The sequence below is a fragment of the Leptinotarsa decemlineata genome, unplaced genomic scaffold (genome assembly GCF_025532065.1).
Source record: "Leptinotarsa decemlineata unplaced genomic scaffold, Ldec_3_MD MMD2_tig00005002_RagTag_RagTag, whole genome shotgun sequence".
In the NCBI taxonomy this organism is placed as follows: domain Eukaryota; kingdom Metazoa; phylum Arthropoda; class Insecta; order Coleoptera; family Chrysomelidae; genus Leptinotarsa; species Leptinotarsa decemlineata.
In genome coordinates, this window is record NW_027412614.1 from 1,671,219 (window position 1) to 1,736,248 (window position 65,030).

The window sequence follows — 65,030 nt, forward strand, 5'->3', positions numbered from 1 at the left end:
ATATAGATGAACACTGTGATTGATGGCTGTCTTGAAAGAGTAGTTGATATACATATACATATATATATATATATATATATATATATATATATATATATATATATATATATATATATATATATATATATATATAGAAGAGTAGTTTTTATGGGGATTCGATCTGATTAGACTAAATATTACTCTTTTTAGCTGCCCGAGCTTTCGCTAATGTTTATTAGTTTTATCGAGGGCTGTAATATAAGAAGGACATTTACAAATTCTGAGAGAAACTTTGAATCTTTAAAGGATAGTATGACCATTACAATGTCCAAAGCATCAGACTGGTTCACTTCAGAACGGCTGCTGGTAGCAAAACTGAATCAATGATTTTCTCCACCTATCACCTATATATATATATATATATATATATATATATATATATATATATATATATATATATATATATATATATATATATATAGAAGAGTAGTTTTTATGGGGATTCGATCTGATTAGACTAAATATTACTCTTTTTAGCTGCCCGAGCTTTCGCTAATGTTTATTAGTTTTATCGAGGGCTGTAATATAAGAAGGACATAATATATATATATATATATATATATATATATATATATATATATATATATATATATATATATATATATATATATATATATATATATATATATATATATAAATATATATATATATTTATTTTGAATGATGCAACTAATTTCCTTCATTTTGAGTATTTCAATATTGAATTCTACAAAAAGGATTTGAAGCTTTATATCTTCTACTAAGTATCTGCGAGCGCTTTCGACAGTTGGTAGTACTGTCATCTTCTGGCACTCCTCAAACTGAACTGGTCATCCTGTTGTCTGTCTCTTTAAACGGTCAGAGCGTCTTAACTCAGGTATTTCAGGTACTTTAGGTAAATTTGCCTGTATTTGTTCTGCATCAGGTACTCTTCTTCGTGTTAGATCTTCTCTAGGAATGTGTATGGTTTTGTTTAATATATTGAATGTGAGATCTTGTTGTGTTTTCATTTGTACTTGTTCCTGGATAAGTGATTTATGACTGATGGATTTATGGATGTTCAAGTTTTCCCAAATGTCCATGCGGTTTCCCTTGTTGATTTGTTTTATTAGTTTTATGTTCTCTGGTGGGGGAAATTATGTTTGTTTTGTATGGCGTGTGTTGCAAGGTTTGATTTATATACTGTTGGATTTATGTATGCCTTTTTGTGCTCATTGTACCTTTAGATCAGTTTTTTCTTGGTTTGGCAGATATAGAATTTGTTGCAGTCCGAGCATAATAATGGATGAAACAGCATACCTGTGCTTATGTGAGGATATTTAATTTGAAAATTTCAATTTCGAAAGAAATATATATATATATATATATATATATATATATATATATATATATATATATATATATATATATATATATATATATATATATTGGTGTGACACCCAAGTCAACTTGCCAAGTTTTTTATGTCAGTGTTGGTGTTGATTTCAATTTAAGAGCCACCGGTAGACAGCTGTTTCAGCCTATTGGGCATCGTCAGTACCGGGCAGGAGGTCCTCGATTGAAGACAAAATTAGAAAAACCAAGGAAGTACTTGATAAAAATAGCTGCGTAAACGCAAGCGAAACATTAGTGGAACCTCCTATTGGTGTGACACCCAAGTCAACTTGCCAAGTTTTTTATGTCAGTGTTGGTGGTTTGACCAATCAACCGACAACTGCGGTAGTAGAAATTTGGGAAGCTAACCTGAAATGCCATCGGAAAACGAATCCACATGTTTCTAGAAATGATATGAAATCTAGAAAGGTTAATGCAGTCAAGCTGCTGGAAAATAATTCCATGAAAATCAAAAAATGAATAGATAAGTACTTTTTGATCATCCCCATATTGATTTCAATTTAAGAGCCACCGGTAGACAGCTGTTTCAGCCTATTGGGCATCGTCAGTACCGGGCAGGCGGTCCTCGATTGAAGACAAAATTAGAAAAACCAAGGAAGTACTTGATAAAAATAGCTGCGTAAACGCAAGCGAAACATTAGTGGAACCTCCTATTGGTGTGACACCTAAGTCAACTTGCCAAGTTTTTTATGTCAGTGTTGGTGGTTTGACCAATCAATCGACAACTGCGGTAGTAGAAATTTGGGAAGCTAACCTGAAATGCCATCGGAAAACGAATCCACATGTTTCTAGAAATGATATGAAATCTAGAAAGGTTAATGCAGTCAAGCTGCTGGAAAATAATTCCATGAAAATCAAAAAATTAATAGATAAGTACTTTTTGATCATCCCCATATTGATTTCAATTTAAGAGCCACCGGTAGACAGCTGTTTCAGCCTATTGGGCATCGTCAGTACCGGGCAGGCGGTCCTCGATTGAAGACAAAATTAGAAAAACCAAGGAAGTACTTGATAAAAATAGCTGCGTAAACGCAAGCGAAACATTAGTGGAACCTCCTATTGGTGTGACAGCCAAGTCAACTTGCCAAGTTTTTTATGTCAGTGTTGGTGGTTTGACCAATCAACCGACAACTGCGGTAGTAGAAATTTGGGAAGCTAACCTGAAATGCCATCGGAAAACGAATCCACATGTTTCTAGAAATGATATGAAATCTAGAAAGGTTAATGCAGTCAAGCTGCTGGAAAATAATTCCATGAAAATCAAAAAATGAATAGATAAGTACTTTTTGATCATCCCCATATTGATTTCAATTTAAGAGCCACCGGTAGACAGCTGTTTCAGCCTATTGGGCATCGTCAGTACCGGGCAGGCGGTCCTCGATTGAAGACAAAATGAGAAAAACCAAGAAAGTACTTGATAAAAATTAGGTTATTTACCATACATCCTATAATATATGTTATGTTTTACTGAGTGGGTCTATTCGACCCTCCACCGCAACCCGGTTGAGGGTCGAATAGACCTGTATATATATATATATATATATATATATATATATATATATATATATATATATATATACAAAGACAATATGTGATGAATATATTAGAATAAAAAGTATACCAACCAATTATGCTATATTACCCTAGTCACATTATATAAATTTTATACAAACCTTATTATTATTTTTACATTCTGTCAACATATATTGGTTTATGTCCTTGTTTTATTTCTTTTTATATTATTTGTCTTGTGCCGTATTCTAGAAAATATACTCATTGTTACCATAAACAGGCACCCTGTATTAAGTTTACACGAATCTTATTATTATTATTGTTTTATTTATATTTTCTGTCAACTCATAACGTCATGTCTTTTCAAATTATTATTTTTTATTTTTAGGTTACATTCTATTTGTCTTGTAGCGTACTTTATAAATTATACTACCTTGTTACACAATTACGAAACAAGTGCAATAGCGCTTATCGTTCAAGTCTTTATTCCCACTCTATCATGTAGTTCATTTATTTATATTCTGTACTCTTATGGTGAATAAAGTTTTTTATTATTATTATATATATATATATATATATATATATATATATATATATATACATATATTTATATAGATAGAGATTTTATCGAGTGTGTATGATACAAATCAAGAATGAAATAATTCGTGAACACAATACGTGTTGTGTCCACGAATTATTCATATGATATATATATATATATATATATATATATATATATATATATATATATATATATATAGCTACAGAGGTTTGTAGAGTATTTTATGAGAGACATCCAGATCGTCCAAGTATTAGCTGCGGTACGGTAAATAAAATAAATAAAATATTCAATGAAACTGGTGCAGTATCAAAAATGATGTTAAAAAGTAATCCTGTACAAAGACGAAACAGGAATGACAGGAATGATTAAATCGTTTTAGATTATTTCGGAAATAATCCTAATGCCAATATAAGGAATGCCACTTTAGATTTGAATATTCCACGAGAAACTATTCGGAGATGTTACGGAAAAACAGAAACAGAACTAGAAGTATGCAGCCCTCCCCATTTGAATTTGTGAATTTTGACAACTAGTTTGGGATCCATTGATATTTAGAGCAATTCGCAAGTAGTGTTTTTGGATCAATAGTTGGTTATTTTGATATGTTACATTGACTGTATCGTTGTTTATTTTAGAATTTGTTTGTCAAAATGCGTCAGTTCACTTGAAATGGTTTAACAAAATGAAACCGGTCACAACAAATGTTAATCTTGTGAAAATTAGACAAAAGCTATTTTCTTTGTCCTATATTCAATATGAATTTCTACTAATTAAGTAGCTCATCATTCGAAGAAGTTGAAGTTTTAAATTAGAGCAACGCTTATTGAGTAATTGGAATATTTCTAATAGTTATTAATAATAATTTCATGCAGCTGTAAATCAACGCCCCCGTCTCGATCAAGATACTTTGCTACCTCTGTTATTTCTTCATGAAAATAATGAAAGCAGAATCGTGTTCAAGTGGATATAATTCACTACAGAAATTGTACAAAGAATACTATTCTACAATATGCCGATGATATGAAAAACAAATATTTATTTTGCAGAAGACTTATTGAGGAAATCGATCATCGAATCAGAGAAGATAGAATAACACAAAATATTCAAAACACTAAACACAAAATAGTTAAATAGGCACGACTCTGAGCACCATTAGTGGCGTAACTTCCAAGTCGTATTTTATATATATTGGCTGAAAAAATTTGTTTCAAAATATCGGGTCTTATTTTTAGATAAGTGTGGAACTCGGTATATAATTTATTCAAATTTATCTTCGTAATCAAAATAGCTTTCATTACTGCGAGACTTAACTATTTTATCATTTGTCCATATTTTGTTCATTTGAGAAAAAACTCTTTTCGACAGGTTCGTTACTTCCTGACAGATACATAACTCACTCAATAATTGTAGGAAAGTTTGTTACATGAAGATTAGAAATGAAGTTGCAAATAAGTGAAAACTTGTCAAAGACTTTCATATAGTAGCTGCTGCTAATAAACCATTGCGTGATCAGTAAATCCAGCACTTTCTGAACCTCTTTCCACGTAGGCACTTTTGTTGAATTTGCCCATTCACAAACTTCTAGTTCTGTGTTGAATTAACCTTTTTCCTGAAGTACGAAACATCACTCACTCGCAGCGCTAGTAGTTCGGTAGGGAGAAACATTGCCCAATCCTCATATAAACATATGGTAATTTACAATTAAAAAATAATGTTTTTAACAGGAGAAGATGTTCCTGGAGCAAAACTAAAATTTGCAACTGTAAAGGATAACAATGTTGTACCAAAAAAAAGTTGGCTTGCATGCCGTAATTCAAAAGTAACTGAAAAATAGGTGCATTATTAGACAGGTGACAGGTTAGTATACAGACTCTAGTAAAAGAGTAGCGGTAGATTCAAACTGTAATAAATGAAATTAAAAATAATTATGAGTTTCAGATTTATTTCCGAGTGAAATATGAATCAAATATAGATGGTAATGAAATAAATTCAATTAAATATAATAAATGAATATGATTATAAATTATAATAAATTATATAATGATAAACGATTGAGGTTATATCTCATTTTAATTGATGGTAAATAATTAACTATGAAAAATTTACTAATCATTTCATGTTTAGAGCATACATATGAATATTTATTTATTTTTTGCACTGTTAAATCCACTCCCCTCGGAGTATGTATCCATTTCTTACATCTAACCTAATTGATATGAGATTTTATAAATGGTATAAAAAACACATTTTCTTTCGGATATCGGTTATCAGACGTACAATTCGAAAAACAGCAATGCTTTGTTGGCATTATAGTAGCACAAAATAATTTTTTATATCAGATTTATTTTTTTGTAATAATAAATTAATATTACGTAAATAACACTGTTTCACATGTGAATAGTTTATGTTTGTCCCTACTACTAGTGCTGCCTCTCGTGACACGTTCGCTGTACTATTCTCAGGAGAAAGGCTCATTGATAGCAATGCTCCAAGTATTCTTCACTTGTTTCATTAAACTCGGCCACTGCAGTTTCTACTTTCCAGGTTATCTCAGAGACGATTTATTTCCTTGGCAAACTCTATGGCCGAGACATTTTGCCTTTCGAAAAACGTCTTAAAGATATAACGGCATTTGTCAATAATCAGAAAATGATTTTTCAATGACTGACATTTTTTTGAAACTTTTCAAAAGCACCGGCATTGACGCCAGCCACGTTGTTTTACTGTAGCCAAGCAGTTTGTGATACTCTGTATCGGTAGAAATACTATAATAGGGGAGCCCAATCGGGGATTTCTAGATTTATTAAAGCGCGGCAGATTAATATACAGGGGGATACCTTGTACCCGGTTAAGTACCTCCACCAAATATGAGCCCCATATATAAGGCCGCCTGTGAGGGATAAAGGATCAGATTAGTAAAAAAATGATCATCCGAAATTCTCGAGCGCGTCAGATTAAGGTAGGGTGAGTCAATTATCTGTTAAAAAGTGTATATTCTAGTAATCTGACACTTTCATTTGTAACTAACGTTACTGCAGTTTTGTATAAGTTTGAAAATGTCCTTCTGTATTGTAAGTATGAAAATGTCCGTATAGGACGAAACTGCAGTAACGTTAGTAACAAATAAAAGTGTTGAAAAACATAGAAAGTTTCATTTCTCTTTTCTTCATTAATTAATCAATTGATTATGAAAAATTAAAATTTTTTTGAGCATTTAAAAAAAATTATTTTCTTATAAATACAAGTATTCTACTTAAAAAACATACACTCATTTATTTGCATGCTATTTCCTGAGCTTTTCAATTGATTAAGTTCAATGAATAAAAAAAAATAAAAAAAATGTAGTTCTTGTCAGATTAAGCTAATCCCTCTAGATAATCGTCAGATTATGACACAGCATATCTAAAACATAAAGATGAACCATATAAATCTTAATTTGACGCGCTTGAGTATTTCAAAATTGCGATTTTTTTGCACATTATAATAATGGCCGCGAGTTTTTGTCAGATCGAAATCGTCAGATTATTGAATGAGAGCTTTTTTTTGTTACACTCAACACCCCCTTAGAAAATCTGACGCGCTCGATTGAATTTTTTTTCTTTTCACTTTTAACCCTTACATATAACCATCATCATGCAAACGATCAGATTAACATACCAACATTATTAAAAATACGTAGGATATTGACACTATTAATATCTGACGCGCTGGAGTATGTCCATATAACAGTATTTTTTACATATTTAAAAATCTATAGCCGCTTCCCCCACCGATGAAAAGGTATATATTATATAACATTTTTTTCTTCTTATCATCTAAGCTTTGCAACCTAATACGTCTCAATGACGCTCGAGTAAATCCCCATTTTGCATCGTGGGTTCCCCTGCTACTATAAAATAGTTTAAATTTCCATTGCTCATTATCGACCATCTAATGAAGTAATAGTAATTTCAAAAATTCATTTTGAAAAATGAGGAGAAATTATTTCTATAACAATAGGTATAAATCTGTGGTTAGCACCACAAATTTCAGAGCATTGACCCAAAAATATTCCGGAATGATTAGGTATAAATCTACTTTTATTCAATCGCCCAGGTGTTGCATCAATTTTTACATCTATTGAAGGAATTGGTCATAAGTGAATAACATCTGTGGCAGTCACTAATATTCGAATTTGGGAATTAAGTGTTACAATTACTCCATTATCAACACCTGAAAGATGAAAATTAAATGTATTCAATCCTTCAGTTGGGAGAATCAAATTCAATATTTTTAAAATCATAGTATTCGTAAGATCAGTATTAATTTCATCTAACATATAAATTGAACGTAAAGAAGAAATAGCAATAAAAATTGAAGTGATTGTTGGTAAAATATTTCAAATAATTTCATTAGTTTATCCTTCTAATGAATATCAATGGGAGAATTTATTTAAAAATAATCTTAATATTAATTGACCTACTAATAGTGTAATAATAATTAAAATTTTCAATATATGATCATGGAAAAAAGTTAACTATTCTATTAAGAAGGAAGCTCTATCTTGAAGTATTATAGTGTTCCAAGCCATCATTTATAAAGAAGGTTAATATTTATAAATGGGGTTTAAATCCAGTTCACTAATCTGCCATACTGAAATTTAGAAGTAAAGTAAGGTTACGCTGAGTAACCATGTTCGGCAGGAGTGAAACCAATCTTCTTAGATTATAGGCTCCTGAATTTTTTCGTTGGATGGTGAATGATTCTCATAAAATATATAGGAAGAAAATCACTCTTACTAAGGAAATTGAAGATCCAATATATGAAATAATATTTCATGTTTATACTAACTCAAATCCTCAGAAAATTCTAAGAATTCTTGTACAAATTGATAATCCGACTAGAGTGAACCTATTTGATGAAATGATTCAAAAATCAAATTTTGAGGGAATAAATGAAAAAGATTTATTTTGAAAAAAAACTTATGTTGAAAAAGTTATTCGAATATAAAAAAATAATAAAATTAAGATAGAAATGATTAGAATGATAGTTACTAAAAAAAATCTTTCTCAATTAAACTATTAGAAATTATTCATTCAGGTAAAAATCCTAGGCAGTGGACCTGCTGAATTGAAAAAAAAATTAAAATAAAGAATAATTTTCCTAATATATATTGATTTATAGATTTGAATAATTGGTTTAGGTAAAAAAATTGTATAATTTTGAATATAATAATAATATTTAATAAAATTAGAAAGTAAACACAAAAATATCAAAATAAAATTATTTTTAGGTATGAAATTCTAATTTGTGCTGATTTATTGAAATAAATAAGTGGTTTAGGTAAAAAATTAGTATAATTTCAAATAAAAAATAATATTTATTGAAATTAATATCAATAATAATATTAATAGGAGAAAATGCCTATAATTTTTCGTAATTTAATTTGATTTAATCCTAAAATTCCTCCAACAACAGAAATAATAATAAAAACTGAAAAATCAATTCTATTAAGGCTGTTCTTTAAAATAACTATAGAACTCAATTTTTACCAAGTCAATAAAGTAAATGCTATTTTTCAATTAAAATCTTCTGTAACATCGGGGAATCAAAAATAGAACGGGGCTATTCCAATTTTTAATACAAGACTTGAATTTAATATAAAATTTATGAAAAAATAAAAATTTATGAAGATAAATTCGTATAAATTATTTATTATTGGAAATGAAAATAAAAGAAATATAGATGGCGATCTTTGTGTAATGAGATATTGTATTACCGATTTAGAGGAGAATAATCTTTGTGGGGATTTCAATAAGGTGATGATTGAAAGAAAATTGATTTCCAAACCAATTCATTTTCCAAATCAGGAATATGAAGAAACAATAATTAGAGAGCCAAAAATTGGAAAAGAAAAAATTTAAATATATTAGTAATTATAAAGAAAATGAGTTGATTCTTTATAAAGGGGGTATGAGCCCAGTAGCTTAATTAGCTTATCTTTATTACATTTGTACAATGTACACAAATTTTTGATATTTGTAGAAATGTAATATACCATTGAAAGTAATCTTGCATCGAGCATTTTTTGGTCTTTCAATATTTATTAATAAAACTCTAATGATCATAGCACATAGCGAAGAAAAATTACAAAAAAAATTGGATATATGGAATGAAGTATTGATGGATTACGAAATGACGATGAATAAAAACAAAACACAGGTAATGATAATAGGCGAAAATAGAAAAAAAAAATGCAAATAGAAATAGATGGAACAAGAATAGAATAAGTAACATCGTACAAATATTTTGGAGTTATATTCGATGAGAAGGGAACACGAGATGCAGATATCAACAACAGAATTGGGAAAACATTGAAACTTTATTACGCCATGAATGAACAATTCATTAACACAAAAGAGATAACACGCAAAACTGAATTGAAATCATTTGAATCCATATACCGACCAGTGTTGATATACGGTAACACTAACTAAAAAAGTTTGAGAAGCGAAAATCCAGAAGAAGAAGGGTAGACCAAGAAAAACATGGAATAAGACAATATGGCACATATTGGAAAAAAGAGGAGTAACATGGACAGAAGTGAAACATTTAAGTACTAACAGAAAAGAATGGAAATTATTTTGTAAAATTAGTTGTTAAGAAAGGTGTAATTTTTGTTGGATATAACTCACCCCACACCGTTGTATGGTAAAAGAGACATTAGAAAAACTCTATGGTATTTTTTACGAAGTTTTAGCGCATACAATTTTTTCTGGCAGTTTTTTCAGTATTTTTTAGCATCAGAAAAAGTTTTATGAAAAGAAAAACGCAAACAATTACATTATATGAAATTATAGAAATCACATTCAATATTAAAGTATGTACTGAAAATTATAATAATTTATATAATAATAAAAAGGATGTATATATTTCAATCTGTATATGGAAGATCTATATGATATATACTACATATATACTGTTAAAAAAAGAGGGGGTTATATTGCAATATACGATCTTATAGGTTGGTATAGGGGCTCGAAATGGTATCCGAAGGCTTAGTTGGAGAAAAATAAAAAAGAGGGTATATGGAAACTTAATAAACATGAGTGATTTTCCAGGTATTTGCTTAGAAAGCTGCCAGACAGGGGAATGGCCCTATCTTAGCCCATAAATTTATGAGGTTATTAGCTTCACTACCCGAAATTGGAATGTCGCTTACCCGGTCGGAGAAAGTTGAGAAACCCATCAAAATGTATTAATCTTGGCAATAGTATTTCTATTACCTAGACGAGAGAGGGTACATCAAAGGATGCATTCGACAATTAGCCATCAATACAGTGGTCAACTTGCCTCGACTTGTAAGAGAGAAACAAAATAATTGTTGTGATAAATTTTGTAGATATAATTTGGACCAATTTTCTCAAGGTAAGTGCTATCTTCCAAAATTTATTACATAGCTCATGACAAAGTGATTCGTGATCAAATTGTATTGCGGCATAAAGTAGTTTTTCATGATTAGGAAGAGATGGTGAAAAGAAGAATAAGTAACCTTTTATTTTTTCCAAAATATGGGTTTTTCAGAACACGTTAAATCATCTTTGAGTGATTTTCAATTGATTTATTTTAGTAACAGATGTAGCGAACTTCATTAACGTGAAGTTGGGTATAGTATCAGCAAATTAACCGAAATATTTTTATGCTCCAACCGATAATTTTTCAAAATTGTTGAATTCTAAGATCAGAGAGCTAGCAAATATCACACCATCATTTAACACATCACACCACCATATTATTTAACAACAATAATGACAATAAATTAGTATCTTTTGATGTAAAAAACATGTTTCCAAATATTCAAACAAACGAATGTCTTCCTCTGCTGAAAGACATAATAGATAAACAGAATACTAATCCATATATCACTGAAGAACTATACAAAACCTCTTTGAAATTTGTCTCAAACAAAATTATTTCGAATACAATAAAAACTTTTACCTGCAAAATTCAGGTCTTCCAATAGGCTCACCGTTGACTCCCTTACTAGCAGATACATCTATGGACAACCTAGAAAAGACGCGTATCCTGAATAATGCCTTGCTACAGACACGCATTTTTTCATTGTGGTTTAGGTATGTGAGTAATATCCTCGTGGGTTTTGACGACTCAAATAGGCAGATAAATCAGTTCTTGAATTTCCTCAACACTCTTCACGATGAGATAAAATTCACAGTCGAAATTGAACTAAAACAACAGCTTTAAATTTCTTGATGTCACTATTACAAAATTTAATAATGAATTTCAGTTTAACATATTTAGAAAAAACAATTTTACTGACTGTACAATCCCCTTAGATTATTTCAGTCTATTATTACTTAAATTATCTGAATTCAGATAAATGATACATAGAGCATTTATGATTCCATCATCAGAGAAGGTTTTTCGAGAAGGAATGAGGGTCAAAAAACACATAGCATTTAATAACCATATTCCAGTCAACTTAATTGAGAAACTGATCTCCAATAAAAAACTAAAAATTGATCAGGAATGAACTATATTTTAATCATGAAGAACCTAAAGAAGCTCAAAAATATGCTAACATGAGCTATTCGGGAAAGCTCTCCGAAAATATAAGAAACTATTTCTCAAAATTTGACATAACATCTTTCACTGGTAAGAATAATTAGGGAGGGCAACATGTTATAACACGCGAAACCCAAAAAGAATAGGTGAAATAAATCAGGAATATATACACTAGAATATGGTGACTTTTCAGCAGCTTATACGGGCCAGACAGACAGAAATTTCAACATACTCGTGAGGTACCTTGAGCATGTATTGTCAGATAAAAATCAGCCATACTAGTCTGGGTCACAAGATCATTTTTTTGGAACTTCTGTCCAAGGGCACCGAAAATTATGATCCAGGGCTCATTCGATTCGGAAGTTCTATAGCAACTTTTTGAAAAATTCCAAGAGGGACTCGAAAAAATTGCAAAAGTAATAAGTCATTTAGTAAAAAAGGAGGGTTTGGTTTTTTGCAAATATCTAAGAAATATCAAAGATATCGGAAATTTGAAAGGAAGTTTCCTAAAAAAAATCTCGCCTCCAGGAATTCCATCACCAACATTTATAATTTTAGTTTATTGGCGAAAATAGCGCTAAAAGCGGGCGATGCGCGTCCCGCACGCTCTGACTGATATCATTATTAAGAAAAAAAATCACATATCTTCCAGACACTTGAAGAAACGAAACTCCATGGAAAAGATTTTTCTCGTGATTATTTCATTAGATATACTTTAGTTAATTACATGATTTTTACAAGTTTTCAAATTACATAAAAATCCTGATAATTTTTAAACTAAAGACCTCAATTTTTTTCCACTTCTTTCTACTTTAATTGAAAGCCTCCAAAATAGATTACCGTTTGGAAAAATTGAAAAACTTTGATTTTTCACTTTCTCATTAATAATCAAAGATGTTAAAAAGTGAATAATTCAATTGAAGCAATGAAAAAAAATTTTTTTCAATATTAAAATTCCTCCGTTTTTCTTATAGAATAAAGTTGAATCAAAATGATTTTTCATAATTTTCAGCTCTATTTGTTAAAAAAAATTGTTATAAACAAACAGCTGCTTATAAGATATTTGAGATTTTCATAGAGGGAGTTTTTATCAGTGATGAATATTATGATTTTTGAAAACAAAATCGATCCTTGAAAAAATGTTTTGCTTAAAAACGCATTCGTTGATTAACAATTTTTTTTGCTACTAAACATAAATATTTAGGAAAATGTGATGTTTATTCAAATCACAATTTCTTATTTCTCTTTAATATTCTGAAAAAAAAAAACGTTTTTATGAATTTCATTAGTTCGGACTTCCATTTTCAAATATATAAAGTGATGAGAAATACCTGAAACAACTTATAAAGGTTTTTCCGGGTTTTCCTGCAGCTGAAAAAGCAAATGCGCCACTGGAATCAATGAAGTCGCCCCGAAGCGCCAAATAATTTTTATTGTTGTTTTTATTTTATTTTTATTCAATAGAATATATTGAAACTATAAAAGAAGAATTAAAAATAAATATCTGTAAATAACAATTATATTGAGCAAAAAAACCTGAAATGAAATGAAATACAAGTAAAAATGAAAATAATTGAAAAAAAATTAAAAATAAAGAAATACAAAATGAAAATAAAGATAAAAATAAAAAAGTTGAGAGATTTCAAGACAAGTTAGTTCACGATGTTTCGATTATTGGTATCCACAATCGTCTTCGGGTGACGACTGGACTGATTTCTGCGAGAGATGACTATTTATGGGTCGTTTGAATACTTTCACTTATTCCCGCTTTCCATTTTTTTTCACGCTTCACTGGTTCAGTGGGAGATGACCATTTTTCGCTTAATGATGAGTTTCCATATTTTTATTTTTTTTTATTTTTATCTTTATTTTCATTTTGTATTTCTTTATTTTTAATTTTTGTTGAATTGTTTTTATTTTTACCTGTATTTTATTTCACTATTATTTCATTTCAGGTTTTTTTGCTCAATATAATTGTTATTTAGAGCTATTCCTTTTTAATTCTTTTTTTTTTAGTTGTTTCAGGGATTTCTAATCATTTTATATATTAGACAAGGGAAGTCCGAACCATTGGAATTCATCATGAAATATTGTCAATCACCTTCGAACAAATTTTTTTTTATTTATATCTTCCTTATTTATTCAATAAACAATTTGTTTGAATAAATTAATTCTTTCAATATTTTTGTGTAAAAAAGTTTTTTCTATATTTGAATTTTCTTTTTGGTAGTATTTAAAAAAATATATCGTAAAAATGCATTTGTTTAAATCAAATTGTGTATTGAACAAATAAAATATAAATTAAAAGTTTTTTTCAGAATATCAAAAGGAAATAGGAATTATGATTTTAAAAAATCGTTTGTCAATATTCATATTTAATAGCAAAAAAATTATCAATCAACAGATGCGTTTTCAAATAATACATTTTTTTAAAGAAACGATTATGTCTTTGAAACTCATATTATTTATCACTGATAAAAATCCCCCCAAAAATATTTCAAATATCTTATAAACAATACATTTGTTTATAAGATATATATAATTTTTCAAACAAATAGAGCTTAAAATTATGAAAAATCATTTTTATGTGACTTTTAATAGGAATACGAATAAATATGGATATTAAAAAAATATTTTCATTGCTTTAACTGAAAATGTTCCACTTTCAACGTCTTTGGTTATTGATAAAAAAGTGAAATCTATTTTTTTTATTTTTCCAAAGAAAAACTCCAAGGAGTGAAGAAAATTTGAGGTTTTTACTTTGAAAATTATTAGGGTTTTTATGAATTCAAAACTTGTAAAAGTTAGTTGATTATCCTAAGTATATCTAATGAAATAATCACGGAAAACATTTTTTTCCATGGATTTTCGTTTATTCAAGTATCTAGAAGATATGTGATATTTTTTTCTTAATAATGATATTTAATGGGTTAAAATAATTTTTATTATTCAAAGGTCCGTATCGGTCAGCGCGCTTTTAGCGCTATTTTCGCTCCTTAATTAAAATTATAAATATTGGTAATAGAATTCCAGGAGGTGGGACCTTTTTTTAGATAATCACAGAATAAAAAAAACATGAAAATTCTCCGTTCTCCCTTCCATAAAGGAAGGGAGAACGGAGAGTAGCATAGTTCTAGTTGGACACTCAATGTCCAACTAGAACTATGCTACTCTCCACATTTGTATTTGTGAATTTTGACAACTAGTTTAGGATCAATTGATATTTGGAGCAATTCTCAAGTAGTGTTTTTGGATCAATAGTTGGTTATTTTGATATGTTATAGAATTCAAACAATTATTGTTTTGGTAGATCAGATGGGGCATTGATAATCCAGGTAACATTTTTGTTATTTCAGGTACCTTTTACAGGTACCAAAAGGACATTGATTGTATCGTTGTTTATTTAAGGATTTTGTTTGTCAAAATGCGTCAGTTTACTTGAAATGGTTTAACAAACCGTAATAGGTCATAACAAATAAAATATTAGTGAAAATTAAAGTTTTTTATAATAGAAAATAGAATAACACAAAATAATCAAAGCACTAAACACAATATAGGAGGCTTAGAGTCGTGCCTTCTAAGTCGTATTTTTGTATTTATTGGCTGAAAAAAATTGTTTGAAAACATCGGGTCTTATTTATAGATGTGTGGAACTCGGTATATGATTTATTTAAATGTTATCTTCGTAAACAAAATAGCTTTCGGTACTGCGACACTCACATGTTCTCTGTAAATATATTTTTGTCCAGTGTCAACGAACTCATCTCTGAGAATTACATATTCAAGAATTTTTGACATTTCAAATGGATTGCTACTAGTGCTTTCAGTAGTGTGTTCTGTAAATTTCGGCAAAACAAATCGATTAAGTCACGTATATGTTAATTTTGTTATGTTTTTGGTCGAACATTCTACTTAATTTTTTGACAAAACATTTATTTTTAATATTAATTGCCCAGCTACACTTTTGTATAGATAATTCGTATTTACTTCTTAATCTGGAGGCTCGTTTTCAAAAGTGGATTTATCCGGGCAATTATTCCTTCCTCCTAATATCAACAATCATTATATTCTAGATGAGTATTAAACGCACATAGTTTCATATATACAGGTCGTTTCTTTTATCATGTGGTAACATTGTTATATTCTAACCGATACGAAAACGATGAAATAGAAAAAAAGGTAACTGTCATCGGGAAAATACAATGGTCGAATAAAATTTATGGGGACTCTCGCCCTTCTCGAGTTATACCGGGAAAACCAAAAATGCTGTTTTTCGTTTTTTTCGAATGGAAATGTTGTTTCGGAGAATATAAAAAAATGGACACAAAAAATATTGTATTCGAAGTGTATTATGACGACGTAATAATAAATATTCGATAAAACGTTTCGTGTTAACATGACCAACACCAACTTTATTTTAAAATATGGACCTTTCTTTTTTATTACAGATATTGATAAAGCAATAAATTCACTATCCAAAGGTTTATCACATTTGATATTTTCATAGCGTTTTATTTGAAATAACTACCATCATCAGTGACAACAAATTTAAATTACGGTTCTGCCGTTACTTTTGTAAATATTTTCGATTTCTTCAACATATAATTCAGACAACCCAATAAATTCGACAGGCAGGTACCCCAACACAATGAAAATTCGTACTTTTTTGTTTTGGAAATTTTTGTACTGCCGTAGTTCTTCTTTCAAGTCTTATTTATCCCTAATCAATTATAATTCGTAATATTTTTATAATTCTCAATCCTTGAAGTAACGAAACTATCAGTTTTTGGTCAATATTCGATTATTGTATGATTTGGTATGATCAAATAGCATATCAATTCATTTACCATCTTGAACGCGTAGGCTTTGCTTAGTTTCTATGACAGGAAAAATGAATGCGTTGTTGATATCTGTTGAGAACTGTCAGACGTTTATGAACATATCAAAGATGTATTCAAATGATGAAAGGACAAATATGCTATTTAGTTATGCAAAATCAAATAGAAATCCTCTTTTGGCAAAGAATATGTGTGTTGAGCTATACCCGAATCGTCGTATTCCGAACATTCAAATGGTTAGACGATTGGAAATAAATTTGAGGGACTATGGTGGATTTGACAGAAAAAAAAAAACAAGAAAATGTGTAGTTACTGGAAGTGTGAAGAATCAAATAATTGTTAAATAGCAAATATTACCACATTAACATTTATACAGTGAAAACATCTTTTTTTTTCAATTTGGGATTTTTCAGTTACAAAAATTATGCTAATCAAGATTGTTCTTTACGAGAAATTGCCCACGAAATAGAGATTTCTGTAAAATCCACCAGAACTATTTTGAAAAAGTACAAATATAAATACAGTAGGATACGCAAAGTTCATCACCTCAATAAAAGGGATTACGGCATGAGACTTCGATTTGCGAAATGGTTAAGACGTAGAAATAGTGAAGTTGGAAATATTTGTGAAAGAATAATATGGACGGACGAATCAAAATTCACCAACAATGGTTGATTTAACAGAAATATCCATTATAGGGAAACCAATTTCCAAGAAAAGTTCGGAATAAATGTTTGGTTGGGAATTGTGGGAACAAACATATTTGGCCCTTTTACGATGATCATTTGGATAGTGAAATGTATCTTCATTTTCTATTCAATGAATTCGATGACCACTTAGATGAATTGTCACTGAATATCTGTCATTAAATACAATATTTTCAACAGGACGGTGCTCCTCCCCATAATGCAGCAATAGTAAGGGAACATTTAGATGCAATATTTTCAAGAAAATGGACTGAAAACAATGAACCAATTAACTGGCCAGCTCGATCCCCAGATCTTACTTCTCTAAATTTTTTTGTCTGGGGATACATAAAGGATGAAACCAAGTACAGATATCGACCATCTCAAACAAAAAATAAGAGATGCATGTATTAGTATAATTTGTTTTTCATTTCTTGATATTCTCCGTAATAACAATTCCATTCGAAAAAAAACAGCATTTTTGGTATTTGAAACATGAATCCGACACTCGAATCATTTCCCGTGAAGTAAAAATTTTAACTTGTACTACACATCCCAAAATAATGAAATTTCATGGCAATATCTACATAATATTTCCAAAATACTCCGTAGGTTCTTTTGTCTATCTCTACAAATATTCAAGCTGAGAATGTTTCAATTCATGAAATATTTGTGCAATTTGATTGAAAATATAACTAAAATTTAGAATAACTTCTCGCTTTATCTCAGATAACTTATTTCAGCTGGAGCTGAAAAATGTTGAGGAATTCCACAAGAAGGCTGCGTTCAAATCACATTTGAATATAGAATAGACACTGAACTTCAGACATCCTACAGACATGACGGTACAGCCAGGAACCACGAAGTCCAGAAGAAGGAGACAAAAGAAATTGGTTCAAATGAGTTTCTATTGAACAGGACTCCTACAATTCCAGACGATAATGGAGCTTCTCAGGCATGCAGGACTTTAGAATCCAATTCAAGAACTTCAAATCCATGATGCAAATGAAAATTCAACTCCTCCACAATGTCAAAACTACCAAAACAATGAAGAAATTTTCAAATCTACTCCAACAAAATCTACATAAAAAAAAGAAACACAAAATAAAAAGTGAAGTGAAATCTTCCGATCATCAGAAAAAGTTGAAGAGGGGAAGAACTACTTCAATAAAAGCAACAAAAACGAATCAAAAATGCCCAAAGCTCAAAAAGTTGAGGAAGGAGATGAAAAAATTGATTGGCTCAGTTTATAGAACGCACTAGAAAGAGTAATGGAAGAAGAGGAGTATTCAATGGGACAGATGGATTCCGAAAACCATTCCAAAAATATTTAAAAAGGAAACAGACTGCCCTATTGATGTTGCTCTGCGAAGTTTTAGGAGACTTGAGGAGAAGTTTTTAATTGTGGAGAACTTTATCCAAGAGCACAAGACAAATCCTACGACGCGTGAGATTGTCCTGCGTTGGCTAATCGGTTTCTATAATAGCTTCAAAGTAGTCAAAGACGAAACGTTGCATCTTGCAATAACATTTATGGACATATATATGCAGGAGAACAACGAAATGAGATCTACTCTGCTTCAATTGGTGGCCCTATCAACCTTGTGGATTACCAGTAAACACTTGGGCTATATCGCTCTCAAAGTTGAAAATCTCGTATCCACTCATAATGGTGGACCCATTTTGAACAAAGTGTTTACAATAATGCAAACATCAGATTTCGTTTTGGACCACCCAAAATCACTTGACAAATATAATGATATTGCAGGAGTTCCAAAATGCCATTTTCTTGGACAATATATGCTGGAGATGGCGCTGTTGAAACACAACATAACTCCAATCAAACTTTCCCTGCAAGCGGTTGCTGCTCATTGTCTATCGATGAGAATTCTGAAAGAGGTCGTGTATCTGTCTGAAGTGTGGACAACTATTCTTGTTTCCCATACTGGCTATGAAATACGTGACTTTCAAGATGTGCTAGTGAGTCTTTCGATATTATTATAGAAGAGAAAGAAAATACTAATATAAGAGAGAAGTACGCAAGCTCCACTCATGCAGGAATAAGTCTGAACCCTCTGCAGAATGGTTCTATTTCTTTTCAATTCACGAAGCGTGAACATTCCCAAGGCAAGGTTGCCACAGAGAAACTGGACGGCTTTACCCGGAGGAGCTCGAGCAGTTCGAAATCAGAGGTAAAGTTTTCACGTAGATTTTTTATTCTCCTTATATCACTCTCGCTAGTGCTCATCTATATATTAGTTTCCGTTAATTTCATAAAAAAAATACTGACATTTCTGCGGTTGATTCTGTGTTATAATTCAATTCAGCAGTGAAACACCAATAACACTTTGTGGTACGTGTTGTACAGTATCTAGTTATACAGAGTGATCAAAAGAAAACTCAAAAGAGTTATTATAAGGAATTGCATAGGGAACACATTTTAGAAAAAAGCAAGAAATATCGATTTCTCATTTGAATTGGTAATTTTTTTCTGGTCTTCTTCACTTCGACCCACAAGCAGGAGTGTTAATAACCCTAAAACTTTCTGAAGTGGTTCGACTAACATGTAGTTTCAAATTCTTTCGTATAAGTCTTTGAATTTCCAAATTCCATCTATGGAATTGAAAACGGAATATTTTTGGAAGAGATGTTTTCTGGCTTTCAATTTCTGCATCATTGAACAAAAAACTCCCTTTTTTTGTGGAAAAAATACATTAAAGAATGTGAATTCTTCAGATGCTTCCTTCCTTAGCTAAATGAAGGGTGGAAGCAATGACCATCTGATTATAATTCATTATAAATACTCATACGAGGTTGAAACGAAAATTTATAGAAAACGATTTTTAATGAAAAATATTGATGTTTGTTTTAAGGTGATTGACAATGTTTCATGATGAATTTCACTAGTTCATCATCATCCGAAGACGATTGTAGATACTAACAATCGAAACTTCGTGAACTAACGTGGCTTGGAATCTCCTAACTTTTTATTTATATTTATTTGTATTTCTTTATTTTTTTGTTCAATCGTTTTAATTTTACTTGTATTTTATTTCACTATTATTTCATTTCAGGTTATTTTTGCTTAATATAATTGTTATTTTCAGCTATTTATTTTTAATTCTTCTTCTTCAGTTGTTCCGCGGAATTCAAATCATTTTACATATTAGACAATGGATGTCCGAACTAGTGAAATTTAAAAATATTGATGATGATTGAAAACTATTGATAATAAATCATAATTGAAGTCAGGTCTCGTGAACAAGAACTTTAATATTACTGAGAAAAAAAAATTTTCTATCATTCAAGATGCTCTGTTTTTCATTTTTTTCCATCAAAAGTCGTTTTCCACAAATTTTCGTTTCAACCACGTATAAGTATTGATAATCAATTATAACTCAAGCCAGGTCTCGTGAACAAGCACACCAAGATTACTGAGAAAAAAGAATTTTCTCTAATTCACGATCCACTATTTTTCATTATTTTCGATCGAAAATCGTTTTCCACAAATTTTCTTTTCAACCTGGTATAAGTATTGATAATGAATTATAACTCAAGCCAGGTCTCGTGAACAAACACTCTAAGATTACTGAAATAAAATTACTTTCTATAATTCACGATCCACTATTTTTCATTATTTTCGATAAGAAATCGCTTTCCACTAATTTTCGTTTCAACCTCATATGAGTATTGATAATGAATTATTACCAACACATAATCATCCTGTCCATATTGATTAACAAGTGAAAATAAGTCTTTGGTTATCATTGAAATTTCCGTATTAACCTGAGTGTGCTCAGGTTAATACGCGATTAAAAAATGTACTAAACCAAAAATTATTTTCGTTCGTAACAACTCCACCCTTTCAAGGCAAGTTTCGAATATAAACTGAAGCTTTATATTTAATGAATAAACACCTCAGGAACCTCCGCCTATGATTTTACGAGTTTTACGACCGTTTTATGACTTGGGCCCTCATTTTGTGCTATCGATAAATTATGAACGGACTATAAGTACAATAGTACAGTAGGTTTCGTGTGACAAGGACGTGTTTAAGTGAAACGGTCTCAATCTTTGTTGTTTACAGTGTTTTCAACTCAGAATCTATTCGAAAATTATCCTCATCATGCCACTAACGCTCGAACAGATGAGTAAAGTGAAAAACTGTGCTGAAATAGTTATAAAACAACTGTTCAAGGAACCATTTGAATGTGATGGTATAAAATTCTCCTGCTGTTCGGGTGCCCCTCAAGGGTCTAATCTAGCACCGTTATTATTCATACTATTTATAAATTACATTGCTCATAAATTGCTCTTTGCAGATGACATGAAAATATATCGTGAAATCCAAGATAAAGCAGACTGTTTCACTTTGCAGGAGGACATACATTCTTTGACTAATTGGTGTATTGGTTATAAATTGTGCTTAAACACGAATAAATGTAAAATAATGACATTCACACGTAAAATATTACCGGTAACATTCAACTAAGTACTAGAAGGTTAAAGTTTAACGCGAATCACGGAATCAAACGATCTGGGGGTTTTATTTGATCAAAAACTCACGTTTTCCAATCATTTTCAGAATGTAATATCAACTTCAATGAGAAATCTGGGTTTCTTGATATAAATGAATTAATACTAAGTAAAAATTTTTCTTTTGTGGATGATAGGGTGAGCTATTTTGCTATTTTTAAAAGTAAAGAGGATTCATCAGTTTTTTATTATTTTATTATTTCGTGAAAACTGTAACTCCCACAAAAATTTTGTAATGAATTTTGTTTTAGATAATGATATTATCTGAAAAAAAATTTCATAACTTTTATGGTAATAATCAAAAATATATATAAGTAATAAATTGTTTATAGCTGTAACAACTTTTTTTATTTATCTGACAGAAAATACATAATACGATTTTTATTTTTTATTAAAAAAAATGAGAGATTTAGATAGAATAATTTAACTTAAACTTTGTTCCATAAGTGATGAAATTGACAAATCCACGATTTAATATATTATAATACTACATTAGAGCAGGAAGGAACTACTGTATCCACTAAATATATTTGAATATTTTTCTTTTGCATGAATGTAGAAAAATAAATTTAAAGAACTAATGTATTATTTTATTTAATTTTCTTTTTTTTTTTTTCTATTATCAGAATTATTTAAATTTTTTTAAGTGACCTATTTTCGTCAGCCTTTAAGTTATTATATTTCATTCTGATAATTGTTCTCAGAATTAAAAAATAATATTTAAAGGAAAATCTTCTCTTTTTGCAGGTTTTTTTTTTAATTTACGACGCAAAGGCTAACCTATAAAAAAACCATATTTATTTTAAGCAGTGAATTAATGGAATGAGTTTTTACCTAGCAATTCATTTTCAAGGTCTCGTTCATAATCATTTTCTGTAAAATGTTTAGAACAAACAAATCCATTTTTGAGAGTGAATGTATCCCCTCTTTTGCAGCGACGAATCCATTCTTTTTACAAAGTTGTAGCAATAGGAAAAGATTGAAATATCACATCAGTAACACCACTTTTCTCTAAAGTCAACTGATTGCTTTCGCAAGTTGACACTGCACAAATACGACCAGACATTTTAACTAAAATTACAAGGTTATTTAATGGTTAGACAATTATTGCTATTACCATAAAAAATGTGAATATTTCCAATTTTCACCTTAATTTAATTTAAAAATGTTCAAAAAACAAAAAAGTTCCACAATGGCGAAAAACAAACTTCAAAATGGAAGAAAATAACAGAGTCTTATATGACGTCTACTCGTTACACTGGTTTGAAAAATGCCCAAAAGTACAAAAAATACGACTTTCACAATAACAAACTCAATGTTTCAGAAACCTAATTAGTATAGTTGAATAAACATTCATTCAAAATATACAAAAACAATGTAATACTGTCCGAAAATATTCCTTAAAAAATGTTAAAATAACACAGTCTTATGGCAGCTACTAAAAGTGTCACCAGTGTTACGTCACATCTGCTCGGCGCTTGTTTAACGTGGCGATATATGTAAGTAAGCAATCCTGTATGTCCATAACCGTTGATCCTAGTATACTCATCTTGAAATTTACATACCCAAATCTGGATCTGTCTTCAGAATTCAAAACAAACTTTACAGAATTCAAAACCAATCATAGCAGCAGTTTTTTTGTCAAAAGTTGTTTTATATTTTAAATTTCTTCGACAGATAACAAGATAATTTGAAAAATGTAGGTATATAAATATATAAAGCAAATTTTCAGAAGTCACTTTATTTTTCAAATTCATTCGACATATGCCAATGTTTCGAATTTTCTTTGACATATGTTTAAGAAATTTGAAAACTTGAGGAACTTTCCAAAAAGAAAACTGTGATTTGGCTGATTTTAAAGATATGTTCCATAATTAACTGAATATAGGGTTTGGTGTTTTTCAAATCACCACTACTGGTCCTACTGAAAAAATTAAGTTAAATATAGAAGTTTTCCTGAAAACTAGCGAACCAAACGTCAAAATACTAACCTATGAATTTGTTGTGGTGAAAGTAACAATTGACAGATGACAGGTGATTGTCAAAATGTACTTCGGTTACTTTTATGTTTTTTTAGGAAAACACAAACAAATAGTTTTTGTAATTAGGGAGTAAAAAAAAGTAATGTTATCTGTTACATACTTAGAGCTGAGTTGAATCATATGATTTTCATAGCATTTCATCATTACCATTTTCTAAGAAAAATATAACAACAGTTTCGGTTATCAACTAGTGTCTCATATTGGTAATGAAAACAATTGAACTGCCTAGGTTGATATAGGTTTATTTGAACAATTATCAAGAAAGCCATATCAAAACCTAGTAAACATAGCATAAACCAGTTCACTACATTCAAATTTTTCGTTCCCGTATTTGAAGTTTCATTTGTCGTGTGCCAATAGGCCCAAACCCAATGAGGTTGAAGAACTGAGGTTACTACCACGGTGCTGTTCCAAATGTAACCAAAAATAATATATTTTTTAGGTAACCGCCGTGGTTATCATTGTAACATATCTCAAATTCTAACGATGGAACCAGTCTCAGGTACCTATAGCAACCTATAAAATACTACATATTACTGACCAAAATAACATTTTTTTATTTTAAAAACAATTATTTTCCGCAGTAACTTTTTTATGTTGGTTTTCATTAATTTTTTCTAGAAAACAAATAAAAAAATAAACAAGTTAAAAAAAAAATTACAAGAAACATCAGTGGCGCACAGCTTTTGGACAATAATGTTAGCTGAACTATGAGACACTGCGTCGAGGATTTGAATTAATGAAGTGCTGACGAATTTTATGAAATCGACCCAAAATCGTAATCGGATGCATGAATTAATGTCGTATGCGAATTTTTTCGTGGTTCCAACTGTAAAAAATGTTCGTTTTATATTTTAGCTGATACTTTTTTTACTGTATATGATTTTGATACTCCATGTTCATTTTTTATATGAAATTTTATCTATTTTTATCTGCTGAAAATACAATATTTTTGGTAAGCTTCTATTTTTTAATGATTATTAATATAATCCCCATATTACAGGGACCATTTTCCTTTTTGTTATTCAGATTAGGCTGTACGTTTCCGATCTTACCACTTGCTTTCTGACCATTCTTTATTGTCATCAGTTTTATAAAAACGCAACACGTGTTTCGCCATACAATAGCTAGTGTAAAGACACTCCTGAAGACGTTTGTATCTGAAAGTAACTTCTATAAATAATCTACACATCTTTATGAAGAGTGTATTTTGAATTTAATTACTTTATTCCTTCCCTCAGAAATTTCCCACATTTTTTGTAATAAAATATGGAGAAGTAGAAAGCCAAAATGTTTTATTCCAGAAACTAATATCTCTTAAAAATATATTTAATTTAAATGGAACATCTCTGTATATAAAGAAAAATACTACTATTCTGCATTTTGAATGGTTTTAAATCTGAACCCGATAAAAGTTTGGCAAGATATAATCAAGTAAATATTCGAAAAATGTACACCTACAGAGCAGAAATTTGACATAAATATGTCTTTAAGTAGTCTTCACTCACAAAAAGATGTTTGTGCAACTAATTTATTTGTAATAATTTTATCTGCCGAACACCATAGGTTAAATCCTACAAATCGTACCGATATTAATTATATATTAAGTTCAAAATGTACATACACGAGATCTCTGTTTTTCAACTGTTCTACACATTCACCAAGAACATAATTTCTTAAAATGAATGCAGCGTTCTGCATTCGATTATTATATCACGAGTATTCAATTGAAATTGTTTTTCCCAATCAGGTCAATGGGATGAATCCTTCCATTCCGCCTTCAGTCTCCTCCCCTTGAAAGAATATGTGTCAGTCACATACACACTTATGAACATAAAATTGAGATTTATTGAAGAGAATCAGACTTTCGCGGTCATCTTTTGAAACTGGTTTAATGTTTGCTGGAATTTTATCTGTAGTCTGTAGCAGACTACAGACTGAAAACTTGATATAACTAACAGTTTTAATTGATATATATTCTGAGTTGATACGTATTTGAAAACATCATGCTGAATTGTGTTTTTCATCCATTGATCATCAAAAAAAAATTGAAAATCAATATGAGTTTTGAAATGTTTCTTCACATTATGTATTGCATACTTTAAGCAAATGTTTTAGTAAATAAATGCATATCTCACGTATTCGACGGATTATTTGTAATAATTTTCCTTTTTCTAGTATTTCAAACTGGTATGGTGAGATATCCTGAATCTCCAACAGACTCAAGCTACCACAAATTCTCTTCTTAACATACCCTATTGTTGGAAATTATGGTGTTCCTGATTCAACAAAAGACGAGAATGGTATTCCCTAGTAAGTATATAGACCCTCAAGAATCATCCAAATCAAATAGATCACGGAATACGGGCCCTGTGAGACGTTTTCATGATATATTTTGATCTTTTAATTTTTATAAAAAACTAGTGGACCCTTGAAAGTCGTTCTGCTTGACAGGCAATATTATTATTATTTTTATTGATGAAATATCATATTTTATTATTTATTTCCTATTCCCGAGGAAGACAATTGAGTTCTTTTATTATTTACATTATTATTATATTTTTTCAAACCGTAGTTTGCGCTGGTCAGGCACTATACCCCGAAGCCCCGATACATTCGGGAGGGCGCTCCAGCATTATCAACCAACGACCACTCCCCACGGCGTGGGGTTAGTGGTCATTGGGTCCGAGAATCATGTGCCCTGAATCAGTGAGCCAAGAATGACAGCCTTCTGCATCTCTCCGGCTAAGATTTCTGCCATAGTAGGACAAGCCGGTATGATTTTAAAATTTGAGAGTAGAAAGGGCATCATACCACCAAGTACTCCAATAATCAGAACAACCATCTGACCGAGTGATCTGGATAGAGTCTGCGGAGTTCGAAGAGTAAATCTCGATATTTTATCCGTTTTTCCTCCTCTTTTCTGACGATATTCGTCTCGCCAGAAACTGAAAACTCCACGACAAATATCGTCTTGCTGTGCCGGTCGAGAAGAACTACATCAGGCTTATTAGCTTGTATGAGCCTGAGGGTGGGGAACTAATAGTTCAAATAAATTTGGCACTTCTCGTTCACCACAATGGATTCAATATCCCCTGGAGCGTAGGGCAACACCGGTGTCTCGTCAATGCCGTAAGAGTGCCGTAGACGGTAATATAGTGTTGTGTGTCAAATGTGTAATGTGCAGTACAATAAAACAGTTTTTCTCTGTTTAAATACTCTCAATTAAAACAATTGTTGCATACCATAAGGAAGATAAATCGCCTAGCTATAAACTGAGTTATAATTCAACCTAAAATAGTTTGTGTTAACTGATTTAATTTGTTTAAAACAATCTAGGGGCAATAACAAATCAGTAATTGTGAACTAAAAACAATTAAAAGATAGATCACAAAAAAGTGGAGATAACGTACAGACATCTGAAAAACCTGTGTTCTTATAGTACAGGAGCTTATAGCCAAAATAAATACTATAAATGGATCCCAAAAAGTGTGCCAAATGTGATACTGAGGAAACTAGTCAAGTACTCTTTCCCTGTGACTCTTGTAGAACATTGTTATGTGGACCCTGTGGTAGCTTGACTGCTTCAGAAATTAAGTGTCTTGCACTCAAGAAAAGAAAGCTAATTTTTCTCTGTGAAAACTGTGAAACTGGTTTTTGGAAAGTTCCTGAAATGATGAGGGAGTTGAAAGAAGTGAAGGATTACTTGGTACAGTTGAAAAATAATCCAGTCCCAGCTGACAAATCTGATATCCTTCCATTAGGTTCCACCGAACAAATTATGGCTGAAGTCTGCGAAAGACAGAAAAGAGCTTCGAATGTAATCGTTCTCAATATTAATGAATCTAAACAAAATTCACATTCAAATAGAACTGCTGACGACAAAAACACTATAAGGGACCTGCTTGCAGATGTTCCTGTAGATACTACAAATATTAGCACATATAGACTAGGTAAATTTGATCAAAGCAAGAATAGGCCCATCAAGGTGTGTTTCTCATCCCCGGAAGAAGCGTTAGTAGTCCTAAGAAATAAGAAGTTTTTAAAAGTACAAAGTGTCAAAATATTTGCTGATCAAACTAAAATACAAAGGGACTATTTTCTCAATGTTAAAAGAAAATTAGAAGAATACAAGAATAGTGGTCAAAATAAAATTATTAGGTATATAAATAATATTCCCACAATTGTTGATGCTATAAATAAACAAAAAAACTGACTGAAAGTCCTAATATAGTATACAAGGCTGACATCATTTACATGAATGCTGAGAGTTTTCTAGCCCACAAAGATCAAATTATTAGAGAAATATTTTGTTATTATCCATCAATGGTAATATTAAGTGAAGCCAGATGTACAGATAGTGTTCTTGATAGCGAAATTGTCATTTCAGGGTATTCTATCGTTAGATGTGATTCTAACAGCAGACATACTGGAGGAGTACTTATATATGTAAGAGGGGATATAAGTTATTCGTTAAAAGGAAAATATATACTGGATACCAATTACTGGTGCCAATTTATCAAAATTGAATTGAATAACACTAAATGGTTAGTAGGTGGACTCTACCATTCTTCAAATTCAAGTCATGATGTGTTCCTGGACAAATTTGAAGAATGGTGTGAGGACTACTTCATGAGAAATAAAAAGTGTCTTTTGATTGGTGACGTAAATATAGATTATCTTAGTAATACTACTCACGGCAAAAAAGTTAAAAATATAATGATGACTTTTGGTATCGAACAACTTGTTTGTGATTCGACAAGAATAACCTCTAATAGTTCTTCATTGATTGATTATGCGATATCAAATCAGAGTGGTCTAAAAGTTTGTGTTCACCATGAGCCTAAGATTACTGATCATTCAATAATTTCCGTTATTATACAAAATAGTGACTTTGCAATATCTACACCTTTTTTCACACGGAGATTAAATGATGAGGTTTTTCATAGTATCAACCTGAGGCTGATTGAATGTGAATGGTTGAAAACCTCCACTGATGTGAATGAGATTTACCATAATATTGAATCGGAGTGTAGATTAATTTTAAATGAGATAGCACCCATTATCGAAATCAAAAACAAACAAAATCAGGTACCTTGGTACGATGATGAGATAAAATCATTTTCAAAACAAAGAGACAAATTGTATAAAGATTTCAGAAAAACTTCCAATGCCAATAAAGAGGAGTTGTGGAATAAATATAAATCAAAACGAAATGAGGTTGTTAATTTACTGAAAATAAAAAAATTGCAATACTTTGAAAATAAAATTGATTCAAATAAAAATGACCCTAAAGAAATGTGGAAAACTATTAAAAAATTAACAAAAGGTGAGAAGCAGCATATGAACTTCAAGTGCATTAACTTTAGCACTGATGGCACTATATCAAGGGTAAAAACTGAGCAAGATGCTGCCAATAAGTTTAATTCGTTCTATGTTGATAGCATTGAGCGGATCTCTAGTTCTATCATCTCTGAAGAAAAGTGGTCTCAGAAAAATCTTAAACCAGTGGTAGCTAGTTTTCCTGAATTTGAAAGTGTAAACCTAAGTAAGTTGAGATCTACTATATTTTCTCTCAAAAAAAAGGCAGTATTGAGGAAGTAATTAGTGTCAGGTTTTTGAGAGAAACGTTTTATACTGGTGGAATTGTCTTCCTGAACTTGATAAATACTTCACTTGCAAATGATAGTTTTCCCAACCAATTGAAACTCAGTACTATAATGCCCATTCCTAAAATTAATAACGCAATAGAAATGTCTGACTATAGGGCCATAAATACTTTACCAACTATAGAGAAACTCTTAGAAATAATAGTGCACGAACAAATAACTCAGTACTTCAGTAAGAATGATCTGTTTATGGGTAACCAATCTGGTTTTAGAGAACATCATTCATGTGAAACTGCCCTTCAGTTAACAATATCGAAATGGAAGCAGGTACTTGATGATGGTAAATATGTAGTGGCAGTATTTCTTGACTTCAAAAGAGCGTTTGAGACCATCGACAGAGAAATTTTACTTCTAAAATTGAAATATTATGGCATTCAGAGTAAAGTATTGAATTGGTTCAAAGAATATCTCAGTAATAGATCTCAAAGAACCAAAATAGGCAACTCTTATTCAAACGAAATTATTAATAATTTTGGTGTACCTCAAGGCAGTGTGCTGGGACCACTGCTTTTTATAATATATTTGAATGATCTCAATTATGTGCAAGGTCATGATTTTCTGAATTTATTCGCGGATGACACATTGGTTGCATGTTATGGTCACAATCTTAACGAAACAATAACTCGAATGAACCAAGTATTAAAAAAATATGAAACCTATCTGGGAACTAATAAACTAAAATTAAATACAAAAAAAACCAAAGCCATGATTCTCAGTAATAAACATAAATTAAAGTATGTGGACTATGAGTCTCTACAACTTACCATTGATCATGACAAGATTGAATGGGTAACCGAGTTTAAATACTTAGGTTTCATAATAGATGACTCACTAACACTGAACGCTCATAGCGATTACATTTGCAAAAAAATTTCGAAAAAACTCTTCTTTTTTTCTAGGATATCATCTCAAGTGTCTTTATTTTCAAAGATAACTATATATAGAAGCATTATACAGCCACATTTTGATTACTGTTCTAGTCTTCTATATCTCTTGGACAAAAACAACAAACAAAAATTAGAAAAATTACAAAATCGAGGAATGCGAATAATCTTGATGTGTAATAGATATACTCCCATTCAAATTATGCTAAATACTCTAAATTGGTATAGTGTAACGCAAAGACTATTTTATATGTCAATGATGTTCATTTATAAAATCACAAAGAATTTATTACCAAGTTACTTCAAGTCTTTTATTACTTATAACAATCAAATTCACCGTTATGATACAAGGACTAATAATGAATTTCATATAGCTAGAACCAAAACTAAAAATTCTATGATATCATTATTTTTCAGGGGACTGAATGATTTCAACGAACTCCCTCAAGACATTAAATGCTCGGTCACTATCGATAGTTTCAAATATCAGCTAAAAAAACATATAAGGTCACTGGATATTTATTAATTTTTTTCGTTCTTTTAACTTTCTTTTCTTTCTTTTTAGCTTTTAAAATACTTTTAACTTTATACACACACATTCATATGTTTCACTGTTTTACACTTATTTTGAAGAATATTTTTTTAACAGATTGATATAAAAATTGTTTTTATCTATTTGTATTTTATTACTAGTAGCTATTATAATTGATGTATTCATATATTTCGCGATATTGACAATTTTTTCACATTTATCATAATTTTTAAGATTTGTATGTATATTAGGAATTCCTATTTCAAATAAAGATATATATAGCATTCTCAGGGCCGCGTTATGTCCATGGATATAGGCCAGGACCACATATGCTGGACATGCTGATAACAAGTGCATTGAGGTGGTCTCTGGCGCCTCGCAGCAGGCCCTGCACCTTGTGTTAGGAACGTATACCAATCACGCGACTGCGGTAGACTCACGTCTACACAATGATGAACCCCTCAGTTTCTGACTTCAGCCCACTCGACCTAAGAAAAGCTAACGTCAGGCGCTTTGATAAGCCAAGGTCTCCAATATTTATTATTATTATTGTTTTCATCAACGACATTTCATTTTCAATATTTACTATTCTATTCCCGACGAAGAGAAATCCAAAAAGACAAAAAACATAAAAATTGGTCCAGCCGTTCTCGAGTTTTAGAGAGACTAACAAACAGCAATTACTTTTCATATATTAGAAGATGAAAAATGACATCTTTTCAACTTTTAAAAACTGCAAATTGTTACCTCAATATTCACGCAATGCAAGAATATATGAAAATAATTTACTTTTTAAAGTTATCACTATGAAAATCTTGAAAGTTTAAAATCATGTATCTGAAAAATATCAAAATTGAATATTTCTGTAGCTTTTTCGAATCATATCGAATATGGACTTCAGCCCTTGTTGTCGGCGAACACTGCGACTTTCCGAGTAGTTGGCGTAACAACTAAACTTTTTCTGCTTGAATGAGGAATAAGAATGTAGCAGGCATTCAAGGAATAGACACCAGGCAGCTAACAAAACAGATCAGAGAAAAGGGGACCATTTTAGGAAAAATTGTATTTTCGCTGCCAGTATCCGAAAACGATCAAGGTAAATTTTGAAGCATTTTAGATTTGATTTTATTCAATTATTTCAGGAGTTACACCTAGAAGTATGTCTCAAGTAATATCTCTCTCAAATGAGACTAGAGTAACTTGAAAACAATGCTACGGAAAAACATTAGTTATACATGATGTTCGATATAGGCTGACCTGATGGTTTTTTCGTCTATTTTCTTATGTACAAAGTGCTTGACGTCCGGTTACTTTTCCTGTTGTATTTCAAATTTGAATTTTATATTTATCAATATCTAGATTTGCCCTATCAACGTCTGTTATTTCGGGCTTTTTTTAACTTCTAGAAAGCTGCCTACTTGAAACACCCACTCGGTTACTTCTTTCATGATACTCTCAGATTTAAAAGCCGTATACAGAACATCTCGCAAATTTGTCATATATATGTTTAGGTTTTCTCATATGGTCTAGTAGACAGTTGAAACGTTACAAGTATTATATGTAACTATTTTTTAACTGAATTATATGAGTACTAATTTGCTAAGAAACCCATGTATTTCATCTCTCTGAAATCGTCTGACTATCATCGACACCTCTATTATTATTTATAATTATTTTTATCTTCATATATCTATTTTAGACTGTATGTTTGATTTTATAGAGCATGCAAATTATATTATGATTTTTTAACATGTCTCTTGTTATTTGCCCAATGTGTCTGTGTTGATTTTAGTGTACCAATATTTGTATTTTATATATATTTTTTAACGTATATTACAGATTGTGACAATGTCAATATCTCTTGGAGATTTGATAACATCATGACATCCTTTACAGATCTTCAGGTTATTCAACGAAATTGTCAAAAACCATAATTTATAATACAAAATTACCTTATTTTAAGTAAATTATATTAACCTGTCCCAAACTCATTTAAATAAAGGACATGTTGAGTTCCTCTACTCATAAAATATTTTTCCAAGCACCACATTCAAACCAAATTTAGAATATCAGACAAGAACATTTTTTTATACAGATGGTCACAAGAAAACAATCCCATAATAAGTTCAACAAATTCCCCAGTATCACAAATACTTCAGGAAGTCTCAATATTTCAGGACCAACAATAACATATTAAGTCAACATCAGAACATACTTTGTTATTTATTTATATGATATATTCATATGATATTTATTGATTCCTGACAGCATTTTCATTGGCCATAATAATAATGATAGTAATGTATTCACCATTTATGATACATTGAGTAAATATATAAAGTGATTGTGGTTAGCATCATCAAATTATAAAATGTAAATACACATATAAGTACACAATCAGAAATATTCACAATTGAATATATATACATATATAAAAAGTATAGATGAATAATTGTGACTTCAAAAGTAAATGGGACATACATTCAAGCTCATGCAATCAAATGGCAAGTATTTGTGGTTTTCTTTTTAGGAACCCATCACATAGAACCCAAGTGGTACACCCAGGATCTGTGCAGTCGACTGCGCTTTGAAATACAATCAAATTAGATGTTTGATAAATAGAGGTGCAAGAGTCGACGTTGTTCCATGCAATCATAAACTCAATATTGATGAGTACTATGGGCCCTTTCTCAGTAATGATCCGGGCAATCCTGAGATGTGCGAAGAGACCATTATCATCAATACGGTTCTAGGCAATAAAAAGGTCAAACCAATATTCGGCATCTGTCTAGGACATCAACTTTTGTCTATAGCTATAGGCTGTTCCAGTTTAGAAATGAAGTAGGTCATATACTTAATAGTCACTGAACAATTACATCCACATTGTACATATCTTTCAGATATGGTAATCGAGGTCACAACCAACCAGGTATTCGAGGTCACAACCAACCAGGTATTCATCATGATACAGGAAGGTGTTACATTACTTCTCAAAATCAAGGTTTTGCTATTGATGTCAAAAGGTTGCCTCATGATTTGGAGCCTCTTTTTTCAAATGCCAACGATGCAACAAACGAAGGTATGGTCCATAGTCAGCTTCCTTATTTCAGCGAACGAATTCACCCTGAACAAACAGCTGGCAGCAACACTCGAAAGTGTTCTTTGATGTATTTTTGGAAGTTGTGAAGAATTATGCAGATCAGCACAGCAATGTCAGGCAATTATTGGCAAATACGTTAAAATACAGCAAACCACAGCCTGCACTCACACATATATCGAAAAAAGTGCTAATCATTGGTTCAGGAGGATTGTCTATTGGGCAAGCAGGAGAGTTCGATTACAATGGTCGGTAGCCGGGCGATTCGACGTGGGTGGGTGCTTTGTTCACTCAGTACATCGGCCGATGTGTGAGTCGAAGGTTCAAGCCGCATCCTGAACGCTCGATTTTCACTTGCTATCGTCCAACCCGTGTCAGGAATCACACGTTACACGTACAAGTTTCGACTTGTGAGGGTTGTTGTTCGTAGGGGTGCGATAGCTGGTTAATGGAAAAACATATTTTGAACATTTTTTTTTAACTCAAGTTCCCAAGCAATAAACTCAGGGAAGAAAACATCCAAACAGCACTAATCAGTCCCAATAAGCCACAGTTCAAACATCAATAGAGCTAGCGGATAAAATTTACTTTCTGCCACTAGTTCCGGAATATGAAGAGCAAGTAATTCCTTCAGAAAGACCGGGGGAAATACCCCTAACTTTCGGTGGACAAACAGGATTGGTTAGGTTAGGGCTCTTCAAAAAGTATAATAGCCAAATTTTGGGAACATCTATTCAGGCAATCATCGGAAAGTGTTCAGTGAAAGAATATCTGAAATAGGGGAGAAGGTTGCTCCGAGTATTCGTTCGAAAGGCATCAGAAGCTGCCGACCTGTTGGGTGACCCAGATCAGCTTTTTCTCTAGGTGGATTAGGTTCAGGATACGCCAATTGTAAGGAAGAATTGAAAGCTGTCAGTCAGCTGATCATTGACAAATCCTTGAAAGAATGGAAGGAAGTTGAATATGAAGTGGTGAGAGATGCTTTTGATAATTGCATAATGGTTTGTAACATGGAAAATGTAGATCGACTTGGTGTACATACTCAAAAATAGTGAATATAATATGCTTAAAAAAACAGCAATCAATGTAATTCGGCATTTCGGTGTTGTAGGTGAGTGTACAAACAGTATGCACTGAATCCCCACTCTGAAGAATATTAAATCATCGAGGTAAATGCGAGACTTTCCAGATGCTCTGCCTTGGCTAGTAAAGCTACAGGGTATCCCTTAGCCTATGTAGCAGCTAAATTGGCTTTGGGTATAGCATTACCTGGGATCAAACATTCTTTACCGGCGTCACTACTGCTTGTTTTGAACCTAACCTCGATTACTGTGTAGTGAAAATACCAAAGTGAGATCTACATAACTTTTCTAGGGTCAGCACTAAAATTGGTAGTTCTATGAATAGTGTGAGGGAAGTGATGGCTGTAGGAAGAAATTTCGAAGAAGCCTTTAAAAAAAACTTTAAGGATGGTTGATGAGAATGTGACAGGCTTTGATCCCTACTTGAAGCCTTTGAATGATGATTAATTGAAAGAGCCTACCGATAAGAGAATGTTATATAGATAAGTTGAATGACCTTACCAAAATCGATAAATGGTTCCTTCATAAAATGAAAAATATCGTAGAGTATAATAATCTGCTTGAAACGATTGACCAAATTGGTTTGAAGCACGGTCTTTTGCTGAAAGTTAAGCAAATTAGACTTTCAGACAAACAGATTGCTTCTGCCGTTAAAAGTACAGAACTTGTACTAGAGAAGAGCTCAATATAAAACCTTTTGTGAAACAAATCGACACTGTAGCAGCAGAGTGGTCTGCCACGACTAATTACTTCTACCTAACATATAATGCATCTTCTCATGACTTAGATTTCAATGAAGAACACATGATGGTGATCGGTTCTGGTGTTTATCGAATCGGGAGCTCTGTTGAATTCGACTGGTGTGCTGTCAGGTGTCTGAGAGAGCTGAGACGTCTTAATCGTACCCCGAGACTGTTAGTACAGATTATGACATGTCTGACAGGTTATACTTTGAAGTAATATCTTTTCGAAGTCGTTATGGACATATACAACATAGAAAACCCATGTGGAATAATTTTGTCAATGGGTGGCCATAGACTTGCATAGACAGCAGGCGAGGATTTCGGGCCCCTCTCCAGAGAGTATTGTCGGTGCTGGAAACAGGTTCAAGTCCTCACGAATGCTCGATAGAATTGGAATAATGCAACCGAGATGGAAAGAGTTAACTAAGTTACAATCGACGGCAATTTTTTTTAACGAAGTAGTATCCTTGTCTTGTCAGGCCTTCGTATGTACTCAGTGGTGCAGCAATGAATGTAGCTCACTCAGATCAGGATTTGGAAACTTATCTGAATGTAGTGACGTCAGTAAAGAACATCCTGTAGTGGTATCAAAGCTCTTGCTGGAGAGCAAAGAAATAGATGTTGATGCAGAAACTTACGAAGGTATCATCCTGAGAATGCTGGAGTACATTCTGGAAATGCTACCCTCGTAACACCTCCTCAGGATATCAACACTGAGACCTTGGCAAAAATCAAAAATATTGTCAGGTCAATAGCTGCTTCATTAGAGGTTACTGGTCCTTTCAACGTGCAGCTCATAGCCAAAGATAACGACCTCAAAAATCTATCTTGCTCTCTATAGGAAGTTTTAAGGTGATTTTTTTTTCATCCGAAGGCTATGCCTAAAGTAAACTATTTATTTTTTAGCACAAAATGGAGTTGTTGCCTGCTATGAGGTCACTGCAGAAGAGGGGCTATAAGCTGTAAGTCAGTTTAGGAACTGCTGATTTTTATAACGAGCATGGAGTTGACGTGAGTATTTTTTCTGATTAATCAAAACTGAACAATCTATCTCGAATGTTTGTGAGGAATTGCTTCTCTTCAATTTGAATTATATGTTCTGTAAAAGTTGGAAGATTGTTTCCTAATGAGCAGAATTTATGTTATACTTTTCCTGACTGACCAGAAGAAGCGTCAACTAAGCTTTGGACTTTTTTCCAAGAATATTTTTTATTAAGAGGATGTGGGAGCACGTGACTCAAATTATTATCTGTCAATGATATTTTCATTTCTCTTCTTGCTTTACTCTCTCTAGCCCAAATTAATCAATGACGTACGTCCCTGCTGGCAGGTAGCGGAAGTAAGCACTCTGAAATAAGTACGACGAGAATAAGGTTCAGCATTTTTTATTGAATGCCCACATTCGCTTGTTCCCCACTTGGCAACGCTGGGCTGGTTTCATTCGTTTCTCAGTGGCGGGGCCAAAGATCGCAGTGGCAGTGTGCGTTAAAGATTGAAAATATGAAAATGATGTGCAAATTTTCAATCTCATTTTAGGTTTTTCTTGTTTGCAGTTGAGTTTGTGATTCCAAATAGTGTAGCTTCGTGAAAAAAGATATTAAATTTATATTTTTTATCAGAATAGGTTTGTGAAATTAGTATATTTGCTGCATTTTATGCTTGGCCATACTTCTGGAATAGAAGGCACATTCCGTAATCATTTACAAAAAATAAAACATGTAGTGATTGTTTACGAGAAGTGAGGCGTTTTGTTTTCATTAATTTCATAAATATATTTTTTATATATCATTTGGTAGTTCTAAGCAAGGTTCAATCATTTTTCCTCACTTTTCATTTAGGAAATCTCTCAACGCAAGTACAAATTCTGATTCAAGACTAGATCCAGTAATTTTTTGTCTTTTTTCTCATTTCAAAATCACTCGAAACGAGTTGAATAAATTTATAGAAGACGTCAAATCGACAAGTTATGATAAACATAATTGATTAGTGGAAATGAACTGTGAATAATACTCAAAGAGAGTTTCATTGAAAACAATAAAATATAATGTAGAATGAGCGAAAAGTAAAATAAATCACATTTCTATAAAATATATATTTTTATGAATTTCATTAGTTCAGATTTCCATTGTCTGATATTATATAAAATGATTAAAATTAAATAATTAAAGAACAAGAATATATTTGAATAGATGAAAAAACAATTATATTAAGCAAAAAAAAAACTGAAATGAAATAATAGCGAAATAAAATACAAGTAAAAAGGGAACAAATTGAACAAAAATATAAAAATAAAATTAAAAAGTCGAGAGATTCCAAGCCAAGTTACTTCACGAATTTTCGATTGTAAGTATCAACAATCGTGAGGACTGATCGGTCCATAAGAAGGACGTTCTGATCAGACCGATCATCAGCTCCAGAGACTCGGCTACACAAGACTTGTCTAAATTTTCACTCCCCATAATACAACCATTACCATTGTGAAGAATTCAAGGCATTTTGTCAAACTACTAGCTGCAATTGAAATCACACATGAAGATCAACTAATCAGTTTCGGCGTGGAAAGCCTTTATACCAACGTTCCGGTAGAAGAAGCACTCCAAATCATACAGAGGAAGCTATCCGAAGACGGGGACCTGAAAGACAGAACGAATTTACTTATAGAAGTAATTATGGAATTGCTAGGATGCTGTGTACGAAACTGTTATTTCCAACTGAAAGACGAATTCTTTACACAAGATGAGGGACTGCCACTTCCACCAACATATATATATATATATATATATATATATATACTCCATATATATATATATATATATATATATATATATACTCCATATATATATATATATATATATATATATATATATATATATATATATATATATATATGGAGTGGTTTGAAACTCTGGCCATTCAAGAAGCCCACAAGAAACCTCGTGTCTGGTTGAGATACGTTGATGACACCTTCATAATACGGAACCAAGGAAATACCGAACTAGACGATTTCCTGAAACACAACAACAGCGTAAGACCTTCCATTACTTTCACATTGGAGAAGGAAGCCCGCAACTAATTTCAATTCTTAGACGACCAGGCCACCAAACGCGAACTGTGATTCCAAGATACCCTATGAGTGCAGAAAATCCTATATCGGTGAAATTAAGAGGCTATTGTATGTTCGCATTGCCGAGCACAAGAAACACAAACAGCGAGGGGAAACCAGCAAATCAGGAATAGCAGAGCATGTTTGGACTCATCAACATAACTTCTAATGGTCCCAAGCAGAGATCATACACAAAGAGGAACATTGGTTTTGGAGAAAATTCAAAGAAGCCGCATACATGTTATCCAACAATGTATTCAGCCAAGCTAGCGCAACATATGGAAACCCATAACGAAAAATGGCTAACTCCTGCCAAACGGTCATCTCCTACTAAACCAGTGAAGCGGAAAAAGGAAAGCAGGGATAAGTGAAAGTACTCAAATGTCCTATCAATAAATATTACTTGAGTTTTTTCCTAACACCAAATCGTTATTTTTACAGCTCGACACGTGTTTCCATCACCAAGTGATCATCTTCAAGAAGAAGATATTATCTTCCTCTTGAAGATGAAGATATTATGTTCCTCTTGAAAATGAAGATATTTATTATCTTCCTCTTGAAGATAATATCTTCAAGAGGAAGATAATATTGGTGATCGAAACACGTCGAGGTGTAAAAATAACAATTTGGTGTTGGGAAAAAACTCCAGTAATATTCATTACTACACCAAAGGTTCCAAACAGTACATCATTAGTCCTATAAATAGTCAGCTCACGGAGGAATGAGTCCAGTCATCACCCGAAGACGATTGTGGATACTGACAATCGAAACGTCGTGAAGTAACTTGGCTTGGAATCTCTTGACTTTTTAATTTTTTTTTATATTTTTGTTCAATTTGTTTCCTTTTTACTTGTATTTCATACCACTATTATTCCATTTCAGGTTTTTTTTGCTTAATATAATTGTTTTTTCAGCTATTCATTTTTATTCTAGTTCTTCAATTTTTTAATTCTTCTTTTTTAGTTCTTTCAGGGATTTCAAATTATTCTATATAATATCAGACAATGGAAGTCCGAACTAATGAAATTCATCATGAAACATTGTCAATCACCTTCAAACAAATATAAATTTTTTTTTATAAAATACAATTAACTAATAACACTAAAAAAATAAAATGAAACTGAGAGAATCTTTAAAGATGGAACACTAATATTTTGGGAAACTTATTGATTATCAATTTCAATAGAAATAAAATAGCAGATGGAAAAAGTAATGATCGACTTTATTCATGTGAAGTTGACAAATGGAAAATATAAATGTGATACAAACTTTCTGAACAAAAGAGTCGAGTTCAACTTATACGAAGAATGAATTATAATAACATATATTTTTAAAGATATAGAAATGACCGAATTGATTAAACAGATTGGATGGTGTTAAAGTTGAAATTTGTAAAGACCAATTACCCTAACATCAAACTGATATTATTTGCAGTATTTGCACTCGACGGGCGTTTTGCTAAGTGCGATGTTGCCAAACCCTTCTCTGCTCTAATATGTGTTCAGTTTTTATGAGATGGCAGCACTTGATGGGTGAAAATTCATTGAATGAAGAAAACACGTTTTATAGATTAGTTTAACATTATTTCATATTTCATTTGGTGAAAAGTTGACTATATTTGATCGTACAATGTCGCTATCTTGAAAATTTTGAAATTCGTCAAAGGAATAAGAAGTTGAAAACATGTTTGGAAGAATAAATGGAAAACAATGAGTTAACGACATTCTTCGTTACATTATTGATAACTTTCCCTCATACATATTTTTTATGTAACATCTCATTTCTTCACAAAGTGTTTTCGCGATTTTCAATATGGCGCTGCCACTCCATAGGGCTCTTAAGGATTCGTAATTGGTGAAATGTTGTAATACTTTCAAATGAATATTTATAATTATTTCTGAAATTTAATAACTTCATGACATTTGATAACTAATAAGAAAGAAATCTTCATTGATGTGTTTAAGTTTGTTGGTACCACCTGAACAACACATGATAAAAGGACGAATTCTCAAATTCATATATGAGTCCACGAATTGATCCGCATGATTCATCTATTGGACCATTCGACACATTATTCAAGAACTCACCCAATCATTAAATATCGCAGATGATTTTCCGCAAAATGGCGTTCTTCTGCCAGTAGTGTTATTAACTAAAGATATAATTGAAGACATCACATAACTAAAGATATAATTAAAGACATCACATAAAATTCCTGAACTCTTTTTTTAAATTTTCATATACATACAAATTTTTTGAACGAATGGTTAACCCTGAAGAGGCATGATCCTATAGCAGCCCCCCCCGATAACAACTATGTAACCAAAAACTAACAAAACCTAAAACGAATAAACATCTTTGAACTTGAACGAATGGTATAATAACGTTGAAGAATTTTGGATCAAAGTTATTACTACCAGGTCAAGTATATCAAATATTATTGGGAATTGTTGGGTCATAGTGTATAGTTTCATTTCCCTATCGAAAATAATTTAGCAATTGTCATATCAATGACACAATGTTGCTGTTTCAAAATCAACCATTGGAACATATCTCTAATTGTAACGATGGAACCAGTTTCAGGTCTCAGTTACTTGTAGCAACCTGTAAAATACGACATATTACATATTACTGATAAAAATAACAGTTTTAAACATTGATTTTACGCAGTAACTTTTGTATGTTGGTTTTTATTTAATTTTTATAGAAAACAAAACTAGTTTCGAAAACAAATCAAAGGATAAACAAGACACTGTAGCTTGGAAACAAAACCTTTCCGGACCTATTTTTATTTAAACCTCTTTCGAAAAATGTACACCTATAGGGCAGGAATTTGGCAAAAATATATCTTTTAGTAGTCTTCACTCACAAAAAGATATTTGTGCAACTACGTTATTTGTAATGACTTTATCTACTTTCACTTTCCAAATTTCACTATGAAAATCTTGAAAGTTCAAATTCGTGTATCTGAGAAATGTAAAATTGAATATTTCTGTAGCTTTTTCGAGTCATATCGAATATGGGCTTCATTGTTGTCGGCGAACACTGCGACTTTCCGAGTAGTTGGCGTAACAACCAAACTCTTTTTGCTTGGATGAGGAAGGAGAATGTAGCAGGCATTCAAAGAATAGACACTAGGCAGCTAACAAAACAGATCAGAGAAAAGGGGACCATTTTAGGAAAAATTGTTTATTCGCTGCCAGTATCCGAAAACGATCAAGGTAAATTTTTAAACATTTTAGATTTGATTTTATTTAATTATTTCAGGAGTCACATCTGTAAGTATGTCTTAAGTAATATCTCTCTTAAATGAGAATAGAGTAAACATAAAAACAATGCTACGGAAAAACATTAGTTATACATGATGTTCGGTATAGGCTGACCTGATGGTTCTTCTTGATATCCTCTATTCTCTTATGTACAAAGTTCTTTCTCACATGATGACGTCCCTTCCCTATGGTATTTCAAATTCAAATCTTATATTTCTCAATATCCAGATTTGTCCTATCAACGGCTGTTATTTCGCCATTTTTTAACTTCTAGAAAGTTGTTGTCCAAAGTAATGTTTTGTTTAGAATTCCTTTCCGACCTCTGCTGCGTCCGGATCAGGCTGATGTCTCTCTTTATTTTGATCTATAAATAATTTTGGACATGTATATTCTTAAAAGGGTGCTTGAATTGATATCATAATTTTTTTTTGCAAAATTTGAATATTTAATAGAATATAAGGTTTTTTATTTGAAGTCTCGAGGCGCTAGGTTATGCCTTCTTGAAACAGTCACTGGGTTACCCCTTTCATGATACTTTCAGATTTGAAGGCCATACACAAAACATCTCGCTAATTTGTCAAATATATTTTTAGTTTTTCTCATATGGTTTATGAGAGACTCAGAAATTTAAAAACTGTCTCTCATGTGCTGTCCTATATAATTTGATTGAATTTTGTGGCAACATTAAAGAATGTCTAGTAAACAGTTGAAACTTTACAAGTATTATAAGTAACTATTTTATAAGTGAATTATATGAGTCCTAATTTGCTAAGAAGTCAATGTATTTTATCTCTCTGAAATCGTCTGACTATCATCAGCACCCCTATTATTATTTATTATTATTTTAATTTTCGTATATCTATTTTAGACTGTATGTTTAATTTTTTAGAGCATGCAAATTATATTATGATTTTAACAAGTCCCTTGTCATTTGTTCAATGTGTCTGTGTTAATTTTAGTGTACCAATATTTTACTTTATGAATATTTTGTAATGTATATTACAGATTGTGACTATGTCAATATCTCTTTGAGATTTGATGACATCATAACACCTTTTGCAGATCTTCGATTATTCAACGAAATAGTCAAAAACAATAATTTATAACACAAAATTACCTCATTTCAAGTAAATGATATTATCCTGTCCCAAACTCATTTAAATAACAGACATGTTGAGTTCCTTTATTCATAAAATCTTTTTCCAAGCACCACATTTAAAATACCTGACAAGAAATAATTTTTTATACAGATGGTTACAAGAAAATAATCCCAAAATATGTATTTTTGGTTCTCCTTTTAGGAACCCATCACATACAACCCAAATGGTACGCCCAGGATCTGTGCAGTCGACTGCGGTTTGAAATACAATCAAATTAGGTGTTTGATAAATAGAGATGCAAGAGTCGACGTTGTTCCATGCAATCATAAACTCAATATTGATGAGTACTATGGGCCCTTTCTCAGTAATGATCCAGGCAATCCGGAGATGTGCAAGGAGATCATTAGAAACATCAAAACGGTTCTAGGCAATAATAAGGTCAAACCAATATCAGGCATCTGTCTAGGACATCAACTTCTGTCTATGGCCATAGGCTGTTCCAGTTTCAAAATGAAGTAGGTCATATATTTAACAGTCACTGTACAATTTTATCCACAATGTTTATATCTTTCAGATATGGTAATCGAGGTCACAATCAATCATGTATTCATCATGATACAGGAAGGTGTTACATGCCATTGATGTCAAAATTTTGTCTCATGATTGGGAGCTTCTTTTTTCAAATGCCAACGATGCAACAAACAGAGGTATAGTTCCATAGTCAGCTCCCTTATTTCAGCGTACAATTTCACTTTTGTTTGAAGGTGGTTGATACGCAAGATTTGGAAGTGTTGTTTGATGTATTTTTGGAAGTTGCAAAGAAGTATGCAGATCAGTAGAGCAATGTCAGGCAATTATTAGCAAATACGTTAAAATACAGCAAACCACAGCCTGCACTTACACATATACCCAAAAAAGTGCTAATAATTGGTTCAGGACGATTGTCTATTGGGCAAGCAGGATAATTCGATTACTCAGGTTCCCAAGCAATGAAAGCTCTGAGGTAAAAAACATTCAAACAGTAGTTATCAATCCCAACATAGCCGCAGTTCAAACATTAAAACGGCTAACGGATAAAATTTACTTCCTGTCACTAGTTCCGGAATACGTAGAGCAGGCATTTCGTTCAAAAAGACCAGTGGGAGTACTTTTAACTTTCGGTATACAAACAGAATTGAATTGCGGTGTCGAATTGGAGAGATTAGGGGCCTTCAAAAAGTATAATTGCCAAATTTTGGGAACACCTTTTCAAGCAATCATCGACACGGAAGATCGCAAAGAGTTCAGTGAGAGAATATCTGAAATGGACAAGAAGGTTGCTCCGAGTATGGCGGCTCATTCCGTTCAAGAGGCCTTAGAAGCTGCCGACCAGTTGGGTTACCCTGTGATGGCCAGAGCAGATTTTTCTCTAGGTGGATTAGGTTCAGGATTCGCCAATTGTAAGGTCATCATTGACAAGTCCTCGAGAGGATGGAAGGAAGTTGAATATGAAGTGATGAGAGATGCTTTTGCTAATTGCATAACGGTTTGTAACATGGGAAATGTGAATCCACTCGGTATATATACTGGAGAATCCATAGTGGTAGCTCCGAGTCAGACGCCCACAAATAGTGAATATAATATGCTTCGAACAACAGCAATCGATGTCATCCGGCATTTCGGTGTTGTAGGTGTGTGAAACATACAGTATGCACTGAATCCCCACTCACACAAGAATATTACATCATCGAGGTAAATGCGAGACTTTCCAGTAGCTGTGCCTTGGCTAGTAAAGCTACAGGATATCCCTTAGCTTTAATGGCAGCCAAATTTGCTTTGGGTATATCATTACATGAGATCAATAATTATGTTACCGGCATGGTTGATGAGAATGTGACAGGTTCTGATCCCTACTTGAAGCCTTTGAATGATGATGAATTGAAAGAGCCTACCGATAAAAGAATGTTTGTACTTGCAGCAGCTTTGAAAAGTGGCTACTCTATAGATAAGTTGTATGTCCTTATCAAAATCGAATAGTGGATCCTTCAAAAAATATCCTAGAGTATGATAATCTGTTTGAAACGATTGACCAAAATAGTTTGAGACACGGTCTTTTGCAAAAAGCTGAGCAAATTGGATTTTCAGACAAACAGATCACCTCTGCCGTTAAAAGTACAGAACTTGCTGTTCGAATGCAGAGAGAAAAGCTCAATATAAAACCTTTTGTGAAACAAATCGACACTGTAGCAGCAGAGTCGCCTGCCACGACTAATTACCTCTACCTAACACATGTTTTTTCAGTGGCGAAACGTTTAATGTATTTTCAATTTCAATTACTTCTTTTATTTTCCAGAAGAAACATTCTGTGATGTTATTGAAGTTAATTGTAGTTTTTATTCATTAATCTATCATATCAATCAAAAATATGAAGTCATTCGAAGAAAAATTTTGCTAAAGAATTGTTCAAAGCAAATGCAATAAAATTTGGAGAATATAAAACAAAAATAGGAGTGATGACTCCAGTTTACTGTGATCTACGGGTTATTGTGAGCTTGCGAAATTAATGGACACATTAGCAGACCTTCTCATTGTGAATGTTGAGAAAATGAACGTTGAGCTCTTATGAGGCGTACCACTGCATTGCTCATAGCTACAGCAGTTTCTTTGAAATTATTGAAACCTATGGTGATGAGGAGGAAAGAGGCTAAAGACTATGGAACTGAAAAACTCATTGAAGATATTTTCACTGCAGGCCAAAATTGTTTGATTGTAGAAGATGTTGTTACTTCTGGAAGCAGTATCTTGGAAACTGCCAAAGATTTGAATGGCGTTGGTATAAAGTGTACAGACGCGATTGAAATAGACTCTGATTCAAATAGTAGATTATTTGAGAGAATGTGGCTGTATTGATGATGCAGTTGTTGAGCAAGTAAAAAGTTATTTGGCTAATACCTAGATTGATGAAATTTCTTTAAATGAAACTATCACAAAAGACCGACTAGGTCTTTCATTTCTGGATCGGGCAAAATATGCCAAAAATCCAGTTTCACAAAAACTGTTTGAAATTATATCTTCCAAGCAGACTACATTGTGGGTAGCTGCAGACCTAATAAACTCTACTGATATTTTGAATCTTGCCGACAGAGTTGCTCCCCACATTTGTGCCTTGAAAATCCACATCGACATCGTTGAAGATTTCCATCCAGCCAAAGATAACTACCTCAAAAATCTATCTTGCTCTCCATAGGAAGTTTTAAGGTGATTTTTTTTTTCATCCGAAGGCTAGGCCAAAAGTAAACTATTTATTTTTTAGCACAAAATGCAGTTGTTGCCTACTATGAGGTCACTGCAGTAGAGGGTCTATAAGTTGTATGCCAGTTTAGGAACTGCAGATTTTTATAACGAGCATGGGGTTGACGTGAGTACTTTTTCTGATTAATCAAAACTGAACAATCTATCTCGAATGTTTGTGAGGAATTGCGTCTCTTCAATTTGAATTATATGTTCTGTAAAAGTTGGAAGATTGATTCCTATTGAGCAAAATTTATGTTATATTTTTCTTGACTGACCAGAAGAAGCGTCAACTGAGCTTTGAACTTTTTTCCAATAATGTTTTTTTATTAAGAGACCGTGGGAGCACGTGACCAAATTATTATCTGTCAATGATATTTTCATCTCTCTTCTTGCTTCACTCTCTCAAAGATGCACGCCCCTGCTGGCGAGTAGTGGAAGTAAGCACTTGAAATAAGTGCGACGAGAATAAGATTCATCATTTTTTATTGAATGCCCACATTCGCTTGTTCATCACTTGGCAACGCTGCGCTGGTTTCATTCGTTTCTCAGTGGCGGGGCCAAAGATCGCAGTGGCGTGTGCGTTAAAAATTGAAAATACGAAAATGATGTGCAAATTTTCAATATCATTTTAGGTTTATTTGGTTTGCAGTTTAGTTTGTGATTCTAAAAAATGTAGAATCGTGAAAAAAGATTGAATTTATATTTTTCATCTGAATAGGTTTGTGAAATTAGTATATTTGATGCATTATATGCTTGGCCATACTTCTGGAATAGCTATTTATGTAAAGAGTTACGAAAAGTTTAAAATTGTGCCCATGAAATCCTTTCGTATTACATACAAGATTTTTTCTAATTCCATTGCAACATTGTTTTCATTATTTTTCAATAATAAAGTATTGAATCTACAAATATTTTCACTAATCAAGGATGCTATTCATCACATAACTTGTCACTTTAGCGTCATCTATACATTCATTTTGCTCCATTTACTTTGAGTGATTTCATAGAGGCAGAAGAGATAGAGTAAGAGTTCTGAATGGAAATTTGTTCTTGTGTTGTGTGATTTCCGAGTTGAAAGGTATGATAAAATCACTGAACCGAGACAAGAATCAGCGAATGATATAAACATATATTTATAAAAGGCATATTCCGTAATCATTTACAAAAAATAAAACATGTGATTGTTTACGAGAAGTGAGGCGTTTTGTTTTCGTTAATTTTATAAATATATTTTTTATATCATTCGGCAGTTCTAAGCAAGGTTCAATCATTTTTCCTCACTTTTCAACTTGGAAATCACTCAACGCAAGTACAAATTCTGATTCAAGACTAGATCCAGTAATTTTTTGTCGTTTTTTCACATTTCAAAATCACTCGAAACGAGTTGAATAAATTTATAGAAAACGTCAAATCGACAAGTTATGATAAACATAATTGATTAGTGGAAATGAACTGTGAGTAATACCCAAAGAGAGTTTCATTGAAAACAATGAAATATAAGTGAAATGAGCTAAAAGTAAAATAAATCACATTTTTATAAAACATATATTTTTATGAATTTCATTAGTTCGGACTTCCATTGTCTGATATTATATAAAATGATATGAAATCCCTGAAAGAACTAAAAAAAAGAATTAAACAATTAAAGAACAATAATAAAAATGAATAGCTGAAAAAACAATTATATTAGGCAAAAAAAACCTTGTATTTTATTTCACTAACGGTGAAAAAAAATACAAGTAAAAAGGAAACAAAATGAACAAAAATATAAAAATTAAATTAAAAAGTTAAGAGATTCCAAGCCAAGTTGATTTAAAGATTTTATTCCATAACGAATCTTTGGAATACAAACTGAGTAGAGAAAAGTATCTTCTGAGTAATTCAGTGTTCATATAAAAGTATTTGTTTCGAAAGATTTTTTTTTCGTGTAATTCAATGTTTATATGGAAGTAACTGTTTTAGGAGGGCTATCTTTCAGTTTGTGTCTGAAAGTTACTTCTTTGCATGATCTACATACACATCCATGTATAGAGTTACTTATTTTAAAATTTATTAGTTTTTTCCTTTCTTTGGAAGATTCCCACATTTTTTTGTATCAAGATGGAGTAGTAGAAAGCCAAAAATTAATCACTCCCAAAAATATAATCCCTTCAATTCAAAAAAAGAAATCTTCATTGATGTGTTTACGTTTGTTGGTACCACCTGAACAACACATGATAAAAGGACGAATTCTCAAATTCATATATGAGTCCACGAATTAATCCGCATGATTCAGCTATTGGACCATTCGACACATTCTGCCAGTGGTATTATTAACTGAAGATATAATTAAATACATCACATAAAATTCCTGAACTCTAATTTCAAATTTTCATATATATACTAATTTTTTGAAGGGATGGTTAACCCTGAAGAGGCATGAGCCTATAGCAGGTCCCCCCGATAACAACTATGTAACCAAAAACTAAAACAAATAAAAATCTTTGAGGTTGAACGAATGTTATAATAACGTTAAAGAAATTTGGATCAGCTCAACTATATCAAATATTATTAGGAAATGTTGAGTCATAGTGTATGGTTTCATTTCCCTATCGAAAATAATTTAGCAATTGACCTTTCAATGACACAATGGTGCTGTTTCAAAATTAACCAAAATTAACTGCAAATATCTGAAACTTCATCTAATGACCAATACAATTGAGGCGATAAAAGTATTCATGTGGGTCATTAACAAAATAAGCGATTGAATACATTTAGCATCCTTTTCTTTTACAGTTCACAAAATGAAGACAAACAGTTTACATTTGTATTCAATCAGAGGGAGCTAATATATGGATGATGGCGATGACCGTTTGACACTTTACATTGTTCACTTGTTTCCACAACTAATAAACTAGGCACTTCATATTTCACAGTGAGTAAATTTTATACAGTAATTATACATTTTGATCTCGAATTGGGAATGATTATGTCTACTATTCCGCATACTGGAAAATTTTAATTACTAGGTATGGGAGTTTAAAAATAGAATGGAATATAGGTTTTTGAGAATCATTAATGAAGTGTTGACGAATTTTATGAAATCGACTCAAAATCGTAATGTGGACTTACATCTGATGCATAAATTGATGTCTTATGCGAATTCTTTCATGGTTCCAACTGTAAAAAGTGTTCCTTTTATATTAAGTGAGACTTTTTTTACTGTATTTGATTGTGATACTCCATGTTTTTTTATATGAAATTTTATCTATGTCTATCTGCTGAAAATACAATATTTTTGGAAAGTTTCTATTTTTTAATGATTATTAATATAATCCCCCTGTTACATGGACCATTTACCTTTTTGTTATTCAGATTAGGCTGTACGTTTCTGACCGTATCAATTACTTTCTGGCCATTCTTTATTGTGATCAGTTTTCCAAAAACGCAACACGTATTTCGCTATACAATAGCTAGTGTAAAGTAGAAGTAGAAAGCCAAAATTTTGTTTTTCAGAAACTACTCTCTTCTAAAAATATATTTGATTTAAATGGAAAACAACTTTGGATATAACGAAAAATACTGTTTCAGTCTCTTTGTAGATCATTTTGCAGAGTTTTAAATCTGAACCCGATAAAAGTTTGGCAAGATATAATCAAGTAAACATTAATTTCGAGAAATGTACACATACAGGGCAGGAATTTGGCAAAAATATGTCTTTTAGTAGTCTTCACTCACAAAAAGATATTTGTGCAACTACGTTATTTGTAATGATTTTATCAACCGAACCCCATAGATCAAATCCTACTAATATTCTTCATATATTCAGTTCAAAATATACATGCACGAGATCGCTGTTTTTCTACTGTTCTACATATACTCCAAGAACATAATTTTTTCAAATTACTGCAGCATTCTGCACTTGACTTTTATATCACCAGTATTCAATTGAAATTGTTTTTTTTTCCCAATCTGGCCAATGGGATAAATCCTTCCATTCCTCCTCTAGTCTCCTATACACATATAATTGAGATATATTGTATAAGACAGTCTTTTGAAACTGTTATATTGAACTACACACTGAAAACTTGATATAACTAACAGTTTCATTGAACTATATTCTGAGTTGATACGTATTTGAAAACAGAATGTGAATTTTGAAATGTTTCTTCAAATTCTGCATTGCATACTTTAATCAAAAGTTGTAGTAAACACATATCTAACATATTTGACGGTGTATTCGTAATAATTTTCCTTTTTCTAGTATTTTAAACTGGTATGGTGGGATATCCAGAATCTGTAACAGACCCAAGCTACCACAAACAAAGTCTCGTCTTAACACACCCTATTGTTGGAAATTATGGTGTTCCCGATTCAACAAAAGACGATACTGGTATTCCCTAGTAAGTATATAGACACTCAAGAATTATCCAAATCAAATAAATCATGGAATACGGGCCCTGTGACATGTTTTCATGATATATATTGATGTATCTTTATGAAAAACTAACGGATAAATTGCGTTTTATTATAATACGTCACTATTATTACTGATGTTTTTCCTCTTTTATTATTATTATTTTTATTGATGAAATATCATATTTCAATTCTCATTTCCTATTCCCGATGAAGACAAATCCAAAAACACAAAAATCATAGGAATGGGTCCAGCCGTTCTTGAGTTCTTTTATAATTATGATCATTATTTTTATTGAAAAAATATAATTTTTCAATACTTATATTGCCGGAAGGGGCATTCAAACTAGATCAAATGTTTCTCGCTAGTTCATCCTTGGGACACGGCGGACAATTTATTATAGGCAATGCCATAAATAAATGAATAAATAAGACCATGACTTCACCAGATTGTTGATACAACATTATGATGAAAAATTTCATCATCAAGAAGTAGAATTTGTCATTAATGAAATCAGAAATACTGGGTGATAAACTTTCGAGCTGCAGTCAAATCAGCAGTCTCGGGGTATTTGAAATGTAGGATTTTGAAAAGCAAATTTTCACCACCTCTAGTGGATCAACTACCTGAAGCATGATTGAAGAGAGGTGTTAGAGCTTTCATTAACACTGGCATGAACTATTTTGCCCCAACCCTCAGAAGTCGAAACTTGTGCGAGCTAAGGACTGACGAGGTCTTACCTTTTAACGTGTGATTCCTAACACGGGTTGGACGACAGCAAGTGAAAATTGATCGTTCAGCCTGGGGCTTGAACCAGCGACCAACACATCGGTCGATTTGAGTAAGTGAACAAAGCACCCACGTCGAATCAACCGGATACCGTTCCACCGGACGGTATGAAAGATTTCTCGAATGCTAACAAATTCATTTTGGACTCGCTGCCAACCTTGTCCAAGTGAAGTAAATGGTTGGGAACCCATAGCACTCAATGACATAGTCATACTGGTCGATGATCAAACCCCACACAATAAGTGGAAATCAGGTAAAATAACGGCTATTCATCCAGGAGTTCGTGGCAGAATTTTGGTTGTCGTAATAAAATCCTCAACTTTGGGGTATATGCGCCTAGTCACGAAAATTTGGAGATTGGAGCTACAGGAATAGTAATTCCTCAAGCGGGAGGAGAAAAAAAATTAAACGTCATATCAGAGGCTAAGGAAGCATATTTGCCTATACACTGGTTTGGATAATTGACATCTAGCCACTTTCAAATCAACCTTATCTTGCTGAAATTACTCTTACCGGAAGACAAGCAGAAGTTATGCCTTGCAAGAGCTCACTAGATCACTGATATGACGCATCTGGATGTTTTTGAGATGACATCTGAAGTATATGAAACACAATTGCAGTTCATTTTCAGAACTCGTGGATAGATAAAGAGGTGCTTGCAACGAATTTACCCCAGGAACATCTCCTAATGTGGGATATACATTTGTAAACAGACTTCATTATTGTCAGAGTGCGAATGGTAAAAATTTTGAACATTTATTGGGATTAACTGGAGTTTTGAATTTTTTTTCAAAATTATATTTTGTTGTTTGTTGTTGTTGATACAGTTGATTAAACATTTCTGATTTCATAGAGGGGTCTAAAATATTGCATAAATTTGAATTCAGATGATTTTTTGAAACTAATTTCGTTTTAACTTCCAGGTGAGATCCTGGTTGCTGATGTTATTGACTCCAATAGTTGGCGGCTGTGGCCTTCGGGAGATAAAAGATTGATGGTGGACAAGCAAGTGTACAGAAACCTTTCCAATGTTACTGATAAAGATTTGGATATAGTAAAAAGGAATTTCGAATGGGTTGCAGATCAACTGGACCATTTAATTCCTCCTAACAATTGTCTTATTGTGATAGTGATGGGCAGCACAGCTGATAAAGAACATTGTAATAAAATTAAAAATTGCTGTGAGTATCTTGGACTGAATACTGAATTCAAAGTATCTCCTGCACACAAACCCACTGGTTATACTTTGGACATAATAAATTATTATGAAGGACTGAATATTCCTATAATTTTTATTGCAGTGGCTAGAAGGCTAAATGGGCTGGAACCAGTTATTTCTGGCAACACAGATTATCCGGTGATGAATTGTCCGCCGGGTCCCAAGGATGAACAAGCGAGAGACATTTGGTCTAGTTTGAATGTCTCTTTCGGCTTAGAATGCGGCACTTTGTTATATCCAGAAACGGCGGCATTATTTGCGACACAGAGTATCGCTATCAACAATTATATGTTTTGGAGTAAACTGAGGTTAAAACGACTAGGATTTTTCAAGAGTTTGCCTAATACTGATGAAGACGAAATTACCCCCAGAAACATCTCCCAATGTGGGATATACATTTGTAAACAAACTTTATTATTGTCAGAGTGCGAATGGTAAAAATTTTGAACAATTATTGGGATTAACTGGAGTTTTGAATTTTTTTTCAAAATTATATTTTGTTGTTTGTTGTTGTTGATACAGTTGATTAAACATTTCTGATTTCATAGAGGGGTCTAAAATATTGCATAAATTTGAATTCAGATGATTTTTTGAAACTAATTTCGTTTTAACTTCCAGGTGAGATTCTGGTTGCTGATGTTATTGACTCCAATAGTTGGCGGCTGTGGCCTTCGGGCAATAAAAGATTGATGGTAGACAAGCAAGTGTACAGAAACCTTTCCACTGTTAGTCATAAAGATTTGGATATAGTGAAAAGGAATTTCGAATGGGTTGCAGATCAACTGGACCATTTAATTCCTCCTAACAATTGTCTTATTGTGATAGTGATGGGCAGCACAGCTGATAAAGAACATTGTAATGAAATTAAAAATTGCTGTGAGGATCTTGGACTGAATACTGAATTCAAAGTATCTTCTGCATACAAAACCACCGGTCATACTTTGGACATAATAAACTATTATGAAGGACTGAATATTCCTATAATTTTTATTGCAGTAGCTAGAAGGCTAAATGGGCTGGGACCAGTTATTTCTGGCAACAAGGATGAACTAGCGAGAGATATTTGGTCTAGTTTGAATGCCTCTTCCGGCTTGGGATGCGGCACTTTGTTATATCCAGAAACGGCGACAGTTTGGAGTAAACTGAGGTTAAAACGACTAAGATTTTTCACGAGTTTGCCTAATTCTGATGAAGAAATGAGGAATTCCAAACAATAATTATTATTTTTTCAATTATTTTTATTGTTTATGTTCATTAAAAAAGTGAATTGAAATTTTTTTCTCTATTACTATTTTTTCTGATCACCTCCTGACAAATAATGATATGGAAGGCAGATATAGTATTGTTATTTAACATAGTGCTCTACACTAATTATCAATTCTCCATGTTGTATTTCCTATTTTAGCTCCCAAGAAACAAAAACATAATAAACCTACTGCACCATCAAGGCATTCTAAGATTTGAATAAGATTCTTTAATAACTCTTGCGATGGCTTTGATTTAAATACCTTTTATACTAGAAATGCTTCCCTATATGTATTCTTTTACAAATATTCTAGCAACCATCTTGTGTTTGATAAACATTGCATTACACTGTTCATGAAACGGTGTTTTCAATATTTTTCAACCCATCAAACTCGAGAGTTCTGACTGACTAACTGTTGATACTACCTTCGCCACTACTGTCTTTTTCTGAGTAACCACGAATACGATGATTCACCCTTTCATTGGATCAGTGGGATAAGGAATTCGAAGCTAAACTACTTGAAACTGAATTGGATATTAGTTCTTTTGGGGGCTGTGAGGGCTCAGCCAGAGGATTAAACTCAGCCTCATTTAGAGTTCCCACTTCTTCTTTTGTCAAAGCTTGACCGTTTTGCTGCGAGTCTACCACCACACTGCACAACTCCAGTTCCTGCACTGTCTGTACATATTCGTATTAACTGTTGTACGGGTAACTATGAACCGAAGGATTCTGTTGCATTAAAACATGAGAATTTGATAGCGGCATCGGAGAAAGAGATTTGTGATAGATAATACTCGATTGGGGATGAGGATAGGATAGGATTGGCTGTACCATCATAGGTAGATGTTCATGGGAAACATGGATAGTTCACTTAGTGTTTTTGATTGAGGAATTGTACCTAAACCTGAAACTGCATTACCTCTTTGACACAGAATCTTAATTTTTTTAATCAAGGAAGAGGTACTAGCTCTTGGGTAATTGATCTCTTTGGAGATCCTAATGCCGATTTCATGAATGAACTCCAATGCTTGGGGGCCAAAGGTACCAAAGGTTTCGGTTCCCATTGCATAAAAAATTAAATTATCTCCTAAATAATTGTATTTTCGTTTTTTTGACAATTCCGCTGATGAACCTGCTGCATCGCTGGACACAAAATTCGAAGGAACGTGACAAGAAGCCAAAGTATCGACGCTGGTGCAATCCCAGACAATCGGTTTCCCTCTCTGCCAAGGAATGAGAGTCATGCTATCTGGTCATTTCCCATCAACGCTACAAGTGCCTGGAGTTCTAAGATGGAAGGTATAGTTGCCGAAACTAAGGCATGTTTGATACCATCATTTAAAACTTGATGACGGGAAAAACGCCCGACGCTATATCTACAACTCAATCCATGATATCCTCAGGTGTCTACTTCCACTCCACATTTGCATTTGTGTTGAACAGAAATATTGGAATCTAGTAAAAGATCTACAGCAACTCTGAAAGAATCATTGTCCAATAATGTACCAAGGGATGACACTGGTAAGGCATTCAACCAACCTGCATGTTTTGACGACACTGCTTTTATACGTGACTTTTCTATAGGAGATTTAGCGAAGTCTTACAAATTATTCAAGGCATTTTTTACCAGTGGAATATCTAAGGTTTGTTGAACATTTTTTTCTGCCATTGGTACTTCTAGATCAGTTCGTGATATCCACAGTTGTTCGGCCTCCCTCAAATTGTTATCCGATGGAAAAGAGGGTGGTATAATTGAATCTATTGGACTCGTGTTCATTAATATATCTTTGGGCAGCGTGGGAAACGGCTTCACAACCATTTGGAGATCCGAAACAATATAAAAATCAAGGGAAAATATTTCCCAGTTCTTCCTTCAGCTTGAATGGATGCAGTTTTGCAACTAAACGGCGAAACACTTTGTCGACGGCAATCGGCCTAATTCCACCATCTTTCTTTTTCAAAGTACATAATGAAGCGTCAAATAAAATATTCACAGTACCTGATATCAAAGCATTACAAAGGGCTGTTAGCGATGATAAAATCTTCCACGCAGCAGAACCAGCACCATAACTTATCAAGTCCTGCAGATGAGATAGCCTCAAAGAATCCAAACATCCAGAAGAACTAGTACGAAAAGACATAATTGCTTGACGAACTTCATTCTCATTCACTACTAAAGAACTAGTTGAAAAGGAGTTAATATAGTTTCGTAACAAATTCGAGTTTTTGACGGATGCTTGGATTGGAGATTACGAAAGGTTTCCGTGCCAAAATTTGTCAGTTTGTCATCATAATATATTTTTACAGCTTCTGAAAGATCTCCGTCTGATACTTTATTGATCATCATCTTGATTACGGTAGACTCCGGATTTTTAGATTTATTGATAAATTTAGTTTCAGTAGGTTCAAATGTTATTTGATTCATTTTTTTTTAAATACTTGCTAGAGATATTTTGCGTTTGCTATTATCATATGGAATTTTGAAATTTTTGTAACCAAATAAAAGAAGTTTTTCCCAGGATTCGGTGGAATTGCATTTGATACATTTATCGATGGTATTCGAGAGGACGGAAGCAGAATGAAATCTGGCAGCTTTCGGTATCCTCTTAGAAACAATAGAATTACGTTTCAAAGTAGCCAAACTCTTGTGGAAGGGTATGCAAGCATTTTCGTTCTTTGAAACATTGATGGTTTCAGGAATAGGAATATTGGTATTATTTCTTGAATTTTTATGAATTTTTCCATTATATATCTTCAAACCTAAAGAATTTTTAAAAGATTTGCAACAGGAATCACAAAAAGATGTTGGCAGTAACATTATTTGAACTTGGGGACTTTTTTAAATTCAAATATTAATACGAATGATATTTTATGTATTCGAAATATCTTCAAAATACATTCAAGTAACGACTTTATCTTTAATATGATTATTCATTTATTCAAAATACATTCAAAGAATATTCAGTCTATAGACTGACCTAGTCTATTACTTAACAATATTAGTATTTTGATGAGATAACTAGTAGGCTACTCAATGGTGGCAGCTATTTGACTTGAGGGCTGTTTGTTTGTGTGAAATGAAATTCTATTTCTCTTGAGTACATAAGTCGAGAAATCAAAAAATGTTTTGTATTGTAAATGTATTGTTGAAAGAGTGTGTTTTGGGATAGCTGATTTATTTCTCCAAATTTGTATTTGAGAGAAATTTCTCTGCATCCTCAGCAAATACAAGGTTTTGCGAGGTTGCATGTTACACATATACCTAAAGGTTATCCCAAAATTATTGCCCATATTCATTCATGACAATAATTGTGAAATGTTTGAAACGAAAATAACAAGTTTTTCTTGAGAACTTCAAAATGTAGATTAAATTTTGATAGTATAAATTTTACTGGAGTTTTTTTCCAACACCAAACCGTTATTTTTAACACTTCGACCCGTGTTTCGTTCACAAAGTGATCATTTTCAAGAGGAAGATCAAACTTATAAAGTTATCCTTATTTATACCATAGATACCTCTTCTAGGTGCCTGCATCGTGAGTGTCTTAAATTAATTTCACAATATGGCCTTATCTACTAGTCTTAAATTAATTTTACAAAGTGTCCTTATGCAATAGTCAGGTAAATCTGATGATTAAAATATTATTTTAACAAGCTATATAGTATGCTATTATTCATAATATTATTATGTTCACTTATTTCTACACTCTCATAGGCATCTTGATGCCTATTGTTGTTAAGTTGTCTATAACTAATCTTAATGAACTGAAGTCTATGGAATGGTTTTGTTGCAAAATATGATGGGCAACTGCTGATTTTTCAGGTCTTCCATATTTTAAGTGTGCTAAGTGTTCCTTATATCTTAGTTCAATAGATCTTTTTGTCTGTCCATAATATTTTACATCGTAGTCCTTACATTTAATTTCGAACCCGAATGAACAAAACTCGTTGATGCTTAAACTTCACAAGGAAAAACTCACTACAAGAACATTGTTCAATAATGTTCACTCATACTTTCGAAAGAGTGGGAAAACCCCAAGCATCTTAAAGAAAACACATAAGAGTTGTAATAAAGGATAAGTTAGGTATATTATTTTTCGTTAAATATTGATTACCAAAACACGTGTTTTCGTAGAAGAAGGGAACCTTTACAAGCTTTCAATAATAATCTTATGGTCAACCAGAGCCAAGCCGTTCAATAGAAAAGTCGTTAAATTTAACTGTTAGATGTTTTGAATATTTGGTATTATAAACAATCGACCTCTCTATTCAAACAGTGGAAAATATATTTCCCACTGCAACCCCAATACAAATAACTGTCAATAGGCACTCAAAATTCTTGCGGACTTATCCACCGGATTTGAAGGGGGCGTTAAGGATACGCCCGGATATGTTCGTTTCAGGCTCACTTAAATGTGTCTACATTTGGTTTTATTAATGATATTCGTTAAAAACTGGCTGGATAGTCTTGGTTGCTGAAGTTGAGACAAAGTTTTGAACTCAATGACAGTCTGTCAAATTTCTTTTTTCAATAAAATAATATCTGAAATACATAATCAAGGATTAAGATTGGTAATAGGAACAATGAAATCTACACCTATTAATGCTTTATTAGGAGAAACCGGGGAAACTAAATTAGAAATAAAAAGAACAATATACTTTCGTATACACAGACGCTTCAAAAAGAGAAGGAAAAACGGGTATAGGAATTAACATCCCAGAAATAGATTTCTCTTTTTCGGCCAGAGTAAATGACATGGCAAATATCTGTGACGCAGAACTAATAGCCATTCATGAAATTATGGTAGTATGCTTAAGAAAAAACTTAAAAAATAATCTAATATTTACGGACTCCAGAAGTGCTATAGAAAAAATTTTACTCAAAGAAATAACAGCTAAAAATGATCATACAAGTTTATCCATCAGAGACATAGCATATCATGCTTCATTTAAATAACATCTTGTTTAAATTTGCTTGGATACCAGGTCATGCTGATATTAAAGGAAATGAAACGGCAGATACTTTAGCAAAAATAGGAACCAACTTGAATATTTCGTTAAATATTAAATTAAACAGTCAATCAATTTATTTAAATTTAAAACATACAATTATAAATAATTTTAAATTACAATGGGAAAAGGAAATCAAAAAAGCAGGAAAAACCAATAATAAAATTTATAAAAAAATATCCTAATAAAACAGAACTTTATACCTTCCCATACATCGACAGGAGACACATCACAACAATGATCAGGATGAAAACCGGACACTGCCATATTAAAGAATATCTATATAAGATAGGAATAGTTGATATCCATATTATGAATGCGGTCAAATACAAGATTTGAACTATATTTTTTTGGAATGCCCTATTAACCCAAATAAAGATTATATTTTGAATTCAATAATAGAGGGGTTAAAACTCCCTTCAACATATTCCAAGTTCTCAATAATTTGAACCTACAAATCATAAAATTTATTATCCAATTTTTAGACTATAATAAAATCAGACTATCTGTATCTGTAGAGTAGGGAGGGTGAGTGTAAGCCCACGCACTTAGGCCACATGTGACCCATTGTACATCCTCCCAAGGAGTTGTCCTCCTAGGTCGTCGTCCATCCTGTCCTTTCCAGGAAGGTGGACAGGTCGCTGGGAGACATCTCCTTTATATCGGCAGGTGTAGGCCAAGACTCGCCGAACACACACTCTCTTATTGACGATAACTCCGGGCACTCACACAGGACATGCCTGACAGTCTCATCTTCCTGTTCACACATCCTGCATAGAGGTGTGTCCACTAGCCCCATATTATGTAGGTGTTTCCTTAGCTGACAGTGGCCAGTCAGAAATCCTACTGTAAGGCGTAGATTTTTCCTGGTCATCGCCAGATATTTCTTCGGCGCCAGCTTCCCAGGGTCGCCCAAGGTGATCCTGGCAAGATTACATCCTTTGATTTCATCCCATCTCTTTAAAGATTGAGCATGGGTGTAACATTTGACTAGTTCCGCAATTGTCGAAGTCATCAGGCCGTGGGTGCCACTTGGCCCTAAAATTCTTAGTCCAGCCGCTTCCTTGGCTAAAGAGTCGGCAATGCGATTACCTTTACTCCTTTCGTGCCCTTTAATCCACCTCAGGATAATGTTATTATCTACCGAGGCTTTGGCTAAATCTTGGTGGCACTCTAGTGCTAGCCCTGAAGTAACACGGTGTCTGTTCAAGGCTAATAGTGCTTGTCTGCTATCAGTGCAGATTGTTATGTTTTTGCCCGAAATTCTTTTCTTGGTTATTTCTTTTGTGGCGATTGAGATACCAGCCAGTTCTGTTTGGACCACGCTGGTATTTCTTCCCATTCCCCATTTGATCCTTAGGCTTAGTGATCTGGAGTACACTCCACATCCTGAACCTTCTTTGGTTTTTGAGCCATCTGTATAAATCCGTATTGCATTTGTAGCATCTGACTCTGTGTTCTGCTTAATTTGTATTTTGTAGGGTTTATTAAACACAAACCTGGGTTCAATTGCATCACTTGTTGCCTGCAGCAGAGGTTGCGCAGTAAGCGCTTCCCGCCACAGGCCCAGCCTCAATCGACCCATTCCTACTTCTAGGTTTACACCAGCCGTGTGCAATCGTAACATGGCCATTAACGCAACCTCCTTAACGAACAGATCCAGAGGGGTCAGACCCGTGATTACTTCCATTGCCGCGGTTGGTGTTGTTCTCATGGCTCCTGTGATGTTTAAACAAGCCAGTCGCTGTATTTGATATAATTTTTGGATGGCCGTTGCTTGTAGAACTTTCGGTCCCCATGCAATGGCTCCATACGTTAACATTGGTCTTATTATTGCAGTGTAGATCCAGGCGACTACACGGGGTGAAAGACCCCATGCGCGTCCCACTGTCCTCCGACATTGCTCATAAGCCACGTATGCTCTTTTTGCTCTACTCTGTAGATGAGAGTTCCATGTTAGCTTCTTGTCGAGGATAATACCAAGGTATTTCACCTCTTCAGAGAAGTTTAGTTGGCTTTTGAAGATTTCGGGAGGTTTTAAGCCCGTTAAACTTCTTTTCCTGGTGAAAAGGACCATCTCAGTCTTCTTGGGATTGATCGACAGTGAGTGTTCCTTACACCATGTTTCTATCAATTTGAGCCCATCCTGCACTCTATCGCACAGTGTGTTTACAAATTTGCCGGTCTGCAAGATAACTATGTCATCTGCGTATGCAATTGTGTAGAATCCATTTTTGTTAAGGTGATTAATTAGGGTATCCAGAACTATGTTCCAGAGAAGGGGTGATAAGACCCCTCCCTGTGGACATCCCCTCATAACCAGTCCTTTAACTGTGATGTCTTCTACATTAATACTTATTGCTCTGCTAGAGAGCATCTGGAGTATCCATTCTCCTACTACCAGGGGTACATTCCTGGAGTGTAGTTGCTGGGTAATTGTTGGAAAGGTTGTTTTATCAAACGCTCCCTCAATATCTATGAATATACCTAGGGTGGATTCTTTGTTGTCCAATGATCTCTCGATTCTGCCAACCACATGGTGAAGGGCCGAATCAGTAGACCTTCCCGGGGTATATGCATGCTGATTTGGATGAAGTGGGTTGTTAACAAGTACTTCATCTCTTATGTACCGCTCACATAGCCTCTCCATGGTTTTTAAGAAAAACGATGTGAGACTAATTGGTCGGAATGCTTTTGGTAGGGTGTAGTCCATCCTACCTGGTTTGGGTATAAATACTACTCTTACTTCTCTCCACTTACTGGGAATATACCTCAGAGCTAGAGAGGCTCTGAATATTCCAACCAGGTGTGGCATAAGAGTGTCCAGTCCCCACTGAAGTAGGGCTGGTCTTATACCGTCAGGCCCTGGTGACTTGAAGGGGGAAAAGCTCGATATAGCCCATCTTATTTTGTCCTCATCAATTACTGTACTAGCATATTGCCAGTCATATTGTGAGGGTGTTATTGATACATCCGTCCAGTTCGCCGTTCCAGGAAAGACAGAACCTGGGAAGTGAGTTTCCATAAGAATCTCAGCACTCTCCTGGAGGTTGGCGGCTTTGTCGCCATTTTCCCTCGTCAGGATGCCAATAGTCTTATGGTGGTCATTTGAGAGTGCCTTCTGTAGCCTAGAAGCTAGTGGAAAATCTTCGACTGCCTCACAATAGGCTCTCCAGGCTTCTCTTTGTTTTCGCCTGCAGACTTTTTTAAACTCTCTGAGGTTGGCTTGATATATAACCCAGTCCTCTTCGAGTCTTGTACGTTTTGCCTTGTTAAAGGTCGTTCTCGATGTCCTCCTGAGGTGTTCCAATTCAGGGCACCACCATGTGTTGGTTGTGCCATGCGTTTGAACCATCCTCATTGGACAGGATTCCTTATAGGCAGTGTCTATTTTGTTGTGGATAGATACTGTGTACCTTTCCAGTTCTTCATTGTTGCCAGGAGTCAGGACCTCTGTTTCCCGCAGAGCTCCTCTTAAGAGTCGATTGTAGAGAGCTACATCCGTCCTCTTCGGGTCACGGGATTTTACAGTAGTCCTGAGATCCTGGCTTATCGTATAGGTCAGCCAGCGGTGGTCTGACATAGAGATATGGTCCGAGACTTGCCAGTCTTGGATTTTGTTTGATATTTCGGCTGTCGTGAGCGTGATATCTATTAACGTTTGGCTACGGGCATTAATAAATGTTGGCTCCGTGCCTCTGTTCAAGATTGTTAGATCTTTCTGTATTATATATTCGTATAGTGACTTACCTCGGGCGTTGATATCCTGGCTGCCCCAGCTCACGTGGTGAGAGTTTGAGTCGCAACCCAATATGAGCTCCACTCTCTGATTGAGGCAGTGGTCCACTAGTACTTCCATTTCTCTGGTCGGTGGTAGGGTGGCTGCATCTGAAGGGAGGTACACCGATGCGATTATCAACGCCATATATTTGCCTTTCCCAACTGGACATTCAACTTTGACCGCAGTGAGATCTGAGGTGCTGAATTGTGCCATCAGAAACGCTCTGTATTTCCTAGGAACGTAGACAGCCGTCCTAGGTTGCTGGTTGCTTGGTAAGCTGAAAATTTGACCAGTTAAACTACTGAAACCAGTAATTTTGGTCTTTATTATCCAGGGCTCCTGGATCAAAGCTATTGCCTCCTCCAATACATCAAGGTGGCGACATAGTGTTGCCGTTGCCGCCTTTTTGTGTTGGAGGTTGCATTGTATTATTTTTACTTTTTTTCCAACGTCCTTGCCCATGAGACAGTTGTTGGATACAAAGTTACCTTTAGAGGTCCATCTGCTCCCCTGCTAAGGGGGAGGTGGCCTCGCTGTTTTTGGGTGCCTCCTCCGTCAGGTCATCGAATGTCATCTGTTCAGATGCTTCGATTTCCTTTTCGGGACCCATGGTGGCCTTGGGGTCAATATCCACTTTAGGTGGTTCAACTCCCAAGGACCTAGGGTCTTCCGAAGTACCCTCTGTTTCTTTTACTGTTGCCCTAATAGTCAGTGAGGTAAACGCGTAGCTTAACCTCATCGACTTCTTCTTCAGGACAGCCATATCATCTTCTCCGATCCCGAAGACGAAGAGGTGTCCTTGTGGGTTCATCTTAACCTCATGATGGAAGGTGCACCATCTTGCTACCTTCAGGTCAGGATTCTGCGCCTTTAGCCGACCCAGCACCCTCTCCTTTTCACCGGATGTCGTCTTGTGGACGTCCTCCGGGATCCAGAGTGAGGCTTTGGTAAGCTTTGGGAGCTTATCCACACTGACGACCGCAAGTGATGCCTCCTCCCATGGCTTGATATTCATTGTGGCTTTCTTCAGCCACTCTAACGTCACGTCGTCATCGCAGACCACTCTGATGATTTCACCGGAGTATGTCCACGACTTGAACGTGGGCGGTTTGCTGTTGTTGCTGGAGGCGGAGAAGATGATCTTGTCCAGCTCCTCCAACAGTTGTTTTTTGATGAGACTCTCTCGTTCTGCGGTAACCTTACCGTACGGGTTAGTCTCATCTATGATGGCTACCTTGAGGTGTCTCAAGGCGGCCTCCACGAAGGTTTTGGAAGGTGCAGCGACATTTCTGTCGCTGCGCAGCTTCTTCAACCTTCTTGGGGTTCCCTCCGTGGAGGTACTCGCGTGAGGGCGCTTTCCTGCGGTGGCAGCCGGTTCCTTGCCTTTTTTCAAGGCGGAGCCCTTGGCGCCCTCCGCAAGAGATGCCCTTGTTGTTGAGGATGGAGTGGAGGAGGTGGAGGGTGCACTCATAGTTGCTGCCACTTCTGCCTCTTTCGCTCTCTTCCTCCTCTTGGCCTCGGCGCCGCTGATTCGCTTACGCCTTGGCCTTTGCATTGCATCGCGAGGTGGTCTGCTATGTCCAGCCTCTTTCTGAGCGGTAGCTTGGGGTGAGCATTTCTGTTCATCCCCAGCCCCCGCCCTAAATTGAGGTGAGCATTGCTGTCCAGCCTCGGGATTGGTTGGTT

General features: G+C 33.4%; 2 protein-coding genes, 2 long non-coding RNA genes and 3 pseudogenes across 8 annotated transcripts; 6 read left to right on the forward strand and 1 right to left on the reverse strand.

Moving 5' to 3' along the window:
* Positions 1–7,248: 7,248 nt before the first annotated feature.
* On the reverse strand, positions 7,249–8,060 carry LOC141484166 (cytochrome c oxidase subunit 2-like; annotated as a pseudogene).
* Positions 8,061–22,795: 14,735 nt separating this feature from the next.
* On the forward strand, positions 22,796–25,110 carry LOC141484228 (uncharacterized). Its single transcript, XR_012466534.1, has 2 exons — positions 22,796–24,653; positions 24,773–25,110. It is a non-coding gene; the product is annotated as an uncharacterized lncRNA (long non-coding RNA).
* A 1,233-nt stretch (positions 25,111–26,343) lies between these two features.
* On the forward strand, positions 26,344–37,010 carry LOC141484181 (multifunctional protein r-like; annotated as a pseudogene).
* On the forward strand, positions 28,448–31,379 carry LOC141484229 (uncharacterized). Its single transcript, XR_012466535.1, has 2 exons — positions 28,448–28,480; positions 28,542–31,379. It is a non-coding gene; the product is annotated as an uncharacterized lncRNA (long non-coding RNA).
* A 54-nt stretch (positions 37,011–37,064) lies between the features above and the next one.
* LOC141484226 (carbamoyl phosphate synthase small chain-like) lies at positions 37,065–44,533 on the forward strand. Its single transcript, XM_074179312.1, has 5 exons — positions 37,065–37,169; positions 42,260–42,482; positions 43,832–44,145; positions 44,205–44,337; positions 44,395–44,533. Exons 2-3 carry the CDS (start codon positions 42,281–42,283, stop codon positions 43,906–43,908), a joined length of 279 nt encoding a protein of 92 aa, XP_074035413.1. The 5' UTR covers positions 37,065–37,169; positions 42,260–42,280; the 3' UTR covers positions 43,909–44,145; positions 44,205–44,337; positions 44,395–44,533.
* Positions 44,018–46,013, forward strand: LOC141484182 (multifunctional protein r-like; annotated as a pseudogene).
* Positions 46,014–46,916: 903 nt separating this feature from the next.
* LOC141484225 (bifunctional phosphoribosylaminoimidazole carboxylase/phosphoribosylaminoimidazole succinocarboxamide synthetase-like) lies at positions 46,917–54,592 on the forward strand. Of its 5 annotated transcripts, none has more exons than XM_074179307.1 (6): positions 46,917–47,027; positions 49,679–49,817; positions 51,147–51,285; positions 53,012–53,269; positions 53,390–53,707; positions 53,926–54,592. In XM_074179307.1, the coding sequence occupies exons 3-6, from the start codon at positions 51,243–51,245 to the stop codon at positions 54,522–54,524; spliced, it is 1,218 nt and encodes a 405-aa protein (XP_074035408.1). In that variant the 5' UTR covers positions 46,917–47,027; positions 49,679–49,817; positions 51,147–51,242; the 3' UTR covers positions 54,525–54,592. The 5 variants fall into 5 exon arrangements, with proteins under 5 accessions (XP_074035408.1, XP_074035412.1, XP_074035410.1 ...); XM_074179311.1 differs by having other exon boundaries at positions 53,390–53,741; positions 53,926–54,064; XM_074179308.1 differs by lacking the exon at positions 46,917–47,027 and adding an exon at positions 49,103–49,622.
* The last annotated feature ends 10,438 nt before the right edge of the window (positions 54,593–65,030 follow it).

What these genes read in the sequence shown, in the direction of transcription:
- LOC141484226 (XM_074179312.1), top strand. Translation starts at nt 42,281, where the DNA reads ATGGGCTTCATTGTTGTCGGCGAACACTGCGACTTTCCGAGTAGTTGG. An exon ending in AGTATCCGAAAACGATCAAG is followed by an intron (nt 42,483 to 43,831) that starts GTAAATTTTTAA and finishes TTCTCCTTTTAG; the next exon opens with GAACCCATCACATACAACCC.
- LOC141484225 (XM_074179307.1), top strand. Translation starts at nt 51,243, where the DNA reads ATGGTGTTCCCGATTCAACAAAAGACGATACTGGTATTCCCTA. An exon ending in TAATAAAATTAAAAATTGCT is followed by an intron (nt 53,270 to 53,389) that starts GTGAGTATCTTG and finishes TTTTTATTGCAG; the next exon opens with TGGCTAGAAGGCTAAATGGG. An exon ending in CCAATGTGGGATATACATTT is followed by an intron (nt 53,708 to 53,925) that starts GTAAACAAACTT and finishes TTTAACTTCCAG; the next exon opens with GTGAGATTCTGGTTGCTGAT.